General features: G+C 30.2%; 1 protein-coding gene across 2 annotated transcripts; it reads left to right on the forward strand.

Moving 5' to 3' along the window:
- Positions 1-3,659: 3,659 nt before the first annotated feature.
- On the forward strand, positions 3,660-44,827 carry LOC112688658. Of its 2 annotated transcripts, none has more exons than XM_025561965.1 (7): positions 3,660-3,813; positions 16,782-17,067; positions 39,942-40,058; positions 40,165-40,329; positions 40,461-40,558; positions 42,019-42,187; positions 43,869-44,827. In XM_025561965.1, the coding sequence occupies exons 2-7, from the start codon at positions 16,941-16,943 to the stop codon at positions 44,183-44,185; spliced, it is 993 nt and encodes a 330-aa protein (XP_025417750.1). In that variant the 5' UTR covers positions 3,660-3,813; positions 16,782-16,940; the 3' UTR covers positions 44,186-44,827. The 2 variants fall into 2 exon arrangements, with proteins under 2 accessions (XP_025417750.1, XP_025417749.1); XM_025561964.1 differs by lacking the exon at positions 3,660-3,813 and adding an exon at positions 6,267-6,604.
- The last annotated feature ends 27,262 nt before the right edge of the window (positions 44,828-72,089 follow it).

The raw sequence follows: 72,089 nt of genomic DNA on the forward strand, positions 1-72,089 counted from the left end.
TTTCATAAAATCATTACTATTTCTTAATAAATCATATTTAGAATCAAATATTATTTTTAAATAATATAATAATATAATAAAAATTATAATTTATTAAATGGTTAAACTCGTAAATTAATATACAAATAAAAAAACAAATACTTTATATATAAAAATAAATAAATAAATAAATCCTTAGCCTAGATTAGTATTATGTATGTAAAGTACGACCGATTTCGAATTAAAAATTAACTATCAGGTATATACAATGTCAATAAAATTGACTAAAAATAAATTAAATTTTTTGTTAATTATCTACATACCTGACGATAAATTTTTAATTCGACACCGGTCGTACTTTACAAATACAATAGTACTCTGTGCTAAGATTTTATTACTTATTTATTATTTTTAGTAATAGCAATATATTTAAAATATAATTTGTTAAAAGATGAATCATATTCTGATTGGTTTTTTTTTTTTTTTAAATTTGAACCATTGATTTTGTTTCAAAACATTTCTAACAGCGTAAAAGATCTCGATAATTTTCAGTATAATTCATGTTTCAAAACCGTGACATTTATACTAAAACTTTTATTATGCATAAAATTTCTAGGGAGTCATAGAATATTGTTCGGGATCCGATAGAAGTTGATTTTCTTAATCTTAGACGGGAATTCACCATTGTTTTGTTTGTTTTTGATCTGTTTGTGGTATGAGTATTTTTTCAGATTTACTAGCTCAAATTACCTTCTTACTTCTCTAGAGCTAAATAACTATTTTTAATCCTTCGTTTTAAAAGTAAATATGATACGGATTTTAACAACTTTAATACGTTTTACGTTTACTAATAATATCTTCATCACACGAACATGTGTTCGATACATTTTTAAGTCATAAGCTGTTTTGTTAAATTTTTTTAAACATTGCTTCATATTGTAATTTTATGTTATTAAGTCATTTTAAACTATATAATTTGATATGTACATTGTACATATTATACCCATATTATTTTAATTTATATTTACTATTAAAAATTAATATTTTATGAAATACAAGACATTTTTCAACATTAAATGTTATATAAAATAAATTTTATTATTGTTTATATAACACAGGTAGTCGTATAGTACTCGTTTATTATGAAGGTATACGTCAACACGAATGCTTATATACATTATGAATCTCTTTAAATAAAATAACAAATATCTACAACTTTAAAACATTTTGAGAGAAAATTATTTTTTAACATATATTACTACAAAGAGTAATAAGTTGTGAACCACTTTTAAATAAACGTTTCACAGCGGTGCGAATTATGGTAATTTATTTGTATAATATTACTCAAGCGTCACCTGTTAAAAATTAGAACATTTGAAGCTCTGGTTTTAGAGTGAATTAATTTTTACTCAAGCAAAATTATAATAATATGTGAGAGTTTCTTTACAGTGTTCAGATAACTGTAAATTAGAGTATCTTTAAGGTAATTATTTATCATAGCCATCTACTTCGATGGTGAAAAACAGCAATTCATAGTCAAAAACTTTTTGCATGTAAATTAATTTAACTTTAATTAATTAACTTTAGATGTTTGACTAAAAAAAATTTATATATTTACGAAATTCCAAATCAGTAAAAGTTTCCGTTTTATATCATCATATATAAAACATCAATTTCAGTTTAACCCAATTTTATTTGTGTAAAAGTCAGATTTTTTTAACCGTAGTCGGATAAAGTGATTTTATTATGTTAATAAACTAATAAGACTCCACGTTAAATGTCAAAAAACCTTGTGAACAGTTAATACAACAATATTTTTCTACAGTAGATGTATTATTCAAAATCAAAATTTATTAAAAAAAAAAAAAAAACAGAAAAATGTTTAAATATATTTATGATCAGTAAAAATTTAAATGGATATTTACTATTTAAGTGTTATAGTACTCAAGGAAAGGCAAATAATTCGGCTTTATAGTTGCAATAACGTTATACTAACAATAATCTAATAATACACTGGGATACACCAGAGACTGTGACAATGTGTCTATACTAGACCACGACCATTTGATGTTATGAAAACATGTACTTTAACAACACAACACACAGGGAATAAATTCCATTTATATGCAATTATATTGGCAACAATAGATACATCCTTAACTTAATATTATTCTAACTTATATGGGAAAGCAAATTATTATTTTTTTAAATTTTTTTATTTATTTTTTATAATTATAATTATAAATTTCTAAATGTACTTTTCCAATGTTAAAAATAAAAGTATAATGGTAGTAGATTGTTTACACGTACATATATACATATATTTACGAAATTAAATTCATAGTATCTAAATGATTATATTATTTACCGTATAAGTAAGTCATTTTAATAAACAGTTATTAGAAGTAGGGTTTTGTTATTATTCATTTCATTAAAATAGTTCAAAAAATGTAAGAAAATAAAAACGTGATGATTATACAAGTTATAACATAAAACGGATAACCAAACAAATTGCAAAATCAATATCCATATCAAATCAATGAAATACATTTTTTCTGAAACAATGCCTAATTATGGATAATTATGCAAGAGCTAATTTGAATTTTCTTAGTAACATCGGTACTACTTGTAAGTGTACATGTGCACGTATACATTGTATAGTCAAATTACCGTATAAGCCATCATTACTTACTAAGCCGTAGGAATCTGCGGTCAATCTGTGGTTGCTTTGTGGTTACCTGCTTAAACGTCAAAACTTAATATTTGTCTTTAAGTTAAACAATAATTTATTTTAATTTGTATACATTTTCATTCAGTTTTTTTTTTTTTTTTTTGTACTCATAACCGTATGCTATGTATGTTTATATAGATTTATAATCCGAGTACAGAATGATAGATATATTTTACGTGTTAATCGTTATGTGGAATTACGTGGCACGGACGGTTCGATAAAATAAGTCACTTGGACGACAACAGGACAGAAAATATAATATATCATTCTCGTGCGTTATTGTCAATATTTGTAATAACGCACCGTAGGCTCAATAAAAGACAGGTAATTGTGTGCGCACGTATTATGCAAATGTCGTAGCCACCGTCCAGCGGTATGAAAATATATGATATAATCATACGCTCACAATCGTCACGATTATATGTGACTAATAACGTTTTTACCAGCTACGACCCATTATTTTTTAGTTGTTTTGACAATTGGACGAGTGCATTTACGGGGTATTGTCTGTACATAAATATTACGCACCTAGTAACAGGAACCTGAATGATTTCACATATTTTCGTTATTATTCCGTAATATTTGTTCAACGTAAACGTCCGTGTACGAATGGGAGCGTTGTGTTTTTTTTTTTTTTACTTATAGATATAAGTAAAAAAAAAAAAAAAAAACGTACACGGATCCGAGGCTAAACGAATGCACGCACACCTGCAGTTGCATATTCGGCTGTTAAACGGTATAATTTCTACGCGACTCGGCTGTGCGCTACACGAATATCTCGTGGGCCAACGACGGGATTCTGATGTCAATTGGTAAAAGAAGAAGAAGAAGTAATAGAAAAATAAGTAGGAGAAGAAGAAAAATAACTGGTTTTAGGTTTTTGACGACGAGCTTATCGGCGGTATATTTCGAGTTGGCGCGGAAATATGTCGGCTGACTAACGGGGGTCGATACATTACCAGTCAGTTAGTGGACCACGTTGAACTTGTGTCGAGAACTCCGGAACGAAATAATTATACCGCTTTTTCCACGGACCTGTAGAAACGATCGGTCGACCGGGGAACGTCGAAACCGCGCCGTTGTACATTCTCGCTGGTTCTCAGGTATGATATTATTGTTATTCGCGTATTTCGTCAACCGTCGGATAAAAATCGAATTGATGTATTCGAAATGCGATCCGGACAACAGCACTGTCGTAGGCTGTGTTACTGCAATAAGTTTCGAAAACGTCCGACGCACAACTCCGGGGCACGTGGAGACGGCATCGTTCGTTGCGCACGTCAAACGCTATTATTTCGTCATCCGTTTTAGCGTAACGTTCGCAGCGGTCGTCCCGCGTGGGAGTTCGTTGCATTTTGCGCCGTCCGGTGTCCGCGTGTTTGCGCGTGAGCGTCGCAATACGTACGCGTATTATTGATGTTGTTGTTGTTGTTGCTGTTGCTGTTGCATTATAATGTCGGATGTGTAGAACACGTTACGCCGTCATGCGGCACAAGGTGCGCGCGTATATTATTGTTACTAGGGCCCGGATGTTGATGCCCTAAAACACCAATGGAAAATATCTAAAAAAAAATTAAAAAATGTAGGAAAAAAAATATTATTTTTATGACGTATGAAACACACAAATGCTCTAATTTTTTTCTCTTGTTCACAAACTTAATTCTAAAAAACACTCATGATACAACCGGTTAAGTAATTATTGACCGATTTTTAAATTCATAATAATTACTATTCACCATATGTATATTTTATTTGTTTATTTAACGTACAGCTTGTACGATATAGCAGATTTACAACATTATCATACAATAAAGTATGTGTAATACAAAAATATATTAATAATAGCAACAACAAAAATGATAGCGATGACAACATTAACAGTAGGTTATAATTAGGGAACGGATTTATATGTTAATGCATATTTTTATTAAAAAAAAGGTATTTAAGATTCGAAAAGAAATGTTTATAATTTAAATCATTCCTATTAAAATTATACTACTTTTATCTTACATATTTTTATATGTTTCACTAATTTATAAATATTTTAAACATAATTTATAATTTCATTATTCATACGATTTCTTCTTACAAAAATACAAGAAGTTATTTCAAAATTAGATCCAGAAACTTCTATTACTATTGGAAAAGCTCAAAATATTATGCGAAATGAAACATTGAAAAAAAATGTAATTTTCGTCTCAGTGTATTTTAGTTTTATTACACATACAATTACAAAATTAGAAACAAAAAATATGTCTTTAATGATAGTATGCAAATTGACGAATCAGCAATTGAAAAATTAAAACTCGTAAACGGACCAATAGGAGATATTGTAAAAAAGAAAAATCATGCTGTTACAGAAAAAAATCCAGGCTATACTGATTTTAAAACAAACAATGACAATGAATGGCACCCTTCGAAACATTTGGAAATATCGTCTTCTGATATTTTGCGCTTAATTTGCTCAAATTACATCGGTTGATACGAAACGATCATTTAATGGCTTTAAAAATATTTTGAAGCCTAATAGGCGACATTTAACACTCGATAATTTAAAAGAAATTATAATTATTCAATGCAACAAATAATTTTGATAGTTTAATAATTAATATTTTATAAATTATACTTCCATGTATATTTACATATTTTTGTATTTTGATTACATATAAATCCGTTCCATAGTTATAATAAACAATTAAACACGGTGATTTGTCTTTTACAATTTATGAAGTATTTATGGAGTTATATGGAGTCCAACCGTTCTGTAGCTCCGTCTTCTAAATGATGGTCCAATCCGCTTTCGAAAGAATACAAATGACATTCCTCTACGATTATAACGTCATCGTTTGGTTGCCACTTCCATATTGGTAATCACTTGATGGTTACATTAAAAAGGGGTCAATAATTGAACGGATCGGGAGGCTAATATTTTCCAGTTATTTTTACAGTTCGTTCCGGAGCGCCCCCTCTCACCATGATCGGTTCGAGTTTTAAAATTGACTGGATGTAAAAAAAAAAAAAAACAGTTAAAAGCGCTTGAAACCGATAAACCCATAAACAAAGCAAAATCAAAATCAGTTGCGTAGTATGCGACTGAAAGGTGATGATGTGCCACGAAAATCTACTACCACGGTAATGCGATCGACGACGATCACTGTAGTTATTACGATCGTCGCCGTCTAGGGCAGTCGGCCGTGGGCGACGGTGATCCGACGGACCGGGGCCGTCACGTTCGACCGGCCGCCGGGAAGAGCGGCGCGGAAACGCGCGACGACACTCGCCCGCGGTACGTGCGCGCGAGCGGTACCTACGCACGGCGATAGCGGTACGTACCGTACACGTACGCGCGCCGCGGCGTAATGTTATGCACGCAACCGCCCGGACGACCGCCGCCGCCGCGCAGCGCGCGCGCGTGTGCATGTGTGCGTTTGTTGGTTACGTGTATGCCGCCGTCGCCGCCGCCCCTCCAACGGACAGGTTTTGTTCGCCGTTGCCGTGTGTAGCGAGCGTGCATAGGTTGTTGTTGTTTTTCATTCCGCTTCTTCCTCTCTTCCCACCGCCGGCCGGCCGCGGAGAGAGAGCTTGCTGGCTGGCCTACTCCGTGACCGCACACCGTTCGCCAGCACAGTTGTACCAGCGACGTGTGACGCGGACCAGTCCATCGCCAGTACGTGTCGTTGCCGGCCCGGTGGTGCGCTCTTTCTCTCGCTCTCTCTCTCTCTCTCTCTCTCACACTCTCGTCGTCGTGTGTTCCGCGCAAACGAAACGACAACGTGTCCGCCGTTCGGGGCCGCGTGTGCACCACTCCGCACGGCTCAAGAGCCCGAAACAGTGACGGCGGCCCAGTGGTGTCCAGGCATCGGGACCGGAGGCCGCGGGGACACGGCCCAACAGGTAAACGGCGGTCGACCACCGGTTCTTTTCGTGGTCGTCTCATCCCGCGCACCCTTTTCGAATCGCTTCGGGGCCGCGGCGAGCGCGCGACAACCGCGTTAACCTTACGGTACAGGTGTGTACCGTTGCCTGCGCGTCCTACGCAACGGCGACGGCCCGGTAAAATCGATCGCGTCGAAACGCACCGACCACGCGCGGGCCCTGTGGCTTTTGGTGTTACGTTTCTGTTGTTTTTATTTTTTATTTTTAGCCGATCAAAGCGCGCGGTTTTTCGCAGCGCGATCTTATTGACAACGGCGCGCTAACCGCGTTCGACCACGCTTGACCGAAGAACTCGAAGTGGAGAACCGTTGTCGGGTCGGCCGACAGCAAGCAAAAGTCGCCGCGCGCGCGTTAAGACCCGATCGATGCGCGCGGATCGCGTGCTACGATGCGATATCGTTTCTGTTGCCGTGCCCGGGTACCACGCGCTTTCGGGTTCGCCGCGCGAATCGTTCGTTTTCCTTTACCGTCCCCGTCCCTCCGCGAAGTACCCTCCACCCTGTCGCACCGGCACCCTTTCGTCCTCCTCCCCCGAACGCGCCGGTTCGTACTACACACAACCTCTCAACTATCCGCCTGCCGTCGGTGCTCGTGTACATAATTTATGAGCGTCGAGTACGTGTTAAAATCCGCTCGTTTTCAAACCATCAAACGGTGCACAATTGAATCATTATTATTGTTAAGTCGAATTTCGGTTTTGTTACGCCCTGTCACGTCCTGTACCGCGCAATCTATTCATTTTAAATACTCGTACACTCCGTTATATAAATAAAAATAAAAAATAAATTTTTTTTAAATACTGTGTAATGAGGTTATCCTGTGTAAAAATTACGTAGTTTATAATATCACGTTCAACGAGGTATCTAATTTACAAATTGTTTTCCGTCGATTGCGTAAGCTATTGTTATTATTATTGTTGAATATTTTTTTTATTTCTCTTCGGATATTTATAATATGTAACCGCTTTTTTTTCTTTTTTGCAAATTTATTCTAATCAAATCAATTAGATAACGAAACAACGCCTTGCGTCTATGACTTATAGAAAAGTTCATGAAATCATCATTTACTCGTTCATTCAAATTGTTAGTTTACTATATGTTTTCATTGAGTAATAGAAAATTTAAAATAAAAATACTAACACTGTCCAATCGAAAACATTTGTCAGTATTCATTATGGTATTTCGGGATATTGTTAAATACTGTTGTTATTTTATACTGAAAGGAAAACATAAATTTTATTCCGTACCGATACGACTGCTTTTCGAGAAACACTTATTAGAAATTAAACTTGCTCTGATGATTCGATCGATTGAAAATAGTGTTGGTAATTACTGAAGATTAGTATAGTTAGAGTTTTTATTTTTTTGCCAACAGTCACCCTAATGATATTAGCCCAAACGTAAGTAGTTTATTTTCACCGTGTATATATAATTGTTCCAATTAAGTATGGCGTTTTTGGTTTAATTGACAATGTTTGCACTGCATAAAATTGACTTCACGAATTCATAACAAAAGTGAAAAATTCACATGGTTGCATAGGTTCTATTTCAATAAACATCACTGATGCCAAGGCCCTTGGCCATAACTGGAAAAAAATTTCTGGGGGGGTCTAACATTATTATAATACAACCTATAAATAATAAACTATATTCACTGCTAAAATGTTTCTACTTTTGAAAATTTCCGGACCCCTGGATCCCCCCAGTTACGGCCTTGTTTGATGCAAATGGTTTTATTTTCTTGCTGTAACCGTGCACGAATGGCTTCGATAAACCAATCGATAACGTTAACCTAGGACAACTGAGATAACAAGTACGCCATTGCTTTTTTTAATTAAGTAACCGAATGAATTCTACGTTCGTACATACAAATTACGCCTTGTATATCTTCTAACCTACGCAATGGGCAATGGTATATTAATAACAGTATGTTGGTGAAACGTAAATATTTGGACGGATGTATAACGTGTTACGTGATGAAAATGAATTCATTGACAAAAGGTTACGATATTGTATAAAAGTATCTACTCTGAAATTGCTACTAATAGAATAAAAGAAACTAGGTTGAGGTAGTCAAGGAAATCAAAACAGACGTAATAAACCGTGATAGGAATGCGACGAGAGAAAAAAAATTTCGTGTTGCACAAGCAATATATATGAACGAACGGACAGAGAAATAGTAACATATTAGTAGGTATCATACTTCCTTTTGTAGACCCGGTGTGTTGAAAATATTTCTCTAGGTTTTTGGTAAACGAAGAGATAAACACGTATGCCTAATTAGTTTCACGCGAGACACTTATCGAACTGCAGGTGACTAATATAATACTAGTTATAATTAATGAATTTTTTTTCTCTCCCTTCAGATAATTATTATTTATTTTGTACATACCTACGGTTTTTTCGAGTCAATCGACAATAATAATTTTTGCACGTATGCATGATTGGACGAACGTCTGAACCAATTGAACTCGATCTGTTTCCACGAATAAATCAATAGAACGTGATGACCATTGTTCAATGTGGACGGTCGTTTAACATCAATATCGTATTGTCTCAGTATATTGCGTTTACAGTTGACGACATGTCGACTGTACTGACCAACAGACCAAATAAATACTTTCAGTTATACCTATTCACTTGTGACCGTTACGTTTGTTGGGTTGCATTTGGGGTTAGGTAACTAGATAATTTGACGCGAATCGTTTATACACGCACAATCCGGATGATATGCGACCGAGTTTACGTAATCGAGTTGGTTCCGTATATATTTTTTTTTTTTTACTATTCAACAGTAACCAATAATTGTCAATTGAGCATAACGATGGACAATTTTATTTTCTCAATCATCAACATAAAAATGTTTCATTCCAGCGTATGTGTTTTTCCGTACGAACGTCAATTATCGCGTTTATCAGTTAAACGATGTGCTGCACAAGTTACTGGTATTTTTCTAGACCGCAATTATAACAATTTAATGCATTTAAACCGACAAAATTTATAACGCTATTTACAATGTTCATTAAAATTATAAGAAATGAAAAACGTTGAAAACTAAAAACCATTTACTACAGTTTATTTGAACTCTGTTTTTTCATATATTCAAGTGCAATAAAAAACATTTATCGTCAGACTTTAAACACCATAACAGATACATTATTATTATTAGAACATATTAAACATTGTTAGGTACAGTGACGTATTTTTAGGGAGTTCTCGACCCCCCTCCTCATAAGAAAAAAAAGTTCAGAAGTCAAAATTACTTGCTACAGAGGTAAAGAGAAAGAGAAAAATAATTTATACCATATGGTTGTAAATAACTCTTCATTTATATTTATAATAGTAGTAGAATAATATAATTATTAATACATACCTTATATGTAATTTTACAATATTATTAAATAACTTATTTTTTATAAAAAATGTTAAATACGCCACTGGTTAGGTACTTCATAAAAATTCTTCAGTTATTTTAAATAATTTAAATACAAATAGTTTAATAATATATACGTTCTAAATATTTAAAGAATAATAAAACACAAAACTGTTCTAAAAACAGTTTCAGAAATGTACATATAGTTTATACCAGTATGCTCATAGAAATTCAAATACGATGTTATTTTTTAATACTTTTGAACGGGTTTAACTATTTAAGAGTATTTCTACTCGTATTTTTAATAATAATTATAATATAATCGTATTATTATTCATATAAAATTGATATACTTTGTTTTCAGAAATAAAAAAAATTGTTTCCGAAATTGAACAGTTAATCCTATTAGACTGAGCGAACATTATTTTCTTGATTGAGTTTTACTTTTTTCTTTTCACCTTTGATTAAAATTAAGTTTTAACATTTTCTCATCATAAATAAATGAAACATAATTAATTTATATTATATTTAAAATTATTGAATACATATAATAATTATTATTATTATTATTACATTATTCATTGTAAACAATTACTTATGTATAGTAAACAACCTTGAACCATTCAAACCGTATTTTGTTTAAAAAACAATTTTAATATTTGATGCATAACTTCCAATATTATCGTTGACAATATATTATGTAATTTCAGTAGAAACTACATATTTTAAGTATGTCTAATCGAGACAGGCTCAAAAATAGTTTACTAAGAAAAATAATTATAATATAAAAATAGGTTCCTGTAAAAAGTGTCAGTTTTAATAATTGTTTTATGGTTTTAAAAGTGAATATAATAAGTCGTTCGTGATATAAGATTTATTTTCCCACAAACAAATTCTATTTTTATGGAAGTAAAACAAAAAAATATTTTTATTAGTAGATATATCTATTTTTTGTTTTTATAATATTTATATTTATGAAACAAATAATATTAATAGAAACAAAATTCATCAGGTAATCGCCATAGGATGAACAAATGTCATGAAATAAATTAAATTTATGAAATAGCATATAATTTAAAACAATTTGTGAAATTTTAATTTATAAATTCTCTTTTTATAAGGATTTAATGGTTGACTACTGAAAAATCACATAAAAACCTCTATATTCTAAGTAAACATCACGAATAGAAAATTTTCAGTGCGTTTTAGTAGTTAAAAACGTATTTAAAAATAAAACTTTTTATCTAAGAGCAATAAATATAATATATTTAAAGATATCCAATACTTGAAAATTTTGTTTTTAAGACTTATTTTAAATATCACAGTGAATATAACCTGTAAAATAAAAATTGATTAATTCTTAAATAATTAAATAAATAAATTCAATTTTTAAGGAAATTTAAATCGTCCGCAGGTAAAAAGTTTCACATTAAAATATTTCAATTATTCAACTCTTAAACAATTCATGATATTAATAGAAAAAGCAAATGAATAGTAAAAAAGCAATTATTTGGTTTCCTAAATTGTATGTAAAAAATTCCATCTAGAAGAGCATCCAAACATTTAAATAATACATATGATTTTAGTACAGTTTAATAATTATATATTTTCCTAAATTTAACTTATTAATTTAATAAAATTGCTATTTTACGAATTTTGATTATTCTACATTTGTTTATTATCCATAAAACAATGTATAATATTATTTAAATAAGAATAATAATTATTTATAAAATAAAATAAATTAGTATATAATTACAATTTGAGATGATTTCATATAACTAGTATATAGTAATATGATATTCAATTACATACTTTCTAATGTCATAATTTGTATTCAAATTTTACTTACAAATATTATTCGACCAATTTAATTTTAAATATATTTCATCATTACAGTTTAAAATGAATAAATATATAATTATAGAAAGTTTTTTAAATTTTAAAAATGTAAGTATGCCTTATTTTTAACCAATTTATTATCATTAATACTATTAGTGTTTCACATATTGATGAAATGTAATAATCATCGAAAAACATCTATTTTGCTATCAAGTTTTATTTCAATTTCTAAATTACATATAACGTGCAGATAGATATGGTTAATAAAACAAAATACATAAAGTAGCTGATGTTAAATAAGTAATGAATGAATTATCGACACTAATGATACTCAATATAATAGAAAGACATCTACTCTAAACGAATTTCGTCAAAAACAAGAAATATTTTACAGTTACATATCCTTTATTCAGAACAATATATTCCTTGCAGCACGTCAATATACCATACAATAACCAATGCAAATATACGAGTATTGTAATATACTCGTACGTAATTCATTATACGAAATTACAAAAATATTGTCCTTTTAATGATTGGTGTAATTTTAGATAGTCGACAATAATTTACTAGATATTCGGTCAAGAACGATTCAGAACTATCAGTAGCTATAATTAACTGTTAATAGCCTTTGACGCTACATAACGAAACACCACTTGTATTAATAAAGGTGTCTAGGCAATTAAGAATGTCAGTGTAAGTGGGCTGGGGTTAATAAATTGCGTTCGTCGGGTTAAACGACTAAAACGTACCTTAGCTCTTAATTGCTTGCGCCCATTATAATATATTGTAATGCGCAGAGAGAGAAACGGTAGCAATAAGTGTCTTCGAAAAACTAAATGCAATTTAACATACCTACGCGTATTTTTTAAACAATTTGCCATATTAAATGAATTTTGAACTGGAAAATGTGATAATAATGTTGACGTCATAAATAAGTTTCACGTAATTTTGTGACTTTTGTTGGTACGTGTATAATATAAAGTTTCAGTTTTGTCACATTTTTACAGTAGTGTTTTATTATTGCCGTTATGATACTTATCGCAACAACAGGAACAAAAAAATATTTCTCATTTCAAGTCAAACAAATTAAAATTTCCTAAGGCGCAGTTGTACTTCATTGTTAAAATAAATCGAAATCAGAAATAAAATAACTAATAAAACTTAAAATGTTTCGCAATTGTTCAATATTTCCCCTTTAAAAATAAAATCATTAAAATAATTACTTACCATTAATTTGTTCCGAGAAACGTAACATTCTTAATTGCATGTTATTATTTGAACAATAGATTAATATCACTGGCATAGTTGACAATATTTTCTACACTAAAATCATGTTTCAGTAAATATTATTAACTTATAATAATAAACCTAGTTATTATTCCGTATTATATGGTGTGTGTATTTTAATTTATTAAACTATAGTTGTATTTATGGTCTTTTGTGATGTTTTAAGTAATTAAAGATTTAAAATCCATAAAACTCCGTAATCCCAAGCTTTCGTTTTAAAAAATTAATAATTAGTAGGTTTACAAACATTTACTAGTTTTTCCACTTGTATTTAATTATAATACAATAAACAATTAAATTATCAACTTATTAGTTTAAATATTTCTTCAAACAATATATTTTATACAGATAAAATTTAAAATTTAAGTGTATATTTCAGGAACTTAGTATTTGTAACACATGCAAATTTCAACGATCAGATACCTGCGCATTTTACTGATAGTTTATTTTTATAAATTTATACCATGGTTATATTAAAATAATAATATACATTTATCAAGACGATTAGATTTGTTAGTGCTTTTAAATTATTTAATTGACTACCAAAAATGCATATAGTTAAATTAAAAATTATTTCCTTTTATAGCTAGATGTTGTTGGGCCATTTAATATATACATTATGTCATTTAACTAAAGAAAAATATACACGAAACTTGTGTTTAAATTTCGTCTTCGTCCCAGTCTTTTAGTCGTTTGTGATTCTGTTTTGATGAATGGCGCACGAGCACGAGCATACTTTCACCAACAATGGCCACAGACCAAATGCATCGTCGCTCACGCCTATTTTCTTTATTATTATATACATTTTTTTTTTAAACAAGATCATTATACAGGGTGTCCTTACTTCATATTCTCTCAATTGTTTTAATGGTACACACAGTGTAGTATTTTATGGCATTGCGGTAAAACGATACGGGTTTAAAAATCTCATTAGACAAAATGTTATTAGGATTGGTAAAAACCTAATCTTAGAAAATCATCATTAACACAACATTAAAAATAACGAAATAATATTCGTAATAAAAATTATTTCGGGGCGCCAACGACAAACAATAATGATGAGATGCTGTTATAATTATTAGATTACGAGAGACTATGAAAGACCTATGGCGAAAAATCTGAAGTTAAGTGTTGATTGTTTTTTAATTCTCGAGTTTCGTAAATGTACGTTTTTAAAAGCTATAAATACATTCGTGCATTACGATTTTCACTTCTCGCAGCTGTGCTAAACGGTCGCGACAGTATGACGAATTCATTACCAACAGACAATACTGCTGACTACCAAGAGTAAAATTTAACCGTTTCTGTTATAACTAAAAAATTATAAATTTTAGTTGTATATATCATCTGTGTGCGTATAACCATTTCGTTCTGTAATTTGTTTTATTACTATTCATTTTTATATCGGGTTCGTCTCGTACAGCTAATAATAAATAAAATTAAATAAACCGTTCGACCATCATATTATTTCATTAGCGACTTGCGTCTTTTGTGTTTTTTTTTTTTCTTGATTTAATTTTAAATTTCTTTGTATGCGCACGCACAGAACGACGTATTACGCTGTACCTACGGACCGAGACTTTGGTTTTGTAGCTGAACGGTGTTCACGTGTTACAAATGTGCACGTAATGCGCGTACACGAAAACATTTGTTAAATGGTATCTTTCCGCTTCGGTCTATCTTCGGCGCGGACGATATGCTTAGAGTATATAACATTTGATATCGGAGAATAAGCGGTTTACGGTGTGTTGAGTAAATTTGGAGTTCATAAAAAAAAGAACAACAGCTGTGCGACACATCCTGTACCTGTACGCGAAGACACGACCGACGAATACGTATTATTATTATTATCGTACAAAACATTTTTTAATAGTACTACGGTCGTTCGCCATCGCATCATCGACGTGTACACCTTGCGGTGGTATTTCGTTTCGCCAACAGCGGCTACGACGCGTTGTTCAGCGAAAGATATTGCAGACATATTATAATATTACTATTACTATTATTATTATTATTATTATTATTATACGACGTGTATTGGTTTGCTGTGACGACGAGGTCTGCTTCGACGTACGGACGGACGGTGGTCGGGGGAGGAGGTCGGTGAATGTGAATAAAATAATGTATAAAAATGCGCGTACACGCGGGTACGTGCACAGTGTTAATGCTCGTAATAATAAAAAAAAAAAAAAAGAGTGAAAACCAGTTCGGACGGTATCGCGTGACGTAATATCGCGTATACTTTTGCCTCGCGTACACCGTACGTACGCACCGCATGCACGGGCAGACCTTACCGGATACCGCGGACCGGGTACGACCGACCGTTTACGGTCGTCCGAATATTATGCGGTCATGTTCGCACCTGCCGTTGCGTTCACGGGTGCACCGCGGAATCCGAAAGCGCGAGTAAAGGCGCGTTCTCATGGGTCAAGTTTAGCTGACCGATTATAGTTGATCAACAAAAATTGAATAAAATCTGTAGTGAGAACCTTTGTTTCAATAAAATTGAACAACTAATTAGTTGATCAAAAAAACTTTGACCCAGTCAAACTTTATCGTTCAAGTAATGAGTTGTTTTTCAATTTCTTTCAAGTTGAAACCCGTCTTGACACGTGAGAACAACCTACACTACAGTTGATTCAAGTTGAACTTCAGTTTGTTTTCAATCAGTGGGCAGTCACACGTGCATTTTATGATTTTTTTTTAATTTTTAACGTATTAAATATTTTTAATTTTAAAAATGAGCCTCAAGTGGTCTGAAAGCGTGATGCTAAAACGTTTAGAACTTTATCATAAGCATGACAGTTGGTGTCAACTACGTGTCGACCGTGGCTTTTCAACCGAGTTCAAAATAAAATTGAAACATGTTCTGTTGAAATGCGTGAACAAAAACTGAATCAACTTATATTCAATTCTTGTTGATCAACTATAATCGGTCAACTAAACATGACTCATGAGAACGAGCCTTTATGCGATAAATCTCGTCGCACCGGAGTCGCGGAAACCGACTGAAACGAAAATTCGGCCGCGCGTCACGGAGGAACGTCGTAGAACCGACGTAGAACGCGGGCGAGAAAGAAATTGCGCAACGATTTCCGAAAAGGTGCTGGCTTCGAAAAACGTATTCGTCGAACGCGTTCGAACATTCGGCGCGCGGCACGAACCACCGACAGTTTTAGGCCGTTTTACCGCGTACTGCTTGCCGTGCATACGCATTGCGATGTACTACTACGCTCGGCGAGACCGTACGGCGATTAGGAATTCGTTTGAAAACGTAATCTATTACGTTGTGTTTACAATTAGCGAATTCCATAGCGTCGGTGAGATGATGATGGTGGTGGCGCTGGAAAGGGGATGGGGAGGGGGGAGGTGTTGTCTATTAGTGATAATACGCGCCGTGACGACGGATATAGTGTTCGTGCGCGACCTTCAATTGGACTGTGCGTACGCACCTACGTGTTTCCGATAAACGAAAGCCGCTAAAAGCAACGCGATCGCCGTGCGCGCTCCGAAGACGAAAAATAACAATAAATACATTGCGCAACGCACATCACGCGGACGGTGTTCGTTAGTTCGTAACGTTCATAAAGTCGAACAACCGCGGTTGACCGTGCGAATCGTCTTTTTGCAGACATGGTCGGTACGGACGGCGAACGGACGGACGGAGAGCTGCAGACGCGGCGCACCGGCGGATCGGACGTCTGCTGAATGACACTGGTGTCGACCGCGGATTTGCACGTGACGCTGGCGACGGAGAGGCGTCGGGAAACACCATGTGGTTTGGCGTAAAATGGCCGATCCAAACAAGAGTAAAGCGTTGTACTCGTCCGGGGTGGCGTTCCTAGGGTTCGCGTGTTTCGCGCTAGCCGCCACGGCCATCGGGTTGCCGTTATGGGGTTACTTCGAAAGCCCTCAAGGTAAGTCCGTGTCGACACAACCGACGACTGTACAGTAATAGCAATAATAATATTAATGAGCAGTGTGTAGTTGTTGTGCCGTTAAGTAGAGCGCACAAAAAGTATAAATAATAAATGTAACAAAACAAATATTTAACGCGTAATAACTGTGCCGGAAAACAGGACCCACGCGACACAAGACGCCGTTTTTTTACATCACGAGTAAAAATAAAAATAATTACGCGTAGTACGTCAACGACATATTCGTGTGTACACACGTTTCCAACGTGGTCGCGGTGTTTGTTAAGTATTTAGAGGTATTCGCTTATCAGAGTTCGGCTGGCCAGGTTCATTAGAATTATTACGATTTATTACGTCCATTTCGTGGTGCAGAACTTTCAAAATCCCTTTCAGCAACGTCACGACTCGATATTTATCACGCGGCCGACTGTTTTATAAAATCATAGTTCTGCATGAAACTCATAAACCTAAAAATATTAGTTTGTCGGTTAGCGAAAATATTGTTCGTATTATATTAATCGTATTTCATTATTGGAAACTTACATGAGCGTAATGATCAAAGTTATTTTCTTGGGTTTTCATTACGTTTACTTAAATATATTTGTACCTACAATTCGTTTTTACAGCATCTATTAATCTCATCAGACAATCTCGTAAATCGATAAACCCTTATTGAATAGGTTCAACCACGAATAATCACCTTGAATATGATCAGTACTAGGTACAACCACACATTTTCAAAAACAAATTAATTTTCTAAGAAAAATCATAATACTTTTCTTAAACAATGCATATTTTCTAGACGCAAATTACAAAATATGCATTAGCCTCCAAAAGAAAAATTTGTTTTTTGTTATAATGTGTATTTTTATTTATAGGTAATGTGTTGAGAGGACAATTTAATTTAATTCGTCAATATTATTACCATTACGCTATATACATAGTTTCATTATTCGGTTGACAAACATTAAAATGGTAAAAATTATGACAATGGCGTTAGAAAATATTAAGATATTCTATGAAAAATTCGTGGTTCTTAAGTTTCAGTTCTACGCCAGCATTGTGTCTTTATTTATAGGTACACCTAAATATGTGACGTAAGGGGATCGAAAAAAATTGCAAGTAAATTCGGTTAGCCCCATGCATGTAATCGTATATTTAAAAATACAAATGATTCAACCAAAACCTTCGTTATTTTCGTTCAACAACAGAGGAACGGTTTACTCCCTCCCATCACTTCGGTCATGAGTGTTATAGACAAGAGAAAACTCCTTTAATTGCTCGGATTTTCAATTATTACATCACTGGTTTTTGCATGCATATCAGTTCAAGGATACTTGAACAACTGATTTAACGAAAATATTCACCGTAGTACTTCTATACACATATATAAATCTATATAATACATCACATACTTTTCTTTTATCAAACTAGGACATTTATTTGTTGCTCTGTAGACGGACAATAATAATAAGTATTGACTAAAGAATATAAACGAATATTTTTCAATAATAGTCGATAGTGTCGTGAAGTTTTTTTTTTCATTGGATATGATTCTTATATTTTTAATGATTATGTTAATCATTTCATGTTTTCTTAAAAAAAAAAAAAAAAACATTTGAAAACATTTTTCCCTGATCAATTTTCAAATCTTAATGATTGTATATTTGAACTATTTTGTACCGGAATAAAATTCAACTACAGGGTTAAACTTTAAAATAAATATCTGAATAAAACATTTCGTTAGCTATGATTCATTTTGTTGACTCATTTTGTAACCGTCGTTTGTTTAATTGACACGTAATTCCAATAAACTGATTCCACAGTTGCAATAACCAGTACATTCTAACATCATATTTTAATGTGTGATTGTTCAATAACATATAGTTATACTGATATGTCGCTTAAGCATTATTATATCTGATCAAAATACTTATGATGCATTACATTATATTTATTGACACATTTCATAACTGCATACTTAAATACTATAATATTATATTCATACTATTATATATACTATATAGTATACATACTATACACACTATGGTATTTGTTATATAAAGTATTTCAAAAAGAACGTGGGATTTAAATCTGGTATAAATTAAATTTATTTCTTTTAAAAAAACATAAAAAATATATATATTGACCAAATGAACATAAAAAATGTTTGGTTTCAACTTGTCACACTTCAAGAGAAACAAACACCGCTGCGTGAGAAGTTCCCGGACAGACTAATCTTGTTGCGTGGCCAAACCTACCCACCTCAATATTGCGACTTAATGCCGTATGATTTTTTTCTCATAGGGATACATTAAATCATGAGTTTACCAGAACAAAGTTCAAAATATCTTTGAACTTAAGCAAGAAATTCGACGTGTTCTCAATGAAATTGATGGGATAATGTGTGATCGAGTGATGGTAAATTTTATGGAAGGAATAATCGCTTGTAGAGCTAGTAGGGAGAGTCATATGTCCAATATTATTTTTCACTGTTAAACCTTAACTTCTTCTGAAGAGAATGATATATTTGTTGTTTTTTTTTTAAAAGAATAAATTTAATTTATACCAGATTTAAATCTTGCATTCTTTTTGAGACACCCTATATTTTAATTTTTTCGTTTGTGTTAAATTAATGTTTGTTAAATACTACCCAATCATGGTGTATAATCAAGTTTAGAACACTTATGATTGCAAGGTTAGTTTGTTATTTTATATTGTACTTATGTTTATTAGGTAAGTGGTTGTTTCAAAATTAAATTAAATATGTTTTATTTATATTTTTTAAATATTATTTTTATATTAATCTAGGATACGATATTTATACAATAAATTAATATTATTATAATATTTTAATCATAAAACAAGATAATAAAATAGTACAAGATATTCTTCTATGTGTATACTATTAAATTGTAATTATAAATTATAATATATAATTAATATAATATGTTAAAAAATTGGTTAAAATGTATTACACTTGTTTAAGAAAATCTACCGTTTGATTCGTTACATATTTAGTTTATGGTAATTTTGGAGTCTTGTTTGAAGAACAAATACAATAAAAATCTAATTTTATTTTATTGTTATATAGTATTAAACTATAGATTAATTATTAAAAATAATATATATTTTTAACTTAAAGAAAATATAATATTTATTAGTGCACATACATTTAATATTAAATTGCCTTCAGATTTAAGTTATTTTTTAAAAATGATAAATATCATTCAACATAATTTATATTATCTTATCCTTAGCATTAATTTTAAATAATTTCATCTATCTAACATGCCATATAATGAAGAATGTTAATTTTTTTTTATCTAAAACACTTATTTTCAAATGAATGTTAAAACTTAGATATGTCTAACAATTAGGACAATTAACTAATATGATATAATATTTCAATACTTTTAAAAACATAATACAATTATATCTTGAATTAAATTATTTTATTTATTACTTCTATCGTTGTTTTATTTTTTAATTATCGTATATTATTTTAAATATTTTCTTTAAATTAAAATAAATATTAAAATAAATTGTTGTGCAAGGTCATTCAAATTTGAATTTAAAATATTATTTAATTTCTAGTATGAGTTGTTTATTACTACTTGTTTTGTCGTAACAGTTCTTTTTTATTTAGTATAACCACAACATTTTAAATCCCATAAAAATAACTAAATAATTTTTAGTTACGTATATTACAAAAACATATATTTTTTCATATGATTTACATTAAACTGTCGATGTTAATATTATTACAAGGCTATATTTGGGACAAGTTCTTATAGTGTCTTATCGTTTGTTTTCAAATCGCCACTTTCATTCAACAGTTAAATATTTGATGGTATCTACCATAATATTTTATTTCATAATACAATTTCATGGTCAAGCGTATTAAAAAAAATTTTAAAAAGTGCACCATTCATAAGTATAATATTTTTAATCAATGAATACCATTTTTAAATACTTTATATTTGTTATGATATAATATTTTATATAAGTAATATTTTTTATATAATAATATGGTTTATTAATTATTATACTGATATTTCTATTATATACATATATTTCTCAATATTTATTAAAAACTCAATCTACTTTCAAACATTAACTAATTAATGTTCCGATCATATTCAATCGTGTATTATAATAATTAAAATAAATAATATACCTATTACCGTAGATGCTGTTTATTCTTCTCCACGACACATTATCTCGATTGCTACATTTGTAGAGTACTTCAATATAATTAAAAATAATTTTATCATAGGCAGCAACTTTAATTCTAAACACAATGCTTGGGGTTGTCGTTCAAATAACCCTCGTGGCATTGTCTTATATAATTTCTCAATTTTTGATTTTGTATATTTCCTGTAAAAATAAAAATAAATTGTATTTAATCGATTGCTATTTCTAAGCGTATTCTATTAGTCATTCTGCTTATAGAAAAGATTAAAGAAATAATTATTTCAAAAATAGTATATGAAATATTTATCTACAACGCTGAATATTTCTAAATTATTAGTTTGATTTAATTGATTTTTATGTTTTACCATTAAATAAATAAACTAATTTAATAAGTTATTTTGTGAATAATTTGAGTGATTAAAACTCCTTCTATTATATAAGTTACTGAAAATAATCAATTGAAATAGTATCAAGTTTACTGACTAAATTGTATACCTATATACTTAGATATTTTATTAAATCACCTTATAAGAATAAAGAATAATTTAGGTCAAGGAAATGGGTGACAACCGACTTAGTAGACAGTTATAAATTATGTTAGTTACTTAAAAGTTGTATGATTATTGATTACGTGATGACATTTTTCTATATATTCAAGTTTTTCAAAAATAATTGAACACAACCAACCTACATAGTTTTTAACTACCAAATAATTTATTATTCACAAAAAATTTAAAATAACATATTCATTCGATTAAATTCCGTCTATATTAAAATCAAAATATCTTTGTCCCTACATTTTATAAAAATTTCGCTTAATTATAAACTATTTATTTGTTTAAAAAATTATTAAGCATATTACCCGTTAATTTATCTGTTAAATTAGGTTACTACAGATGATTTCGATCCATTACTTAAAAACTATAATACAAGAGTTAAATACAATTAAACTGTCTAAATAATTAATATTTAAATAATATAACTAGATAAATAAAAAAATAAACCAAATTTTTACTTTTAGACAATTTATTTTTTTTAGCTCCTATATGCTATTACTAATTTTGGTTATGAACATATGCATATATGTTATCACCAATTTTGTTTTCATTATAATTTTGACCTTAGTATGATTAGTTATCATAATATTGGATGCTACTCATATTATATCAAGTTATTTATATCATGTCTAGTTATTTTATTTACCAGTTCATTATTATAATTTATCAATTATTCATAGTATTTGTTTTATTCATTTTAATTACTATAAAATTCGTAATCCATATCGATATTTATCCATGCGTATAGCTTAAAATGGAAGAAATCTTAAAATACTTTAAGGTTGATACTCAATCAATTAAAAAATTAGAATTATTTTAACTACTTGAAATGTTGTACTTATCTATGTGTTCTTAGTTATTGCTAGAAAATATTAATCAACTAATATAACTAATATTAATCAAAAGTAAATATGTATGATAAAAATTTGAAGAAACATAATGTTTATTTTTTCTTTTGGAAAATAGTTAGTGAAGGAAGTCCATCTAATTTTAGGGAAATAAACTTAATCACACTGAAAATCAAATTTTGTATTATCAGTTAAAATATTTCCTATTAACCATAATGATAAAAATAAATTTAATTAGTATGTTGTACTTTGATAATAATTTTTACTTCGAATTAAAACATTCAATTTATCCATGAACCTTGCTTTGATAGTAAAAATAAGAAAACAATTTACCGTTATTATTTTTTTTTTTTTTTTAATTAGAGGGCTCAAGCCCCTGAAAGTATTATATTTATATTTGTTCTCATATCATGACAATTTTTTCTTTAAATATGTATTTATTATATATACCTAAAAAATTTAATATTTTTATAATATATTCGAACACAATTCTATTTGAACAACCTTTCCTTCTAATTATTTTTGAAGTTCGAATGTGTTTAACCTAATAAAATTTAATTTAACATGAATACTATTTAATAGTTTATACCGATAAATGGGAGAACTTATTAATTTTAAAAATCAATTTTTTGATTATATTTTGTATTGTTAATTAATTTACATTAACTGCCCTATATTCACATTAAAATTGCTTTGCATGTTTTGATATTAAACTTTTCATTAACGTCCAATTGCATTTTATTATTTAATACATTTTTTTTCAAAACTATAAACACTTTACCAAATTTGTTTTTTATGAATACAATAAATGTTAATTTTACTACTACTAAAATTCATCATAAAGGAAATTTAATTTTATGAAAAATTGTAAGCACACTGTGTTGACGGTAATAATCGTGATAATTCAAAAACAAACTGAATGTGTGGGGTGGTGAGTTCATAATATTTATAGCTAATGATCAAAGGTTAGAAAGAAATCGATAAAACAATAAATATTTACATGTTTATCTCCAAAATATTATGTCACATCTTTAAAATCAAACGAATTTTTTTTTTAAAATAACTTGACTAATATCAGACAACTTACGCCAAGTAGTTTTCATTGTATCACATACAAGTGTACAAAAATATTTTCTTTATTTTTATTGGCATATTTTTTTAACTATTATTTCAAAATACAAACAAAAAATGAATTTTTTCATGATTTTATCGTCAGTCAGCAATAAAAAAAAGTCATTTAATTTTATTGAAGAACATTTTTTTTATATAGGTACAGTAAAATAGGCTACGCGTGATATCGATTCTCGTAAATTTGACATTTTACACATTAACTTTGGAAAAAAGTTTAAAATAAAGCATTTTATCATTAGGTATTTATTCATTTTATCCTTTTGCTCTCTAAAAACTTTCGATGTATTGTTTTATATTGCTATTGTAAGATAAACTAATGTCATGTGCTTTATTGGCATTTCTCTCACTTTTTATTTTGTTATTTTCAACATTCGAAATATTAGTTTGTTTTAATTTAAAAAAAATATTATTATTACATTCTAGATTTTCTAAAAGTACAAACTGTACATGAACATAAATATACGTTATATATGTATCGTAATATTGATCATGGCTATGGTTTTATTTGTTATTAAATTGTTGATGTAAAACCGATTACAAATAAGGCATTGAAAGGATGAGCATAAGTATATATATAGTTATTAAAATATGTGTTAGTACGTATGTATGTGTGTGTTTGCGTGTGTATGCGCGCTCGTGCGCGTGTGTATGTGGGACAGGTAAATAAAATGTGGTCATGGAATAGGGGGGGGCATGGATTTGACTCTTATAGTGTATTCGCATTGTCTGGGCACCATCAGGTTGTTGAACTCGTGAACCTGGTAGGATAGTCAAATATTAAAACATTTGATAACCTGGCACTGTTCCTGTTTGACATTTTTTGCTTTCTGTAGTATATTTTATACCATTCCTATATCTGTTTTGTTAAAATAATAATTACTATTCCAAGCAACTAGGTTCATATATAGTCTTATTTATTTTTTCTTAATTGTATTCAGGTCACATGTTTTTCAATACGTTTGACTACATTTTTTCTATAAAATATTTTTATCAACAAATATTAGTTAATTATATTAAATTATGTGTTTTTTTTTTTTTTTTTTTTTTAATGGAAACAATTTTATAATTAATGCGATTTAATTGAAAACTGGTTGGAAATTAATATTATGAAATACACTTGACACTTATTTAAGACTTTAAAATTCTACTTAAGAATTATATTATCATTGCTTTTGAAACCTTACAATATGGTTGAAGTTTTATTCTATTTTTAAAATAAATCATTTTTTATGATAACAGTTTTATAATCATATTAGTAATATCTTCATTTTTAAACAAACTTTCACTTTAATTACAAATAATTTGCATAATTCTTGTAATATCTAAAGTACTCGTTATTCTTTTAGATTTATTAAACAAATTTTTGTTTTTAGTAAATTTAAAATATTTATGGCTATACTTCTATAACTTTATTTTAATTTTGAGCTGATAATTAAGTCTTCAACAAATATAATTATTAAAATTGCAATTAAAATTTTTACTGCATTTATTATTACTAGAGTCCGGATTTATATGCATTTAAAAAGTGTCAAATATGATGCAAATATGTAAAACAAAAGTGACTAAATATGCAATTATATGCATTATGTTACACTTTATAAAATGTGTTTTTTTTTAAAAAAAAAAAAACCACACTTTTATACCAAATAAAATTCTAAATGTTTTATCAAAAACAAAAAAAAAAATTGATAATATCCACGGCTTTATATTTAAAATCATTTAAACCAATCAATGCTAATTATCTAAACTTAAAGACGAGAATAACAATAAAAAAAAATAAAAAAAATAAAAATAAATATTTTAGATAATTTGAAGCTACCTACTCTCAAAAACTAATAGCAAACTTAAAAAAATACAAATCTTTTAAAATAATATTTTTAAAACTTAATTCCTTTCATGTCTATTCGTGCTTTATTCGAGGTGATTACAAAATTTACTGTAAATTAAAATAGTTAATTTATTAAAAACCCATTAAATATACATGTTATGTGCATTTATGAACAAATATGCAATAACCCTCGAAATATGCAAAATATGCATTATAAAATTAGGTGTTTAAATGTGGTGTGATATGAATCATGAACATTTTAAATTTCCGTAGATGTGCATACATTTAATACAAACATGCAAATGCAGATAAATCCGTGCTCTAATTATTACACACTAGTTAATAAATCGAACAGTAGAATTACCAAAAATGTATTTATAAAATACAATTTTAACTCAATTTTCTTACTGGAGGTATAAGTGTATTGCATAAAGCTGTATTGTAATAGTCTATTAACTCAAGAGGATAACAAACTAATTAAACGAATACATATTGACTGCAGTAATAAATTTCTTAGTTTTAAAAATAAAAAATTTTCATAATTTTTGGTTGCAAATGAAAAAAATCATCTTGTGTTGTTTTACCAGTAAAAAACATATTAAGAAAATTAATCATTATTATTGCGGATTCGTGAGAAAAATGAATCACTCTCAGGCCCTTGGGGAACTAAATTATTCACTAAAACATAATGAACAATGTCAACTTAAAAGTAATTAGGATATATAAAAAAATGTATTCATACTTGAAATAACTTTGATGTTCCAATCATGGGCGTAACTTGGAAATTTATTTTGGGGGGGGTGGCAAATATATAATTACATATCTAACGAAAAGGGTGTCCGCGGCTAGGGTTGGACTAGCTCTATAGCTCGGCCGGGCAAAATAATTTCAGACGGCCTCAATAGAACAATAAATACAATAATAAATGGAATAAGTAGGTATCTAATCAAATTATTGTTTAACTGTAAATGTATCTTCGTAACTCAAAAAACAATATACACACAAGTACATTTGAATATTTTCAGATTTAATGTTAATCTAGTTTACGCATAATACGAGTATATCTTATCTATAATATTAATATAATGACCTACCCATTAAGATAAATTTTACACCATAAAAAATGATTTGATTTAAATATATTTATACATTTAATTTTAATTGAGTTAGAACAGTGGGGTTGGCAACTTGCTAATGTCTCTTTTATGCGGCCCGCAGTAAATTTCAAAACTAGCAAATGTCATTGAATATCATGTAAATTTTTTATATTGTCTGACCTTAGAACCATTTTTAATTTGTGAATGTGGTTCAAAGGTCCATAAAGGTTGCCGACCACTGAGTTAGAACATATTTATTTTAATAAAATAATTGCTTACCGGGAATAATTGACAGAAAAGTTGGAAATATGAACAGACTTGTTATTGACTGAATGTCAAAACTATTAAAATGTTTTTAAATAAAAGTCTAATAAATCTTATATAAATTATTATTTTCGAAAAACAATTTCGTTATCGCATATCTTGCACGACTGTGTCTACTCATACCAACAGTTTCTTTTGATTAAATGTTATTTGAACAAACGCGAACGGTACGTCGTATGATTAACATATTGTACACATTGCTCAACTTGGCAAAATTAAAGAATGGGGACTCTATTTACTTTAAAAAAAAGAACGTCCCCAAAACTGGCTGAGCGTTATGATTATAGCGTAATAATAGTAGGAGGACGCTAAAATTTCTGAAAATTAGTTGGGGTACTCCGCCCCCCTGCGTCCCCCCACAAGTCGAGCACTGATTTTATACATCTTTTGTATTCAAATTTCCTACAATTTTTCTATTTATAAATATTGTGATGAAATCACTGTTATCAATCGGCCTATCGCGACATTAAATATGTTCAATTTTCAAACTCCGAGTTATCTAATCCTGTGTCACTGCATCTATTAGTAATTTTATGTTACAAGGCATTTTATGTTACATTTTATTTTAAGAATAAAAGATAGACGCATTAAATTAAAAACAAAAAATCTAAGTAATTTTATTTAACCAAAATAACAGCGGCCCACCGGGGCATGCCCCGGTGCACTGGTGGCCTAGCCCAACCTTGTCCGCAGCTAAATGCAGCTTTATTATCTACATATTATTATACAAAATTATTAATTTTCTAACATTATGTTAGATTAGCGAAAATTGAAAATTAAGATTTAAAAAAAAAAATTTATAGTAATAGATATAACCAGCTGTTTTGTACTTATTTTAAAACAAGGTATGTTAAATATCAGAAGTGGCACTGTCCCTTCTTATTTAATCCATTTCCCTCTCTTGCACCCCCCCCCCCCCCATTTTACGCCTATGATTCCAAGTATTAACTATTTGTATGATTAGACTAATAAATCAAGCTGTTATTATATATATATAGCTAAACTTTCTATTTATAAAATATTTGTAGAAGTTCCCATTTTGTTATCAATCATTCCATATTTTTATTTTTGTTTTGTTATTTATATTTTTTTCTCATTCTTCACAATTACATATTTTTTGACTATTTATTTTTGTGACAGATTATAAAAATAGAAATTTAATTTAAAAAAATAAAATAAAAAACTTATTATACTTTAGTTATATAAGAAAACATATATTTATTACTAACCATATATTTCTTCAACTACATATTATATAAATTTATACAATTGATGAATATTTTCCAGTTTTGATTTTTTAATATGGCTCGGAAACTAAAATTTAAAATAAAAATAAGAAATTTAAGTTTATGAATCGTGTTAATCCATTAATTCCAAAATATTATGGATGTTAATAAATAAAATGTAATTTAAAATTAAGCTCTATATTAACTAATACTTAATTAAAATGAACCTCATTTAATTTAAAAACTAAATTTGAAATATATATTCGAAGTTTATATTATTGAAATTAAAAAACTATTTATATAACATTTTTAAATATTAATTATCGAAAAAAATAATTTGATGTGATGAATATCGAGTTGATGCATCAAAATGAATTGTTAAAACTATTTAAAGTAACTAAAATAAAATATGTTTTTCCGAACAAAATAATAATAATAAAACACTATACAAAAATATTTGAATAAAACACGAGTTAAAACCCTTATTATTTATGTATACTTTTTATTGATTTGTTTTTATTTTTCTAGACGTATTTATGAAAATATATAGTATAAACAATATAGGTCATTATAAAAATATTTTTTTGTTCGGAAAACATTTAAATTATTGTATTTTTTGTAAATTTAATTTACAGTAACATGCCCGTCCATTTTAATTTATTACATAACATCTACCAATTGTCAATCATTTTTAGTATGATTTTGTTTTGAAATTATACATTGAAAGAAATATAATTAGTTTTGAATTTTAAATAAAAACGTTTGAAAAAGCTTGTACAACTTTGAGTATTTATTCTTAAAAATAAACTTTTGAACTCGTACAAATTTATTTAAATCAATCAAAAATATTTATGTAAGAAAAAAACATATATTCTTTAAAAACATAAAACTATTTATTTATTCATTCAAAATATTAATTTTAATTGGAGTGACAACTTTCATAAGCAAATTGATTATTCCTTACGTAAAAACCGTTTATAATTGTTTTTTTCATTCAAAATTAGTTTAATACCAATTCGATGTTTGGTATATTCGCTCACGGCTACTAATTACAAGCACATCATTCTGTTTAATATATTAATTACAGTAGTAAATATTACAAATATTTATATTTATAATTAAAAATAAATCATTATTAAGAGATTTTACGCTATTTTTTATTTATTTTATTTATTTATTGTACATTTATTTTTTAATTTACATTTCTCACTATATATTTATTTTTAAAAGTTATACCGTATTGTTGGATCCGCAATTTTTTTGGATTTTGTCCACACAACAGTGTCCTATATCGTATAACTCGTTATCTTTTAATAAAATCTTTGCTCTCGGTAAACATTATTACTTCTTCCTTTTATTGGAATAAATTGGACGACCACACCAACACACATCGTTCATCAATCAAACATGTATCACAGTCTTGTCACGATCAGAACAATGACGGCCATAGTACACCTGCAGTGTTTTATTAATATCAAGTCATAAGATTTAGAACAATACACAGAGATCGATGGTGTGACTTAATCTGATAGCGCAGATTTCACGTTTTATTATTTTATAATAATGAACATAGGCGGACCCAGAGTTTTATATTTGAGTGTGCCCTATCATTTTTTGGTTATTTTTTTAAAAATATAAAAGGGAGGCTATAAACATGTACGTGTAAACTGTGTTATAATTTAAATTCTAAAAATAAAGGCTTCGTTAATGATGTAAAATAACGATTGGTAAAAAATACACATAATTATTATTTCAGACTTATTCTGAACACTTGCAGTATTACTTACAAAAAACTAAAATTTCATTAATATGTATGTACATATATTCTTAATTGTAACTATTCGATTTTTTTTATTCACATTAGGGTGTGCCAAGGCACACCCAGCACACCCCGTAGAGCCGCCTATGATAACGAATAAGCTCTGCAATGTAGGTTCATCGTTTACACGTCTAAGCTCCACCTGCACACTTGGAACAGTAAAAAAATTTAAAAAATAAACATTTTCCTAATACTGTTATTAGAATAATAAGAACAATTATTGCAATAATATTCATTGTCAAACTCAATGCAGCTGATGGCAAAAATGTTCCCGTAAAGCAACACCGAGACCCAGACAATATAATTAACCTAACGATAATCATAAACATCATTCTACTGTAAATGTAAAATTATTATATTTTTTATATTACCATTAATTATTGAAAACATACTAGTCTTTATAATCATCGGTATTATGCATATATGCGTACCTGTCAGGCTTGTATACTCAATTATATATCATACACACGGGCATGGATTCTGGTTCTGTTTCCCCACTAAATGGTCGTTTATTTGTTGTCAATAACGATTTACGTCTGAAACATAATTTATAAATACGTTCGTTACAATGTGCACGGTGTACGCTCGTACATGCAACAGTGTAGACGCAACGCGTCGACACACACGTGGATATTTTTGCTTGTATTCTAAATTAATTTAATCTATGCAACGAACCCAGCCATATCAAATTTATACATACCGGTGACGTACTTGAATGAAATATATTTTTTTTTTTTATCAAATTTGAAACCTTAGTATGTTGTCATGAAATTTTTTTATCTTCATGTGGTGCAAGTTATATAAACATAATATATTGAATTACACCGGAACCATAACAATAATTTCAACGTTGTTCGATACGGGTTTTTCGTTAAATTGAATACTGTTGTTTTCTTCTTAGCATACTTAGCTTTTCTATGATTCCTATAATAGCGGTCCTCATATAATTTATACTTAAGTTATGATTTTCACGTGACGTTTACAATTCTCAGTAGAATTATAGACGTTGCAACCGTGTGGCATTTGATACATTTCGTAATATTACTGATATACACGATAAGTGTACCACCCGAGTGGTTCTAGTATTACCTGTGCACTCGACGTAAAAAGGAGTTTACGTTAAATGCCCACCGCAGTGATAATTAACTTGATCAAATTTTATATAATATAATATGTACATCGAAGACCGCACGGTATCACTTGATTGATTATTATTAATAACACGATAGATGTTCGCGTTTAATCGCGTCGACCTTGGCTGTTTCGTGAGAAAACCCCCTTTGTACACTGCCAATTCATTGTACTAGAACTGCAACACAATTGCAGAATATACATGACGAATTTATATTCGCTTCTATAGAATTTTGATGTGCGTTTTGACAAAGATAATAATACGGTTTTGACTCTATCTATATTCTTTCAAATTAATACTACGGTTTGATTAGTTCACGATCACGGCTAGAACGTCGAAGAATGAACATTCTTCGCCGAACAACCGCCCCAGGAGGGAGATGATGATAAGTCGAATAGGATTCACATGACAGTTAATAATAACCAATTCATTTTTAAGTCTACATTTATCGTTTGGCTGTGAAACGCCATACGGCTACGCCTCCTTACTAATAGTTCATAACAGCTATTATGGATGTTGCAATCGACTTTTTTTCACGACGAATTCTCAATATAAGGCTATTCTAATTTATATCATATAGAATAAATTTCTTTTGTATACAATTTCGTAGTTTTTTCTCTCTCAAAACTTCAATATTAATATTATAATACTCGATGCGATTTTCCAGTTCAACTATTTATACTGAATGCTGATGCTGTATTCGTGCTTATTGTTCTTGAATCTTATTTGTTATTGATAGTAGTGCCGTTGTCAGATAAGGGCAACGAGTCTATTGTAGGAAAATTTAAAGGGGACCCCTTTAAAATGCAAATTGATTAGAAATGCTTGATATTAGTATATTATTTCTAAACTATTTTTTTTTTATGACATATTAACAAATTTAAATAAATAAAATTAACTTCAATTTATATTTGAACGCTATTATTCAGGCTATATTTCTAGTTACTTTAATTTCTAAATAGTTATAACTATAATATACTCGTATTATGGTTATTGCCGGAATGTGAAGAATGACAAAATACTATCCAAAATGTTATGTTTTGCATAGAAATTCGTTATTCTCAAGAGGCAAGTATCGACGCGACAACTTCCAAATTCTTATAACGCTGCTTATAATATATTTAGGAATAAATTTAATTTGTTTTAACTAAGTTAACTGATTAAACATTGTTGAAAAGTTAATAAATGTGTAATTCATTATATCGATGCATTTATATGACCGTGATTGGTTAAAGTTTGAAAAACTATATTTACCAATATTCTACAAACCTGGTGTGTATTTTTTTTATCATATAGTTTTGATGATTGAAGGGCCACCGAATTAATTTGCCTCAGGCTCCTAAAAATCCTTTTGATTGAAAGTACGGTAAAATGTACATTCGAATCGATATTGAACTCGTTCAACCAGACTGTACAATTTTTAGAGTTACTAATCATTGTTCTATTCACATAATACGATCACGTGAGCTAATACACAGACGAAATAATTCGTTTAATATGGTTGCAATATCACCACATATAATCGTGATCAAACAATCAAAACGACCAAGACTACTATAACAGCATATGAAAACGGGAATGACAGGTATAACTACAATAGTAGCTGAGAAAATCATGTGCATCATAATAGAAACTGTTTCGAAAGAGACGGCGAAAAATTAACATTCGTTCGTGTTAACATTTCAAGAACAATCGAAAATGAAAAAAATACCGTTACGGTCCCGTAGATAAACCCAAAGACAAATATTACCTATATATCCTACACGCAAATAACAGTATAATTACATTTTTCATTTTATTTTTTTATTATTTTTCAAAATAAGATACGCCAGGCTTCACAAACAGCATTGATGTTATCGTTATGAAATGTGTGGTTTACAGTAAATCGATAATTTCGAACGTTCGTGTTTAAGTTTGACCGTGTTATATTGCACCGTGTGCACGTTTATTGGAAACTTTATTGGAAAGTTTTATATTTTATTTGCAAACGTGGTTGTATTCTAACGAAACGTGGGATACGTTATGGCGATGAGATTATAATAAATCCAAAGCAGTGAAGTTTAGGAAAAAAATTGAAATCAAACGCATTGTAAATTATACGTTTGCAAATAATACAAAAAAAAAAAAAAACAACTTAACCATTCCTAGCCCTATGATAATGACACGCCGTTTTCATTTATTCGCGTCACGACATGTCGGACGCACCGATTCGACGGAGATCGTGTGCAAGTATGCGTGCACACACCATTTGTCTATTTCCGATATTCCACGTATAAGCGAACGATCGGGGGTGGCAATCGGGTGTGTAATATGACTGTGTGTCCCAGTCGTAATGAGCTCTGCAGCAATAGCGATTCGATTTGTGCTCAATTATCTGTTACGTTATGCACTTGAAAACAAATCGCGAAAATCAGCCGCGTTCATCGTTTAAGTGCCGACCAGACCTCATATCACATTGTTCTTATTATTATTATTCGTCTGTTATTCATCAAACATTCTACATGTGCCGATCGCGTCGACAACCACCACTCGATTTCTGCATTCGACTCGACTTCTTCGCCTTCTACTAACATTATATTTGATAGTATTTTGCATATCAGAATTGTATGCTAACAAAGCAGTCAAACATCTATTTAAAACAACACATAACGCATTACAGCATTTACATTACCGGTAGTTTTTTTTAATAAAACTATTAAATTTTCATTACAAAAACGTTTCTGTCGAACGAAATAACTTTTTACTGTTATTTAAAAATCGCATAACGATATTTGTATTCCAAAGCTATCAAAAGTACGGTGAAGTAAAGTTTTAGAAAGTTTTGTGACAAAAAAATAATTAAAATCAATTTATTCATGTAAGCGTATGTACACATTATCATAATCCATCTACAGTGAAATATAATATTATTAATATGATTTGTCACTGTACGAGTATACAATATATTTTAATAGTTTTATTTTTATTTATTTTTTTTTGCATGGTTTATTAGCTTACAATAGTTTAAATAACTCAAACTTGCGTTTCAGTTGTGAACATTTTTTTTTTATATATATATACACTTTAAATTGTTGTGAAAGTGTGGTATCGTTAATCCATAGTCCTATGTGTTCGCTGTGAGCTCGGCTTTCTTGATGAAATCTGTTCTTTTTTTATCTTGCCCCTGGCCAAAAGCTTTTTTGGGTGAAATATTATTTATATTTGATTTTGTCGAGACGTTCTGATAAGTGAGACATTACGCAAAGACACGTTTCACACCTGGGTTCGGACTGCTTACGCATCACACGAGAATGTGTGAGTCAAGTTTGTCCATTGCGTACTCTGGTGCCGTGGTCTCCTCGTGTCACGTAAGCTTCATTAGTGGGTCTGACCATTTTTTTTAATCCATGGTTGTATTAGCTTATTATTATTGTTTCTGTTAGTTTCGGTTTTTTCCATCGATTTCACACAGAGAATGGCATTTGATTTTTAGAGCAAAAAACGAATTATTGCAATTGCATTTCGTTTTGACGAATTATTTTCCGAACGAGATCGCGAAACTGAGTTCCAACCGCTTGCAATAACGTATACGCGTGACCCGTCGATGAATATCGACCACAGCAATGCGATTTTCAACGCCGTAACACGTGGTCATCATCCGAGCGGTTCGACCGTTGTATAAAAAGTTCGGTCACGCGATCCGCTGACATCGTGTACCGACGGTTACTCTCGAAGACGCCACTGCTGTTACGCGTTCACATGACGTGTGCATTACTAATTCATATGTTTCATAACCGTTATCGTGTTTTTGGGGGCGGAGGAGCATCCCGGGTCTCGATTCCCCAGAAAAAAAAAAAAAAATTTAAAAAATCATAAATAGCTTATAATATATACAGTGAAAGAGAATATTAAGTTATATCATGTGGTCGACAATAACTCTTCATTTGTATTTATAATAATAATAAAATAATATAGTTATTGATTCATGCCTTATAAGTATTTTTTATAATATTAAAAAATCATTAATCATTAATTAAATGTTTTAGAAAAATATAAACAACTTCCCAAAAAAAAAAATTATTTTCTTGTGAAATAAATACATATGAAATAAATGATCGAAAAATTATTAAATTCCGCTCCCCTCTGAAAAAATGTGTAGGCACACCCTTTAGTATACAAATATAGTATAAGATATAATATACATTAGTATTAAATAAAAGTAGCGACTACTTGTTCGGCTCGTCGCTATGCAAATCGTGCGAAATCGGGATCAAATATAGGGTTTATTTTCATAGTTGAATTTATTATATAATTAGATAGGTTAAACGTTATTATTATTATATCGAGTTGTAGGTTAAAATTTGTAATCATTTTTGAAAATATATATATATATATATATATGATTTTGTGTTTTTGTAATATTTTATTAAACAAAATTGTTTCAATTATTAGCTGATTTATACAGTGATGTGTTTTCTATATTTTAGGTTTAATAACATTTTTTTGACCAAAAATCTTGAATTGATTTTTAACTTCAATAACTTTTCCAAGAGCAAAGAGAACACAAATCGTACCATGGATAGTTGAAACATAAAATTTTCCAGTGCTTTTTTTTTTTTTTTGATGTGTTTCGTATTGAAACGACCAAACCTGCAAACGAACTACGCGCAATGTACGTTTCTCCACGGTTTCGAAAATCGTGTGTACCCGAACCTACTCTAATGTTACGACAGTTGTATGGAAAAACGTGTCCAGCGATCTACCGTGATGGTTTCCGATGTTTTTGATTTCCCGCGCGTTTATTGCGCTGGAAAATAATAGCCCGTGCGAACACGGTCGTACGTCCACAGTCCGCGACACCAACGATAATGATAGCAGTAATTCTTAAGCGGTTGCAATTGCCTCCGACTGTTTATCGGAAACAGTTTAAAATAATAATTACATATATTCGAATGGTGATGCGAAATGTAATCCAAACCATTATTTTCGTACCGACCGCCGCGTCTTGGAATGTAAAACGGCATTTAAATGTAAATATTCTCGTAAAGTGAAATATTTTCACTGCAACAGGTATAATGGCGATGTCGTGCAAGGTTACGAAATTAAAAATAAAAAAAGATTAATTAAAAAAATGTCAAACATTGTTGAATACTAACATGTGTATTGTGTACATCTACTCGTAACGTACATTGTGTGTACCCGTCAAATATTTATTTATGTGCTCGCACCGGAATTCTGTACAAATACTAAACTACACATAACGGTATTGTAATTTAATAGTTACATTTCGCGTACGGATATGGTTTTAAATGTATTGTTGACATAATCGATTCAATAGAGTTTTTACCATTTAATGATAATTCGTATGGTTAGAACATTATATAGTGCGTAATTGTATAGTTAACGAAAACTCATCTAAAAAATATAATATTATTTTACCAAAAAGAGATATATCACTATTTTATAACCTTGCATTTAACATAACTTAATGGGTTTCAACAGGAGTGTTTAATAATTTGTTATTATTGTTATTAAAGTATGTGGAGTATGTAGAGAGGATAAAATATTGTTTGTTATACAATTTGTGTAACATACCTAGTTGAAATATTTATGATTCATCATATCAAACACATAAGTAATATGAATAGTGAGGAATTCCACTACAAAATTAACTCATCTAGTTGTATAAAAATAGAAGCCTACACAAAAAGTTAAAACTTTATATTTTTCTCTTACAAAAAAAAAAAAAAAATCTTAAACCTGCTTACGATTGATCATAAAATTATCATTAGTTTAATATTGGATTTGCATGGCATACGTATCGGTTTTTCAGATTTCCAACCCAATTGAATGTATTTTTACCACTTAATAATAATTTACTATTTGTATGAACATACAAGGGATTACAGTTCCTACAGATATTATGCATAGCGTACTAATACTCATTTATCAAAGAATTATTCTGTACATAATGATACATGTTTACAGATACACCAATAATATTATTATAGTTATTAATCTATATATATATATATATATGAGTACTTAATAAAATACAAATAAAACCCTTTTACTGTTAAATGTACAAACCAATTTTTCTGTATATTTAAATACATTTTTGTAAATATTTTAAATTTATAGTTTTACTGATATTTATACTTGTGATCAGATTTTAGAATTTTTGAGAATTTTTAATTAATTGAACGATATTTTTTTTTTTCCTAAAATGTATACATAACTTAAACAAATAAAATAAAAAAATTTTAAATATTATTTTTGGTTCAGTAAATATAGAGTATTATTAAATACATTTAAAGATCTAAAAATGAAACATACATAGTCTATATAATTCTCACTTGTTAATTTTAAAAAAAATTAACACCAATATTTATTAAAACCTTACATTTGATTTTATAAATAAACATGTGTAATAAGTTTTTAATAAAACTGCAGTACCGCTGGCGGTTCCTTTTATAAAATTAAAATTAATTGTGAACAATATACTTTAATAATCTATTGATCACATGGTGTTGATAAAAAAATGTTGAACACTAAAAAGAAATATTACGTATATCACATACGGTTTAATCAAAATCACTTTTCACATTGTTCTGAGAACGTATTCGAACACTTATTGAAAAGCGGCAAAACATCTTACATGACAGCTGAAAATACAATTCTTTTATTTTTGGAATAATTTAATTTAAAACTTCTTTTAAAATCGTAAATTTTTACACTAAAATACGTGACTTGTATAAATAGAAAAATTCTATTGAAAATCTATGCCCTATTCTTAAATTGAACAATATTCATATTTCCAACGTTATTTAAATGCATTCGTATAAACGAATTCTGTTTGAATATTTTCAACAATAGATTTCCCATACGAAATATTCTCCAGTCTCTGACAAAAAAAAAAAAAATAAAGGAATATACGAATATATGTTTAACTGATTACTGTTATAGATTCAATTATTCAATTTTTAATTTTTTTTTAGTACCTGTTATTGTCTTGAAACATTTTCCAATGGTTATTTTTCATTGTTTTTGTAATTCTAAACTATATTTCATTAACTGTTTGCGTTCACTACAAGATTATTATATTTTCCTATGAAGTAAAACGTATCACAGCTATAATAAGGTTTTATTGCGGTCATCGCACATCCTCATTTCCTCGTTTAATTAACAAACTCCGCGTCAATTAACAAATCGAATCTTGCTACATTATGATCAAAAGAAAAATAATATTTTTAGGTATTTTTTCTAACTGATTAACTATTAATTATAAGATGTATATAAATATACGAGTATCATATGAAGTAAAGTATTTCATCATCAAATTATTTTCATCTAACATATTTATTTATTTATTGAATAATATATTTATTGGTTATTAATATTTTTACGCTATTCAATTTTGTTCGTAAACGATTACTTAATTGGACATTATTAACTGTGTAATTCTTCATGAATTAATTATTTTAACATCGTTTCACATATGATGATTTGAAAATCTAATTCTTGGAAATAACGATAACGATGTATATTAACAAATAGGATATGACATATACAAATTTGTATTATTATAGTAATTGTAATTAGTTGTAATAATTTGTTATTTGACATATAATATAAAAGCTTCAACATTTTAATTGAAAACTTAATTTTATATAATATGTTATATTAAACGTTTTCACGCGTGTAAATTAATTTTAAATGTGTACAAAATGGAAAAAAAGTATTATACATTTTTCATTATTGTCGATTTGCTATTATTAAAAATACTCCCGACTTAGGAAAGAAAATTATAATGCATGACAGAACTTCAAAACACTTTTATTAGATTTTATTTTATTTATAAATGGGTGTATTATTATTATATTTCAAATGTATTATAAACTGTTATATTATATATTAAAAAATACTGACGCTGTACACATATGTACAATATAAATCATAGTTTGATGGAGTAATAAAATATATATAATTTCAAATCTCTTTAAAATATAGAGAGGTGTATTAATTTTACGAAACTTCAATTCTAAAATACTTATTTATTATAAACTTATATAAAATTGAAATAAAATTGTTGAATATACAATAATTTTCTCAAAACTGAAAATATAATAATATTATGGATTCATCTCCGTATTTATACATTGTACGTTTATTTTAATTAGTCATTAACCTGGTTATTCCTTGGTGTAATCTAAATGAATACTTAATGCTAGTGTTCCGCATGAAATATAATTTAGTTAGTAATTTAAATTATATACTGTCCAAGCCTTGGCAAGAGAGAAGGTGATCGTTGTATATGACCCTAATGCAATAACTGGTATAAAAATAAAAAATGTGTCTTATGATAAAAATTACACTAATCTATATTTATATTGTTTTTTAACATATCACATTAACTGGATTTGAGCTATTTGATAAAAATGTACTCGCATTGTTATAAAGTGGACTTAGAAATAATACATTTTTAAATAAAACACGTAGATACTAGGAAATGTCTACGTGACTTATATAATTTTACTATTTTGAAATAATTATATTTTCTTTTCGTGTACGATAATATTATATTATTTGATCACCTAGTGTTTTTATTAGTATTTTGTAAATAAAATATTCGTGGATAGTATAATTTACGTTTTACATTCACGAAATCATTATTAAAACGGTTATTTTTTTTTTTGCTCTAATTCCTGACTTCGTTGTTTATGCTATGATTTACAGGCGATATTGCAACTTCTGGAATGGATCGTGGTTATTTTGGGCCGTGGCAGATGTGCAAACAATCGTATTACGGCCGAACAAAGTGCGGAGACTCGATATCCAGGTTTCATCCTGTTGGTAAGCACCGACAACGTGTTGTTGTAGTGGTTTCCTATCATACGCGAGTTGTGGAATTCTCGCCGATGAAGTATTTTAATAACCGTTGTTTGGTGTTTGTCGACAGAAACGGTAAGGATAGCCGGATATTTTGCCATCACGGGCACGCTGAGCCTGGCGATATTTTGCATCCTGAGCATAGTGCAATTGGCCATGGTGGTATCCAAGGAAAAAGTTGTAATTGCCTACAGCAAAACCGTGGTCACCAAGCTGGTGTTCGCATTCGCAGCAAGTAAATATACCAAGCGGACATTATTATTTTTGTTAACTTATCTTGTACTCAAAGACATAGACGTGTGTGGTAATCTCGCACCATAATGTATTCGTCGACGCGAACTAATCCGTTGTCTTTCTTGTGTGCAGCTCTGTTGGCGATCATCGCAGCTGGTTTATTCGCTCTGCAGACAGACGACAAAGATAACAGCTACCAGGTGACCAGGGGAGAATCGTTCTATATGCAGGTACACAAATCAACTAATTGCAAACATTTCAATACGCTCTGCTATACACGTGTTCGTGCAGTTGAAGCAACTGTACGATAAATATCTAGGAGAAAAATAAAAACTCAATACTCGTATATGTATTATATTACCATAACCTGATTCGTAAAAACAATCCCATTATTATTTATATTCAACCTTTTATTAAGTTTATATATATATGTTAATAGATACTATGTACGTTAGCATTATTATTGGTACAATAATAGAAAATATACGATTACGTATTAAAATAAATATACCCCAGGCTAATCAATCCAACATAATAAAAATTAATTTTATGAAATTTACATTTTTGCTGTAATGTGCGAACAAAGATAAATTAAAAAAAAAATAAATAAATGAAATTTACTAATTGAAAACTATTCGTATATTATATATTTTTTCAACGTAGTATATATATTTACAATATACTCGTAAGTTGTAGATTTTTATTCGTTAATCGAATAGCTTACTTACGTGTTTAGTCACCGTAAGAAAACATCTATTTATCATATGAATAAAAATAATATTATATGAAATATTATATGAATAAAATAAGCATTTTCTTTTTTAAAAATGTTCTCAAAATGTTTATTACATTTAATCAGTTACGTTTTATTTGTATAACTAATTAACTGTTCGAATACTTGATTTGATAAAATATAATGCTATCACAATAAAAAAATTATTTTTTTTTTTTGAGTTTAAATTATATGTATCAATACTTATATTTTCATAAAATAACGGTTTTTCACACAATTTAAATGTTTTTAAAAATAGAACATTAATTTCTTCAATGTCTCTCAAATATTAATTACTATTCCAATACCTTTAATGTATATTGTTGATATCATTCAATGTTTTTTTTCTGTTTGAATATGATATCTTGGCAAACACATGACGAAAATAAATATAAGCATATAATTTTATTACAATTTTATTTATTAATGCCATCCAGCTATTTAATTCCTAGTTTTCACTGTTCGGTTAGAGCTAATTAAAACGGTATTAGTGGGAAACCATAAAATATAATATAAATACATATAATGTCTTATAAATTTACTATGCATTGTTCTTCAAGGAATTTTACCACGAAGAACGGTTTTATTTAATGTCCTAAATAGAACGAGATCTTTTTACAAGCTTCAAATTCAACATTAACATTTGTGTGTACACAGTATATTATTGCTGTTGTTCAAATTGCCTTTCTAATCTTACTCGTTCTTTTATTACTTCATATTTATATACATTATACACATCAATAATGGTATGAATACCGGTATAAAAGTGTGTAAGTAATAAACACAATACCTTAATTGTTATTTTTTTTTTTTTTTTTTTTTATGAGAACAGATGAACCCCAAACATTATCTTTTGTTGAAAACATGATATATTTTACAGTTTGTATATAATTAACTGACAACATTTTTACTTCACAGATTGGTTTAATTGTACTGAACTTTTTACTATTCGTGGCTGCAATATATGATTTGATATTTTCTCGTCGCCTGGGCGGTGACCCGACCATCAGTCATCGAGATCCGTCTGGTGTCGAAGCCACCACATTCAATAACCCTGCTTTCAAAGAGAAAAGGTCAATGAATCCGAGTGAGTAAATTATAATGTATTATCATGAAATGTATCTTTTCGAAACATATGTTTTCCTAATGGTGTTTTTTTTTTTCTAACAATTTTAACAATAAATATTAAATTATACGTATGGAGATTACGCATCGACACTCGTAAAATGTTTTCATCTACTTTCAAAGCGAAGACAACAAATGTGTTTTGAGGTAGTTGACTAATGCATTTTTATCAATTATTATATCACGATTACTTCATGCGTGTGGTATATCACCACACTGCTTAACATTTTCTATTTTTTTTTTCCTATTGATATTACTTACCTTTTTCGAAACTGAACAACGAAAACTTTAATTTTTTAACATAAAATACAATTAAAATTCACAATATATTGTTTTACTGTACACCAAAACAGATGTGAGAGCACACGCATTTTTAATTGATGTAAAATTATTTAATAAATTAAGGAAAGAAAAACATAACCCACTTATTTAGAATATCACGTCATTTTTATTGATAAAAATATCAAATTATTTTGATACATTTTACATATGCATACATTAAAATTTAATAATTTTAACTACATTGTTTCTCAAACGTCAAAAATAAATAAATTCATATTCCGTTATTGTGAGAAAAATTGAACGAATATCATTGAATACCTTTATCTTACCAAATCACCCGTCAACGACCATCGAAGCCCGAGTTGTAATACTACATTTTTTAACAAAATTATAAAACTTGAATTAAGATTTTGAAAGTCGGCTTCTGAGATTTCTGACGTATGTGTAGTAGTTCCTTTGGGATCAACTGCTACATGCTGAGTATGCGTGTATATTATGAGATTTAAGCACATGGACGTGTCTAGAATTTGTATACAGATGTGACCAACAATAATACAACGGAAGATACGTGATGACCGGGAGATAAGAAATTACAACAATGAAAAAGTCACTTTTTAGCGCTTTAGAATGCACTTGGAAACACTAAAATAAGTACTACAATAAGAAAATATTTGGAGTACGATTTTCACTCGGCTCTGAAAGAATTTCAACTAACATAAATATGCAGACCAATCAAGTTCAAATAAAAGGTCGTGTCCATACTATGAATCCGATGATGAGTAGCAATGCAATGACTATGATGTTAAAAATAAATAAATTATTAAAAACAAATGGAATGTCCGATGTGATCGGAATTGACAATCAAATAGGATCGTCTTTATCATCAGTACCGGCCCGATAAATTTTATGGCTCGGTGCAAAATTTTGTAGGGTCCTTCATATATTTATTTTATTTACTCTATGTTTTTATATAATTTTATTAACCTTACGATCTTTGGTACAGTCTTGATTTTTGTAGATTACAACAATAAATACCCCTTTCCAGCGTTAATATTATTATGAGATTATTTGTGGATAAATTTATATTCATGATACATAGCATGCTGAATCCGGTGCAACAGCAATACTTCCCCTCCCCACAGGACCGGCACTGTTTATCTCATTCGATAAATTTCCAATTCAAACTTTACATCTAAGAGTTCTGCGAGGGGTTTTTTCGCGGGTATTGCCCCCCACGTCCATTAACAATCGTCTGTGACCGAACACAATGCCTTTCATCGTCTATGCCACACGACGGTCGAAAATCCTTCGTGCATCTTTCGATTCCGATCGAGATAATTGATATTTTCGCTGGGTTTCAGGAGGAGGTGGTGGTAGCGGCGGCAAGATATCGGTGACGGACGCCAGCGGCAAACCGTACCTGAGCGGCGCGACCAACGGCAGCACGATGTCGATGACCACCACGTTGAGCTCGAACGGGTCGTCCATCACACCGGTGATCCGCAGCCCTCTGCGGTCGAGCCTGAAAAAACCTCGACCGACCAACGGGACCGGCGGCGGTGGCGGCGGCAACGGGCTGGGCATTCAGAATCCCGGGTTCAGCGGCACGTCGCCCACCCTGTCGCGCAACGGCAGCGTGAAAAAGGTCCGCATACAGACGCAGAGCACGGCCGTGTGAACGCAACCGCGGCCGAGTGTTGCGACTTGAGCGATTACGACCGCGTAACCGGTAAACGGTTACCCGTCCAACCGCCGTAATCGATCGAATCCGCCGCGACCGGTCGCCGAGAAATCCGTGTACGCGGTTCTCGTCGAACGTTTTCCACCTCGGGGTTCTCATCACGCGATCTGTCACCGCTACAGTAATGATAATAATTATCAATACATAATATCGTATCAATATAATATACAATATAATTGTTAACGATAATTACGACGATAATAATTACAAGGCGTATTGTCGCTACGATAACAATACGCACACGCACGCGCGCATTTGAATAGGAAAAAATAAAACATAAAATTACGGCACTCGCGAACGCGCCGATACGCTCGCACGCACATTTTCTTATTTGCACGCACCGGTTTTTATTATTGTTATTATTATTATTATTATTATTATTATTATTATTATTATTTTTATTATTATTATTATTATTATTTTGTTTCGTTAGTCGTATTATCGATAGTTTGTTATTTAATCAAAAAAATTGTTTTTGGTTAATTTTTTTTTTTTTTACACCTAAAATATTACATGTGTATAATAAGTATATATATACGAACGTGCGTGTGTACGTGTATGCGTGTAGTTTTGTAAAAATGTTGGTCCGAAGAATTAGTGCGGTGTAAAAAAAATATATTATAACATCTAAGACTATTTTTAACATACATTTTATTTCTCTTCACTTGAATTCTTCCAGAATAACCGTTTCGTTACTTTTCGCCTTTATTTCAGTCTTTATTCATTCTTTATTTCAGGGTTTTTTGTTGTTTCATTTCGTTTTTATTTACTTAAGAAATTATGACTTGACAAGACAGATGTATCGTTTTATGGACACGCACCACTGCAGCACTCTTCTCTGCGTTTTCGTAACGTCCGTACTCGCAAACGTGCAAGACACGTTTAACGTTACGGACATATTGTTTAGTTAAGTTTCCTTCGAGAAAACATCATATGTGAATTACAAAAAGAAAATCTTTTCACGTTTTCATCGAAGCACTTTTATAATCTTTTAAATTGATAACACTTATTTGTATTCGTGTACCATTTGCCACGCATAATACTTCGTTTCAATAAGTTCTCAAATATTGTACTTGGCGTATGAATCAATTGAAACATTTAAACAGTATAAATTGCACACATGTATATATTTTATGTATAATAATAATAAAAATAATTATATAAATGTAATGTTATGTTATAAACGTCCTATCGAATAGGATAAAACTTCAATGAGTTCAACTTATAATGTTACTGTAGTGTATTTTGCGATTTAATGACATACATATAATTATATTATTATAATATGTCATCGTCTAAATAAAAGTAAATAGATCTCGCATAGTGATGTATTTTATATTTTTTTTTATCCTTGTACACAATCAAAAAAAAAAATATATATATATATATATAAAAATGTTAATATGAAACCACAACAAATTAATAATTATAAAAATATTACCTTGACACGAAACTTTGTTTAAAATAAAATAAAATATAAATAAACTATTTTTTATTGAATAACAAAACATTTTCAGCAATTTTCAAATTACTTCTTTTTACACTTTGTAACATATGTATACTTACTGATACTTAAATTTCGTACTAAATGTATTCAACATTTACATTTACACATTAACTTTAAGTAGTTTACCATTAAATTATAATTGTATATGTGTCATATTCACTATATTCCAATATTCTTTTATGATAACAAAATAAGATAAGCGACTTATGTTTATTATTTTTGTCATCATTTTGACGGGGTAATATTTTCTTTAAACTATTTTTTTGGTTCGCAGTCAGCTCACCAATTTCAATAACACAATAATTAATTAAAAATTCTCGTGAGATTTCTATATATATAATTTAATAATATTTAAATAAACATTCATTTTATTATAAATTTCAGTATTTCAATAGTTATCAATTTTTACAAAAAATGTGTTTATTCATTATTGCTTTGTTATATTATCAGTTCTTTATTAGAATTGTTTAGCTTTAACAGTATAATCGTGATTTATGAAAGATTAACTTAATATGTCGCATGAACAAATTTAAAGAATTAGCGAAATACTTAGGTACTGAGAAACCTAAAAAATAATTTTTGTAAAATACCTATATTTATAATAAGTTACATGTATATTGAATTTATCATTAAGATAACTATTCAATTTTGTAATCACTTTTATAATTAAATCACAAATTTTGTAAGTTATATAAGCTAATAGATAATTGAAGTCAGGTGCATTCGAGTTCTCATATTGAGGTCATATATAGTAGTAACCATTAAAAGTTATTGGAAAATTTGTTACTTTTATAACGATTAAATTATAATGAGATTTATGAAAAAACAATTAACGTTAAAATGTATTTATTTTTTTCTAATTATAATTTATATTCAAGAAATATGTATACCGTCCATGTATGAGCAATTACAAAAGTAGGAATTTGTGATCTGTTTACAGAGTGATTTGAGCGTGCAATAAATTGTTGATTGAATGTTATATAAAATTATTTTACAATATTGTTATCAATATAAATATCGGCTTATTGAATAAGTTTTAAGTTTTTTTTTTTGTTACGATTACGATTTCTTTTCTAATTAAAAATTTTATTTTATTGTATTATTAATAACTATACGAAATACTAATTGTTTTTTATTCATTATTTATTATAGTTCAAATGTATTATAAACTGTTATATTATATATTATAAAATACTGTCGCTGTACACAATTACTATTATGTAATATTATGTACAGTATAAACCATAGTTTGATGAAGTAATAAAATATTTATAATTTCATTTCTGTATACATTATATTTGTTTAAACTTATCACTTACACCTGCTTAGCACTTCTGTGAGATAAAATTACTGAACCTAACACTTACGATTTGTTAAAATACTTTTGGGATACCACCTTAAGAATAATGATAACATTTGGTTATTTCCTTATTTGTTATTAAAACCTATGAAAAAAATTGTAATTGTTAATTTCAATCTGAAATAAACTACGTAGAACACATTATTTTTCAGTTTTTTTCGTTCAAACAAAAAAAACACATTTAATGCTTTATGCTGAATTTTATGAGATTAGAAATTGGACACAAAAAGAAGTTAGAAAGACTGTTATAGAACTATCTTCAAAGTTACTAGTTTCCTTAAGCGTATACAAATATGTGTAACTTTTGTTTTTAAGATTTGAAATTTGAATATGCGATTAATTTTAGTTAGAAGAAAGTATTTCTAAAATATCCGTAATTCTTTAATAAACTATGTCAACTTGATAAATCAATATTCAAGATATTATGATTTATACCTATATGTAATAATTTTAAAAATAACATACTTACATTTATTTTTAGAATCTATGTTCTACTTTTGATTCATTAAATGTCTAATGCACCTTTTGTTCATATATCGTTAATAACAATAGTACCATACTAATTTATTATATTTATTTTCAACCAAGTACATAATCTTTGAATTTACAATAACGTGCATGTTAACACAAACATTTAATCCGTTTCTGCTTTCAAATAATACATTAATCATTATATCATGAACTGTTAACTTTTAAATTACTATTTGAACTTATGTATCCACTATAATATGTATATTATACATACATGTATTCATAACTAAATTATTGAACATATTCTATTTAGTTATATTATAATATATTAATGTAAAGTAGTTACACAAAAATATTTCAAATAACTTAAAATCAATACAATGTAAACTGTAAATTACTATAAACAAGAAAAAAAGAGAAAAATATTATAAAACCTGTAGTAAACATAAATGTGGACTCTTATATTGAAAAAAAATCTAATTAGTATATTATGCGTCTGGTCGTAAGAATTGTTGCATTTTAAGCTTTCTTGTAATTTAACGAAACTGGAATAATATTACGAGATAAGTTGTACAATGGTCTGAAAATGTCAATAAATATGTATTGCATGTATTTAGATTAGAAAGAAAAAGCAATTAATAATTATATAATTATTAACTATATCACGACTTAACTTAATTTAACCTTAATCATAATATTAAGTAGAGCCCCACTCTCATATTTTTCAAAATTCTAATGCCAAGTGTATACGTTCAGTGTTGATGTTATGCATGTAAACAACTTTTTCGCAGTCATCAGAAATTTGCTTTAAAAAATATAATGCAACTGTTTTTGCTAGTTAATATCTTTTAATATGAAAATATCTAATTCTCACACTTAAGTGGTTAAAATTAAATATTAAAAATGCTAGTTTATGTATAGTGACATTTCTATGCGCTTAATTATCGCTAATTATTGCTTTTGAAATATGATAATAGTTTAAAATATGGTATTTACGATAGCAGGTAAATATTTATCGATTATTGTATAATGTAACATATTTTTATATCAAAGAATAATTAATCCGTGAAATTTATATAGCTGTACTTGGTAGAAAATAAAATTTCCATAAATTATCTCTAATATTATCTGAATGGCGATAAATAACATATTAAAATATTTCATGAAGGTAAAACTCAACATAGTAGCAAGTTATTTCAAAACAATTAAATTAATTTTTAAATGATACAATTATATAATAAGTATGTAAATGATAAATTACATTTAAAATAAAAGATCTACATTACAAAAATAAAAAATAAATGTCACAAAATTGTTGTAAGAAACATTATTAACATACACAACTTTTAAACTAAGTATAAACAATTTTCATTAAAATTCTAGATATTGAAAAAAATATAACTTACAGATAAGATAAGATGTGTATCTATAACAATCAAATCCAAGGTTATGAAATAGACCGAACAACTAGAGTATTCATTAGAAAACAATTGCAACTAAAATTTTTTAAAATTGTATAAACGTTACAAATGTGAATAGACTAATATTAAGTTAAATTTTCACCTTTTCACTAGTTTTATTATCTATAGAACGATTATTGATGTCAGATATAATTTTTATTGTCTTACGTGTCTAAAAAAATAAAATGTAAAGTATTAAATTAAAAAATAATTATACGTAGGGCTAGGATTTTAATGCTCCAAATAGTTTTAATTTTTTTTTTTTTTTTTATTGTTACAGCATCAACATTATGGTTATTAGCTTATAAGATTATATAGTTATGTACATAAGGGGGTTTTCACAATGGTGTTTAAGGGGAAAAGTTTTAATTGTAATCGTATAAATATGTAGTCAACATTTAAACTAAAAACCTTTTTTATATACGAATGAAAATGAAACACATTTTTAAAAATTTTAAAAGTAACGGTGTCACGGTACTTCATACAATTATGCTAACAACAGTGTGAAATGTATTCTTAATTCTTTTGAGGTACGAGTGGCATGTGCTGTTATAAAAATAATGCAATATTTGAGATAACATACGAAAAACTGAGATATCTAAGTGCAGTAATACACCCGTTGTTTTGTCGTCGCGTGCGCCTCGAAGAGATCGTACACATCAGTAGCCCAATGATTCCCAACTCAACACTAGGGGACCACTACTATACTACTACACTATAATAATAAATAATATTATTATCCCTCTCCTCCCCCCGGAACACTTATTTTTTTTCTACTTTTATAATTCATAATTAGTATGTACATAATAAAATCAGATAATTATTCATCATAATACTTGTATGTTATTTATATGTTTACAATATACACTGTATATGAATAAAATATAAATTGCTATCGACTGCAAAGTATATCTGGCTGTCAGCCACTAACATATGGTGAACATTGGAAAATTACGTACACTAGCCGTAAATAATATGAATTACAATTTCGTTGATTTTTTCAACGTTTTAAAATTAAAATATTAAAAATATTGAAAAAAAATTCTTTGACATCACGGACCAATTGAGATGAGATCACGAACCACCTGTTTGAAACCACTGAGTTAGCTCAATGAAAAACAATACAAACAGGTACTGTCCTAGCTGCAATTCAAACATTTGCATGCATAACGTAATTATGCTTTATCTTCAGTTGTTCAATAACAATGACCAACGGGTGGTAACTTCAGTTGTATCTTACGAGCTTTTATGATTATTATTGCGTTTAATAGATTATAACACTAACGGATATCCGTTTACAACAATGGTTTTCGATTTCAACGCGGGCAGCTCTACGTTGTTCGATTGAAATCGTCGATACAATCTAATAACGATACACTCGTTAAAGTGCATTTCAGTTACGCACAAAGAGACACTTTGTGTATACAATGTACACTGTACATCATTGCGTAACATGAAGTCAAAAATTAACAACGATAAGCTTTATGAAGTCGTAGAACTCGATCACGTTTATCGATAAGATAGCGTACGTAAGGTATGTCAAGATATCTTGAACACATGCAATATACGATAATTTTCCTTTTATCGTCGGGTATTCAGTGTCTTATTTTTTTCGTATTTCTTCATCTCATTTCGGTTATTGCTTATAGTTTTGATTTTAGATCTTAGACATCCAATTCATACTACTCGATAAAGTAAAACTAAAACGATTTTATATTTGCACTCTTGCATTTTTCAAACTTACAAAACGATGCAAGTTTTATTAAAGCAGCTGCTTTTTGACTAAAGTGGGATGGGTGTTGAATGATAAAAAAAATTTAATAAATAATTTACACGTCTGACATAAAATATAAAGTTACATATTATTTTGTTTGAACTCGCTGATTTTAATATTTATTCTGAATCTAAAATTTAGACTTGTGGTGAGTACTCGATATACATAACTGCTTCATTGGAGAATAAACTTCGCTTCGCCACTGGTATAATACATACTACTTTGTACTTCATTTTGCTTAAATACAATGAAAAATAATACAAGAAGTAACAGCGATTGACAACTTTCTATTTCAACCATTAGCTTTTATAGTTGAATGGTATGAAATAGAGGGTTCTGGAACTTTTTGTTCCGAGCCCTTTCAATCATCTGAACAACAAGCTGAATAATATTATATTTTTTTTACTTTTATTCAACTTCATAATGATATAATTTTTCAACAAGTTTAGTGTTCATTAATGGCCGGCTCAATAGATTACAAAAGATTAAATACACCGTACCTGCGCCACCGCCGCCACCAAATGAGCTATACGATTCTTCATCGTTCTTGTCGATTTCACCACACTTGAATTTCTAAACATAAGATTCGATCCTACAGATAACGTTGTGGCCCACATCATAACAGCAAAATGTTTTATTGACGTCTCATTGGATATATTTATATAATAATAATAAAATACTTATATTATGTAAATTCTGTACACATTAGTAGGCACAATTATAACGGCGTAAATAGTCGCAATGACAATTATAAACCAACGACGACGATTTTTATTCTTGACGTTTGCCGGACAGCGCATTTCGTACTTCGCGATGCGGCACTTACACTCTTGTATATGGTTATGACTCTGGATAACAAGCACACTAAAGCAACAGCTAGAGGAAATATAGTATAAATGTTCGCTAATATTAAACTACCACATCTTTCAAACAAACATGCAACATGTGGGGTAAAATAAAAATTATGAATGCACTATTAATAATATAGAAATCACTAATTTAAATCTACCGAGCAATATGCATTTGAAACGGTACATACTGAAACGGATTTTTTTTTCTTTTTATATTTTTTTTAATATTATAACTAGCACGTATAATGGTTTCGTTAAAATGAAAGAAATATATGACTTTGACTCGATAGTGATAGACATCTGTCAGGTTTAAACCACATACTTATATGAGGTCAATTGGTTTATTTTTTCCCATAAATCGTTAATGTGTTGTACGGGTTCTACTTGAAATATATTTTTCGGTTTAAATACACTTAATACGTCTATAATAAGACTGTAATAATGAATTTAAAAAATATTTATCAAATACAACTATATAAATACTTCTATTTCGATTGCAGTTTAACACAACAAACGAAATGTATAACTATTTTTTCGTCACTAGTTTCCTACAACTAATTTTCATTTATGTACGGAAAATGCATTTTAATTATAATAATTGTGAGTTGTATATTTAAACGGTTAACCATATTATTCTTGCTTGATTATGGATTTAATATAAAAATAGCGAAGAAATAAAAGAATACGAGTGAAGTAAATATTTTTCAGAATTCTAAAATCATGTCTCATTTGAATATTCTTGGTAGAATAATCTATTTGTGTTGAAGATGTAGGCGTTATTTCATTTTTGTAATTTAATGAAACTGGAACAATATCACAAGAAAAGTTGTACCCGTAACGATAACCTGAAACATTAAAAAACACAGAATACTACATATGTGTAAATTAGAACAGACTTATAATTATGGTTTATTGGCAATCAGTATTGATCAGTCAATCAATGCAACGAGTATAATAATTTTACATAGACATAAAGTAAAATCCGGTGTGTATCGATTTTACATTGAAACTATTTCATCTTTTCCTATTTCTGCAGTTAAACTTTTTGTAGTAATAAATCTGTACCAGTTAAGTATCATACTTTTTGATACACTCGTACGAAATATAAATTAATAATTAGAACTATAACTTATCTTATAAAGTTAACCTAATTTTTTTAATAATTTATTTTCGACTTATCAAACTATACTTAAGGTGACTATAGTGTCTAAAAAAAAAATATACTCGAAATGAGTACGGAAAAGTATTTTTCATATAAATGCTATTATAAACTGAATATACTTTACGTTTATGCTTTTTTTAAACGCATAATTAAAATACTATGTATAATTATATTAAAATATAAAAAAGAGGATGTACCAAATTTGAACTTACAGAGGTTATGAGATGTGTATTTATAATAAACATGTCGTAGGCAGTGAAATCAACTGAACGACTAGACAATTCGTTTAAAAACAATTGTAACTAAAATATAGAAAAAATATTTTTAAATTTAATAAATGTTCAGAGTACACAGAATTCGCGTCACCTCTTCTTTGGCAGTGTTGTCTATAGAACGATTATTTATTTCGGTTAGAATCTTTTTCGATTTTTGTGCCTGGAAAAAAATCATGAAATAAATTATAACCTAATATAAAATCGTACCCGAAATAAATTATTAACCACGATATTTGTACTGATATACATTATTGAGCGTGGTAATAGAAGTGCATTTTGGTCAACGATTTGTAAATATTATATTCAGAGCCGGATTTAGGGAGGCCCAGGGGGCCCAGACCTCGGGCCTTCACAAAATGAGGGCCTCCACTAAATATGGTTTTTTTTGCATCCAAGTATAAAACACAATATAACATTTGTAAAATAGATTTAAATCACAACTTCAATAAAATTGTTCAATCATTGATATTATCATAAATTTATAAAGGAATGTTAGTAACTAATAATATATTTAAATATAGTAATTGCATAAAATAAGTAGCGAGCTAACAAATATAAATTTAAATAAATTTACTACCTTTATTGTTTCATCACAACAAATCATTGTTTTTTTTTTAACCAAAATTTTGAATATTTGGAATTTTGGTTATTAAATATGTGTAATCGAAAAAAAATCTACTTCTAAGGGTGGACCCAGAGCCCCCACATTCCTAAATCCGGCCCTGACTATATCTAAAATAAAGTGGTACGGTACTGAATACTACGGCGTTGTTCCGCATAATTATTATACCGCGTATACGGAGTGCGAGACGTTTGACAGTGTCGTGCAATAACAATTGCTACGTTCGGATCGCGAACAAATAATAATAATATTAACGCGTTAAGTCCAACGGACCACCGACATGACATATTGTAATTTCAAGCCATACCTCCTTCGTCGTGACATGAGTCGTCGTCACCATCACGCAAAACCTAAACGAGTACTGGACCATCCACAGGCAGTAATAGTTGAGTTCCCCGGTTTTCGTCTGCACCTGCGACAGGAACTCATACATGTCGAACAGAGTCATCAGAAACAACACCATCAGGGACAGTCCCAGCTGCGTGTTGTACAGTTCGTTCAGCGCCCTGACCGCGTTGCTCATGTACTTGTGTCGCAGCTTCAGCCGCTCGATGACGTTGACCAACGGGTGCTGGTCCACACGTCCACGGTCCTCGCACTCGTCCGCTTTCAGCACCACCGGGTACCAGTTGGTGACGATCGTTTCCGACTTGAGAGCAGATATCTCCTCGTTGATCTCCCGGAACCGTAGATATAGCCGGACGCAGCGCGCGAAAAACTGCACTTCGGCCACGCACACGGTCACGTTCTGTAGGTACATGAGCGTGAAGAACGTCGTCAGCCGGCTGCTGCGGAATGTGCCGTGTATCCAGACCACCCTGTACACGTTGATCGGCAGGATCACCGCGGCTTCGATGGCCGCTACGAACGCGACGACGTAACGTCCCAGTGTCTCCTTCTCCGCGCCCATCGGATAGCGCACACCGTACGCGCCCATCTTGCTGTCGTACCTCTTCAACGTGGCCGCGCCGATGTTGTATGCGGTCGAGATCATCGACGCCATGCACCCTGCGGCCACTGCCCGCGGGTATACGGTGAATATGAACGCGATCCTGGTGCTCTTGCAATCCTTGAACAAGCACACAACGTGCGGGGCCGTTATCAAACTGTAAACGCTGCACGCCATTAGGGCTACGGAGATTATCAGTTCGAGTTTCAAGCATCGCAGTCGAACGCAGTTCAACGTGATAGGCATCTCGAGACCGACACCGTTCCGCGGGCACGCGCCACGGGTGTAGATACAATCCTTCTCCACGCGAGCTTTTCGATTGACATTGAATGCGAAATAACGTTTACCCTGACCTCGGTAATGAACGAATGTTCATCATTATAACCACCAGGCGTTTACAGAGCCCCAATTATTTTCATCAATTCATTAACATTGTTTACCGTTCGGAAAGTACTCGAAAATAAGTTCGCTGACACGTACCGTTTGTTTTAACAAACTATATTCGATTACGTACATGTAAATAAAAAAAAAACGAAAAAAGTTAAGGCCAATGTAACGTAGCACATTGAAAATATATATGAATCAAAACAACTCAAACTGTGAAATGCACATTTGTTTTCGAATCTCAAGACTTACAACTTAGAGCTAATTATGAATTCGATTGAACATTTCAACCGTAGTATATTCAATAACACCGAGATATGCCCTATTTGTAAAAAAAAATACTATTTCACCTCTCATCGGAAATCCACGTTGATTCGAGTACCGGTTGGATAAACTACATTTTTACTTTATTTCCGCTTGTTACTATTATTATCGTCCAATACTATTTATTTTTTTACAATGTAATATATGAAACATAGAAAAACCTTAGTTTTTATTTGTATGGCAAAAGTTATTTTTTCTCTATAACATATATTGCGTTCTCCCGAAACAATCTGTTTTAAATAAATATAAATACGGTAGAGCCTTCCTAGTCCGGACCTCCGATAATCCGATGAAAGTGGTAATCCGGACGGCTTATAAATCTATTTGTTTATAAATACATTTGTAGTATGTTTAGAATTCCCGGAACTCAATTAATAAATAAAATATTACTATCGACTTAGAAAAATGTCGTTACTTTTTTTACTTACTGTCCTAGTAAAGACTGACAGTTTTAAATTTATCGTCAATTCGTTTACTTCTTTTTTGTTGAATGGTTATTATTATTGTATGTTTCAATGACCACTCGTTAACACATAACTTTAACTTAAGATCAGAAAGTTGAAATAATTAAGTTAATAGTAAATGGCCAAAACTATGGTCTGATTGCTAAGTAGTATGGAATAGGTAAATCGACTGTTTATGATGTAAAGAAAAATTAAGAGAAAATTATGAAGTTTGTCAACATAACTGAACGTGGTCCAAGCACACATGAAACTTTAAAACAGCCGAAAAATCTTGTTCTCGAAAATGCTTTATTTATGTGATTTATGCAGTAGCGAAGACAACACATTTGCGAAGAAGCTCGTTTATTTTACCGTGAAATCATACAGAAAATTTGTGAAATCACGCTTCCTTTCCAAGTAGAAAATTAAATCGATGAAGTAGCTGAACACAATGACATTAAACTTTCTACTCTCATAAACCAGATACAGGAAACATGTATAAATGAAATATCTGGTTCTCAAGCATAAGAATGGGCTTGCCGTGGCGTAGACGAAGATTTGGCGGATCATGAAAACTTAACTGATGATTACATTCTACAAATTGTAGCAAAATAAAATTATATTGATGGTGAGGATAAAAGTGAATCAAACAGCACAATTAAAATGTATCCTTCAGAAGCTGTGAATGCACTAAATACTGTATTGCAATTGGCAAAAGATTAGAACATGGTTAGTATTGAAATTTTGTTGGTACGTCGATTAAAAGTACGCATATTTGAAATGAAAATGAAAAGTATTATCCAAAAAAAAATTACTGACTACTACACTTAAGTTCTATTATTATAAACATTTCTGTTTGTAATGCATTATATTCATTATTATTATTATATTTGTAATTTAAAATGCAATAAATATAAAAGTTGTGGAAATAAAAATAAAAATCTTAGTCATTTGAGTAGGTAATCTTGAAAAACCTCCGGTATTCCTAATGATTCTATAATCCGGATGATACTCAGTTTGAATTCGTCCAGATAACTGGCTTCGTACGGCTCTACTGTATACATTTTCCCGCCATTACTCATTTTTTTCACGTGCCCCTAAGGGTACACATACTACGGATTAAAAAACACAAATTTTTACGATACAAGTTTATGAGTAACCGAAAAGTATTGATACATATAAAATCATATTTTCAAAAATATACATTACATTAATTATAAAATTATAATTATCCATAGAATAGTATATAGAAAATGTCATACAATTATTTTAAGTACCATTTATATATATTCTTAAATTATGAATTTTTATATTTAATATATATTTTTTTATATATAGAATTTAATCGAAGTTTCAATTACCTTAGTTTAAAAGTTATTTAAAACAAATCATCTTTATTTCAAGCATAATATCACTAGTTATGTTCAGCAAATTGTTTTATTTAACTTTAATATTGGAAAATAATATAAAAAAAAATCTTAACTTTATTTTAACTAATTATTTAACACAAATTATTGCCTCCAACTTATGCCAACATTTACATACATATACAACTTATACTAACCTCTACTTATGCTATTGAAATTAAATAATATAATTGTAATATAATATAGTATATTCAACATGATAGTCAGCATAACCTTGCAATTCTAAATATGTTATACTTATTTTTTTCTAAAACAAACAACTTCTAAGTCTTCTATGATAAATATAAATTTACATAAAAAATAATGTATATATATAATACATACGTTTAATATTCCATTAAAATAATATGTTGAAATAGTATTTAGTTGATTATGTGTATAGAAACAAAAAAATTGTGTAAAAAATAGCTAATATATTTTTAAACCTAAAACATTGTATATATTTTTTTTTTTATTTAATCTGGAACAAAATTACAAGATAAGTTGTACCTGTAACAAAAGCCTGAAAATATAAATTATACATGTATTAGTTTATTTATGAAAAGAATAAATTAAATAATCGTTATTATTTATAAATAAATATAGTCGCAAAACAAAACCAAAAGTAAATTGGTTTTGATAAAAAAGAAAAAAAAAACCTAAAATATGCATTTTAAATTATCTTGAAAATTATTTCGTATTGAATAGATTAAAGTTATACAGCATGTCCCATAAGTCCCGTATCACCCTTAATATCTCCACGGAAAATCAATATATTTAACGCGTTTTTTCTGTAATATTTAGTATGGAAATTCTGATTGAATGGCATAAAATTCAATTTTTTTTTGAAAAAATTCATATAATATTTTTAAATTTGATTGTTAATAGAAAAAAAAAGAAAGATTTTATTACATATAAACGAAAATAATGCATTACATTTTTTTTTTTATAAATGTTTGAAGTGTCCTTCATTATTTGTAATACAAAGCTGAAGTTTTTGGACCCAAGCGTTTTTATCATTTTCTAATGTCTCAGGTAAAATATTTTGAATATTTTATTCAATATTGTCACGGAAATCTGGCAATGAACACGACGATGGATACACAAGATTTTTCAAATAACCCCATAAAACAAATCCATTGGTGTTAAGTCGGACGACCTGGTGGCCAAAGTACTGAATTATTGAAATGTGAAACGATTAATTTTTTTTTTTTATAATTATTCAAAAGCATAACTTGCTTTAACTTGGTCAATTTTTATTCAATTTTAATATTTTTTTTTGAACTATTTTAAAAAATATGCTCAAGAAAATAGCTATCTTAAAAATTGAAAATTTTTAAATGCACAAAAATTTCTTTTTTGAATTTTTGAATTTTTTTAAAAAAAAAAATTAATCTTATGCCATTCAATCAGAATTTCCATACTAAGTATTGTAAAAAAAATCGCGTTTAAATATATTGATTTCCCGTAGAGATATTAAAGGTGATACGGGACTTATGGGACATACTGTATAGTACATACCATTTAAAACTATTAAAGGACATTTTTAAAACATTAAATTTTGAAAAGTCTACGTTTAATATATCATAAAACCTAAATAATTTGTTGATAATACAACTTATAATCGATTAAGTTAAAATTGTTTACTTGATTCTAACTATAAAAATAACATTTACAAATATTATATTTTTAAATTGCTACCTACTCATATAATAATTTGTTAAAAATTATCGTATAATTCTCTATATTTTATTGAATTAGTTTAGTAATAATTTTGGTTGAGTATAACCGCAATGTTTTTATTTTATTTGTTATGTACCTACAGAGATTTATATCAAAACAAAAATTTAAAAAATAAAACAATAAATAATAAAATACATTTTCGTGAACAATTTTAGATATTGAAATTACAAGTTTTAACTTACAGACACTATAAGACGTATATTTATGATAAACAAATCAAAGATTGTGAAATCGACTGAACGACTAGACATTTCATTCAAAAACAAATGTATCTATAAATAAATAAACAAAATTGTTATTTATTCTGAAAAACTACTGTCATTCAATACGTTACAAATATTTATAAATTGTACGTGTTCATTCAATAAAAAATTATTGTTACCTCTTCTTTAGTGTCGTCATCTACAGAACGATTATTTATATCAGTTATAATGCGTTTTGTTTTTTGTGCCTAAAAAAAAAAAAAAAATTAAAACATTTTAATAAAAATAACCGTGTACAGTATATTAATATTGTATTCATCAGGTGCAGCTTTTGCAAAGTGCTACCCATTGTTACATATAAATCAACGTTCTATATTTAGTGTACATTATTTACAAAGATAGACTTCATAGAAATGCGATATTAAAATAATGTCTATAACCTAGACATTATTTTATTGTATAAGTAGCTTATTATAATATGTACACAATAAAAATGAATGTTAACCTTAAGGCGATTGGAAGCGGACCTTTTTTAAGGGGTTGAGTATAGACAATACCTTATACGTATAAGGTAATGCTTTTTAAGTGTGTGCGTTAGTAAATGATTATTAGTGTGTGTGTGTGTATGACTTCTATCATCTATTTGAAATTTGATACGTTAAGTTAAATTAAATAATTTGCATAGAATTAAATCAAAATGAGATTTAAATGATTATTTTACCTACCTCTTTCGTAGTGATATGAATCGTAGTAACAATCATACAAAATCGAAATCCAAATTGAAACAGCCAAAAGCAGTAAAATGTATAATGTTTTTCTGTCCTATTCGAAGTAGAAAATATGTTGTAAAAAACAGACAAAGTCATTAAAAACAAAGCACCCAAAGACAGTCCCAGTAATAAGTCGTACATATTGTTTAGTTTTCTAACAGCGTTGCTTATGCATTTATGTCTCAACTTTAGTTGTTCGATCATTCTGACCAACGGGTATGCTTTGATCATTAAGGAGCAATTGCTTTTTGAACTAAGCCTAATGTAATTGTGATCGAATTTATCCGTTTTCAATATCAATGGATAGTTGTTCTTGAGGATGATTTCCGATTTCAACGCAGACATTTCCTCGTTGATTATCTGAAATCGTTGAAACAGCTCAAAACAGTGTGCACAAAAAAACAGTTCTGATACACACTGACTCATGTTCTGAGTGTACATTAATCCGAAATATACGGTTATGTTTCTTGAATAATTCATGTTAATCGATATAAGTCTATAGACATTGATCGGTACGATCGTTACAGCACATACAGCTATAATGGCAGCAATGGTTTTACGTCGAACATTGTTTTTATTTCGGCTTATCGGATATAGGATTTCGTAGTCCTTTATTTTTTTCTCGTACTTTTTTAATGAGTGCGCTTTTTTGTGCATCATTGTGATTCTAGACAGCAAGCAACTCATAGCAATCGATCGAGGATATATGGTCAAAATGTTCGTTTTGCTAAGATTTTCGCATTCATCAAACACGCACACTACGAATGGGGCGTTTACGAAACAAAAAATACTAGAAAACATTAATATTGTTGACATAATTATTTCGACATAATTCCGTAATTTTATTAAATTTAACTTGAACATTATGTATCAAAAAATAATAACCAATGTAAGTTAACGTAATAACTAGAAGTTAGCGTTTAAAAAATTTTTATAAAAAAAATAAAATGAACACATGCTTAATTGGTGGTTAGCTGTCCATACTAACCTTCAAAACTTTTGTTACCATAGTACACATGAATTGTTTATGATTGTTATAATATTTAATAGGTACGATGTTTTCTATCCGGAGTGCACTTTCTAATAAATCTATTATTAAATAGCACTTAGTTTTTATTTACATTACATTATCAGAAATATAAAAAATGTATATTAAGAAAATAAAAGTCGTAAAAAAAAAAACATATCACACAAATTTATGTTCTCTCGTGCATTTTCTGCAGCTAAAAGTATATAATATAGAAAAGTATTTTAATTTTCAAACGTAAAAGGACACCACAATAGCATGTGTTGTCTTTGTATAACAAACGTACAATATAGTAAATTTGCGTTCAGTTGTTCAAAGGCGGTGATATTAGCATTAATATTTGAGTAAACTGACATATTATCAAACTTAAAGAAAAAAAATAATCTGTGAGATGACCTAAGTTTTTTACAATATTTTAATTTTAAGCAATTTCTGATTTTGTAAAATATTACAACGTATAAAAGCTCGTAGCTCGTTTAAATATTGACGCAGCATACCAACTTGGCAGGAATGACATAATCCATCGCAGAGCCAGCGTGAGGGTAAGGTGACTCAGGCGATCGCCCAGGGCGCCATTTTTAGAGGGGCGCCGAGATTGATTTTTACAATTTTGCACATGTATCGGTAATATTATTTTGTTTTTTTTTTTTTATATAAAATACCTATAACTTTGTATTGAAATATTGATAATTGTAATGGTCATTTCGTTTAACCGTGTATTAAAATAATATAAGTATATTTTAAATATATTTACTATGGTTTAACATAGAGATTTTTTATCATATATATTGCTCTATAAATATAAAAATTCCCGAATATTTGTTATCGTTTTATTGGGATCGCGTCAAATCACTCGTGATTAAAAAAATAGACGATAGCAAAATATGTACAAGTTGAGCATATTGTATAATTTTTCCGTATTTCTGTCCACGAACAACATTTTTTTCTAAGTAATATAATATTACATGTTGTATGAAAAAAAGGTCAGTTGGCATTTTGGCCTGGGGCGTCATTTAGCCTTACGCCGGCCCTAATTCATCGTGATCTCGAGGTATCATTTATCCAGAAAGAAATCAAGGTGTTCTATAACAAATATGTAAATAGACTAAGGTTGCACATCAATGTAGTTACGAAACAACTTCATCGTAATTTGCAAAACGTCAGGCACCTTTAATGCTTAAAACCGTACGAATTTGTTTAGGTAACATAGGCAAAGGAGAAGGGCAATACTATCGGAAAAAAAACTCCAAACACGTTTTGATATGCAATGAGTATATTAAATGTGTGGCTCACGTATTATGTATAGTTTAAGATTATAAACTCTTTTCATTGTATTTATAAAAACAACTTATCGTTTAAATAATGATGTTTAAGGTATGTAAATTAAAAACATTTAGTTTTTCAATAATTACAATTTTATTATGAGTTATATCAATAATCATTTATTTAAACTATGGTTTCTAAATAATTAATTACGTAAAATTAGTAAAATGTGCACCTAATTCAATTTACTAGGTCAATAAAAATATTTAAAGTATTAAAGTTTATAATTCGTTTGCTACGTATTTATTTTAAACAATACAAATCCAATAAGTACATAATATAAATGATTCTGGTATATGATGAAACTGAAATTAATTTACTATATCTGTTAACAGAAAAAATAACAATAAGCAATATAAAATACTATTTTCTTTACTATGCTCTGTAATTCAGAAACTATAAATCCAAATTCAGTATATTTATTACATAAAATATTTTCGAAATAATAAATAATAATTTTTCTCTAATTAAACACATTTGACAATTTGTATTTTGTAATGTTTATAATTGTATTTCAAACACACTCACACTAATTTATAAACCTATATACTGTAAAATGTAAAATACATTTGAACATATCAATCCAAATTATATTATTCAACAATAAACATAAAATTGTATAACTATTGTGTTATTATATTAAAATAAATTACCGTTTTCTATACCTACGCTGTGAAATAATATTTCATCATTAACTGGTTAAGAAACGTCATGTCTAGATTATTTTGTATGCGATATATGTTACTCTTTTGATTAATCAAATTGCAACAATATTACGAGAAATGTAATGCCAGCTCCTATTGACTAAAAACAATAAAAATAACAAATATTAAGCAAAGCATTTCCACGTCAAAAATTATTATTTACAACTTAATAAACTTTCATTTTTAAGTATTGATTCTACAAGAAATAAAATGTAAAAAAACTCACAGAAGTGATCAAATGAGTGTTTAGAGTAAAAAAATCATAAGCAGTAAATTCGATCGTACAACTAGATATTTGATTAAGGAACAACAGTAGCTGAAAAAGCAAAATACAATAAATATTTAATTCATACTTGTTGAGATAATAGTTTTAGAGATATTCTCACCTCGTCTCTTGTAGCATTATCTAAATTACGATTGTTTATATCCGTGATTAATATCCTAGACTTGAACGCCTACAATAAACGTTTTACACTTTTATTGTAATTATTACATCTTTATACAAGTTCATCTGTTGTTGTGTTAAATAGTGTGTAAGGATGTTTTAATGATAATTCAACTTTAAATTTAATAACTGTTAATTATAAAATATTCTAAGTTCAAAACATTCATTTAATAAGTAAATTTGCGTGAAGATGCTTGTTAAAACCGGACTAAGACACATCTAAATATTGTTCGGTTCGGGACTACTTTATATGCCCCGTTTTCGTATGAAACTATAGTTCTCCCTTTTCCCAAGAGAAAATATATTAAACAATTTAATTTAATTTAATTTTAGTGAATTTTAAAAAACCAGTATTTTTTTATCAATAACAGAGGTTCATCATTCATGATCATTTTAATTAAACTTTTGCCAATAAATATTTTTTCATCTTCTATTTACTCATTGCCTCTGTTGAACATTGAAACTTTGATTGACGCTACGTTTGGGTATAGAAGAAAAACCTAAAGAACAGGATTGATTGCTTAATGTCATGCGGAAATAACGGTCACGTATTCAAGAACTATAAGGCTGCACCCAAATGCATGCTCTATAAAGAGTTGAAGAGACAAAGTGACCACTACTTGGGCAGCGGGGGTAGCGAAGCGTACAGGAGAAGCAAGATGGGCAAGAAAAAGCTGAACTATTAGTTAAGTCATAATGTGGACCAAAGGTAAAAACTGAGGTTGAAGCCCTAGTACCGTGTATCGGTTTTGTGTACGATTTTATTATGTAATATTATTTATGTGCTTTCCAATTAACGATGACAGCGGCCCCCAAATATTGTGAAAAACAGTTCCGGGGTTGTTGTCGATTTTAACGTGAAAAAGTGACAAAAAAGTTTAATGCATAATTTGCACATGTACCTAACATAAAATATTACTGTACATTGTTTGATTTGAACCAATTAATTTTAATATTTATTTATCTAAAATTAATACAATTAAATTATAACTTGTGACTTATGACTTGTGACTTAGGTACAATGCGTACACGAGACACATAACTATTTCTTTAGAAAATAAACTTCGTGTCGCCACTGACTGGATAGTGTTGCCGAATATTAACCAGAATGACACTAATAGTGTAATTTTAAAGTTTAATCAACGAATCTTCTATAAATTGTACAGGAATGTAGTAAGACCAACTATGCTATACGGTTCCGAGTTTTGGGCGGTTGGCAGGAGAATGGAACAAAATATGAGTGTTACGGAAGTGATAATGCTTAGATGAATGAGTGGAGTGACAATTGAAAATAGAATAAGGAACGAATACTCGTACATGAGAGGTAGTAATGGTGTAGCCAGTGGCGCCGAATGAAATTGAAACTTCCAGTTCAAAGAATTAGATTTACTCATCCATCCCTTCCAATTTACCACCCATTGAAATACCAAAATATTTTTTATTTTAAACATTTTTAATAATTAAAGATATTATATAATATTTAATTATTAAATATACTACTTTAAATAGAAAATACTTATCAATTAATTTAAAGTTTTTAACGATTATTTTTATTTTTTTTATCATTCCAATTTTTTGGAATACGTTTTCAGCGCTACTGAGTATACCGTCAATAGTGTACTCGATGAGAGACAATAGACTGAGATGATTGAGAAATATGATGAAATGAGAGGAAACACCAGCAGTAAGAATGATTATAAAAATAAACGTTGAAGGGAAAATAAGATGAATAAGACCAAAAAAGATATAGTTGGATATAATTAAGAATTATATGAGGGCGTTTGATGTATTCATAGAGGATGTAAAAAATCGAAAAAGTGAAGGGTTAGGACAAAGGTAGCCGACAAATAGTTAGGAGAAAAACGAAGGAATATAAGGTTAGGTTAGGTTAGGTCTTTGTAACAAAATTAAAAATAGTGATAACAAAAATAGGAACATATTAATATGGAATAAATAAATAATTATTCTGATATTAAAACGTTATAGTGATGCAAGTAATGTATACGAATTATATCACTACACTATCAAGGAGTATCAGTTGAAAGGAGTAAACTATAATTATTATTATTATTAGAAAATATACAATTCTTACAAAATAGCACAACATGTCCATGTGAATAGAGTTTATTTGTACGGGTAATTGAGAATTCACCTGATAGTAGCATTTACATCTTGGTAGAGAATGTCTAGATCAGTGATTCCCGATTAGTATGAAGCCACGGACCCCTAACTATAACTTAAATTGGTCTGAGGACCCCTTTTTTGTAAATACTTACTTTTCAATTTTATTTAATTATGAAAATGAAAAAAAAAATTATGATTTATTTTAATTTGACAAACCTTTTTGTAATATTTTAAATATATATGTATTAATTTCATTAAAATAAAATAAAAATAAATCATTACTGTACTACACAACCGTGGACCCCCTAAAATCAACACGCGGACCACCAATTGACAACCACTGGTCTAGATAATTTAATATATTATACTATAGATAGTAACAACTTGTAAAAACACTTAAAAACCACTTACATGCAATTATTTAACCTTAGAGTTTTGGTAATAAACTGATTCACCTTGTGATCGATTATTAGAAAACATAAATAATGGTAATAAAAATTACTATAAAAGCAGTATCTTATCTCGGAGCATACGAGTTGGGTCTCGAGTGCTAGGGACTAATCGCAGGTAGTGTACTAGATGAGTCCCGAATTATCATAGGTAGTACACTAGTTGGGTCCCGGATTTTTATAGGTACTACATTATACCAGTATTTCTCAACCGGTGTTCCGCGGCACATAAGTGTGCTGCGAATTGGCTGTAGGTGTGTCACGAGTTGCGACCGTGGTACACGCGTGTAATATTATTAGGTGTTGAAAATGGAAATTTCCCAGTACTTAATTTTCGTTATCAATAATGATTATCGTTTGGCGGTGAGTGCGTCGCTGTCGCATGCGGCGAAAACGTATTGTGTGTCCCGCACCTTAGTCGTTAAACGTCAATGTTTTCTAGCAATCGTGGTTTAGTATCGTTGTACATTAATTTAAAACAATTAAAATACAGTATTTTCAAGAAAATGGATAAATTTATTATTAATAATATACGTATGGAGGATAGTGTCGAAAATTCAAATAAAATAAATAATTTAGCAAAAAAAAACCTAAAATTATACGTAAGTATGCTGATAAATATTTAAGTTTTGGTTTTTTTTTGGACGGGAAATGAAGAAGAACCTCTTCCATTATGTGTTGTGTGAGGTGAAAAACATTCTAATAGCTCAATGGTCCCGAGTAAATTAAATCGTTACCTAATTACAAACCATAATCATCTTGAATCAAAAGATCAGAATTATTTTAAAGAACTGATAACTAGTCAATCAAAACAATAAAAAAATTTTTTGGAAAAAAAGTTACTGTGCCTGATAAAGCACAAATTGCTTCTTATAAAGTTGCGGAATTAATTGCTCAAAAAACAAAACCACATTCGATAGCAAAATCATTAATTTTACCTTTATGTAGTGAAATTATTAAAATAATGTTCGGCGATGAAGCGTCAAATGAAATTTCAAAAATTCCATTATCTAATGATACGATTCGAAGAAGAATTAATGATATATCAGTAAATAAAGAAGAAAATGTAAATAAAAATCTTATAAATACAAATTTTGCTCTACAAATTGACGAGTCCACAGATATTAGTGGTAAAGCACAATTAATAGGATTTATTCGGTTTATTCATGACAATATAATATCTAATATATTTTTGTTCTGTAAAGAATTAATATAACATACAAAAGGCCAAGATGTTTTTGAAATTGTAAATTCATACTTCAAACAATCAAATATATCCTGGAAAATGTGCGTAGGAATTTATACAGATGGACCACCATCTATGATTGGATCCACTAAAGGTTTTATTACACTGGCAAAACAAATTAATATAAATATAATTCACACTCATTGCTTCTTACATTGCGAGGCACTTATTGCTAAGACATTACCACAAGAATTAAAAGCTATACTAGATCAAACTATAACCATGGTAAATTATATTAAATCGAAGCCATTGTAATCTCGTCTATTTAAAGAACTTTGTAATGCCATGGTCGCAAAACATGAATGCTTCTTATTACACACTGAGGTAAGATGGCTATCCAGAGAAAAAGTGTTAATGGGAGTATTTGAACTAAGAGTTATTGGAATTTTATAGCACAAAAGGAAACATAACATTTTGCGAACTCCTTAAAAATGAAAAATGGTATACTATGTTAGCATATTTAGCAGATATATTCAGTTATATTAACAATGATTATACTAACATGCAAGGACACGAAGAAAATATTTTAACTTCTACAGATAAGTTTTTAGCTTTTCAAAAAATAATTGTCATGTGGAAAAGGAAAGTTACTGAAAATAATTTTGAAATGTTTCAATTGATACAAAATAATGCCACAACAACATTGGCACCTATCATTTCAGAACATTTAATTGTATTGAAAGATAAAATCAACAAATATTTCCCAGAAATAGAAATAGTGAACTACGATTGGATACGAAATCCTTTTTCATCGTTGTGTACTTATAATTTTAACTTAACGTTACAAGAAAAAGAAGAACTTATATCTATTTCTGCTGATCGTAGTCTTAAAATTAAATTTTCTAAAGAATCGATTGAAGAATTTTGGATATCAATGAAAGAACAATTTTAAAAAATATCAGAAACAGCTCTAATAATTTTGTTGCAATTCTTAACTTCATACTTTTGCGAGTTGAGATTTTCTACGCTAACAAATATTTAAACTAAAAAAGAGAAAAACTCATAGGAATAGAAGAAGAAATGAGAGTAGCACTATCGTCTGTTCGTCCTCGTATCAGTCGAATTACAAAAAACAATGATGGTATAAATTTCAAGATATTTTTTCAAGTTCTTTAATGAAAATTGAAATTTAATTGGAGCATTCGAGTATTACGTCAGCATAACAGGAAGAAAAGTGGTTCGAGAAATCTGACAATGTACCTTATGGGTTGGAAGGGAGCTAAATCTCAAATCCGATGTCAGTATCATATCTATCAAAATTTGAATTGACGCGCGAAAAAAGCAAAATTCGATGATGAATGACCGACAGCATCGAAGACGTGGCACCTTATTGTTATCTTATTTTGAAAAAATTAATTTTATAAATCTCAATAGAAGAATTCAGTGGCGAAGGTATTCGAAAAACTTTGACGTAAGATAGAGGAGGAAGACGAGGAGTAGAAAATGTTAAAAAATATCACGATGATTGAACGCTGCCCAACCCTAAACATCCGGTTTATAACATCATTGATGGACCGTCGGATATGTTTTTTTTATTTATTTATTTTTTTTTTTTTAACGCCCATGGACATCATGAACTACGAAACGAAATGAATTGCCATTCGAATCGTTCAACTCTGAACGCAATTAGATTTTGCGAATCGGTCATCGATAGCGCGCGCAAGTACTACAGGACTGAACAAAAGGATCGATCCGTGTGTATAACGATCGGTGGCTATAACCTCTTTGGTCGTGCCGTGGGCCGTCATGACGATCATGTAGAACCGCATGAAGTACTGCAACAGCCACAAGTAGATGAACACGGGCACCCGGCTGTCGGCGCCGGCGTAGTCGTACACCTCGTAGTAGATGTCGAACAGCGCCATGACGCCCAGGTTGAACAGCGACGAGCCCATGGGCACACCGAACAGGTCGTTGAGCTGGTGCGCGGCGTCGCACGTCAACCGGTGCCGGATGCGCAGCACTTCGACGGCGTTGGCCGCTGACGGAGCCCCGGCGGCCCTGGGCCGGTAGAAGTCGTCGCGGTACGCCGTCGTGGCGGCCGCTCGGTGGTCGGCCAGCCGGCGCAGGTCGCGGTTGACGTCGGCGTACATGGCGGCCAGCTCGCGGCACAGCGCCACGAAACGCGTCTCGGTCGCGCACACGGTCGCGTTCTCCGCGTACAGGAACACCATGAACGTTACGACGAACGCGTCGCCGCGTTCGTCGCGGTACAAGAACGCCAGCCGCACCGCGTTGACGGGCACGATGACCAGCAGGCACGCGACCACGTAGACGGCGTCCAGCAGCGCGCGGCCGCGCAGCTCCGCGGCCGCGGCCGGCGCGTACACCCGGTACGCGCGCACGTTCTTCGCGAACGCCGACATGGCCGCGCGGTAGTTGCGCAGCAGCACGGCCGTCGACACGAAGCACGCGGCGGCCGTCGTCCTCGAGAACATGCCGTGGCCCAACGTAACCGTGACGCCCGTGCAGCTGCGCTCCAGCCGGCAGAACGCCAGCGGCGACATGACAAAGTTGTACACGCACGTGGTCATCAGCGCCGCCGCGTAGATCGCCGCGCAATCGTTGATCATTGCGCCCGTCCGCCTGCGTACTAGGCGTTAAGGAACCGTACCGCGGATCGACCGTTCGGCGTCCTCGACCGGCGCGAAACCGAACGCCGTAACCGAACGCCGTCGCACACCGCGGACACTGCGCGGTTTTCGCGCGCACCGGTAAACGCTACGGTTCGGTTCCTCGGCCTTTCCGTTGGTCGCAAAAGCGCACCGTGAGCGGCAGTCGCCCGCCGTCGCTTTTGTTGTGGCACCGCGTTAACGATGTTGTTTCTGCGCTTCGCGTACGAGTTCGATAAACAACAACAGACCGTTTACGTTGTTTGCGCTCGCGGCGCGCGGTCCGGGGTGTCGGCTTCGTTGTTGTTTTTTCGAAATTAAAATCGCGCGATCCACGTCACTTACCGTCACGGTGAATCAGCGGCGTAGCGGAAAGTACAACCGGCGGGTCACTGCGAATCGCGTCCATTTTCAACGTAAATACGGGTATTTTTCACGTTTTAATGTACGTTTACAAACATTATTTTCCTACTCGTTTTATCGTGCTCAGGGCACAGGGATGGACCGGGTATCGAGGGGCGGATAGGCATAATTTGACCAGCCCGGGGAAAATAGAATACAGCGGCCCGCATGATTACCTATATCCGAGTTCTAACTAAACAATTACCTCAACTTTGAGAGGACTAACCCGGCAATCACCACCTTTTTTTTCGACGTTCTTAAACAATATTTAAAATTATAATATATATTATACTATCCAATTTTACACATGTTTTGCTCTCTTCTAACAACTCTATGATTTTTATCTCTTCTGCTCCTCCTTTTCTTTTTAATTCGTTTTGAAGCATACCTGTGTTGCGTGCCGTCGTTAAACCGTAACGATGGTTAAGTTTTTTAGGATAATACTCCAAATGAAATACTCAAATATAATTTAACTGTTTATTTAAGAATTTTTCGAAGTACAAAAACAATAGTTAAAAAATGATCTGGCGTGAAGGCGCTTGCGACTGTATATGTAAACCACATCTGGCTATTGGTCTATTCGGGACTCCCCTATATACCCCGCTTCTCATAGCTGATCCGGACCTAGTGAATGCTAAATCACTCGTCCTATGCGATTCACCTTGGCATTTAGATTGATGCCTTTCTATAATATTTTAATTATTATGTACTAATTGTCTTCTGTACCATATAATTAGTAAGGACCCACATCTCCGTAATATATCATAATGATGTCTTTCTGTAATAGTTATTTTTAATGTCACACTTTGAAATGTAGCCACACGATTCATATATAATATTTGCTTGTGTTACCCTCTAATTAAATTAAAATTCCTTTCTATTCATGCGAATACGAATATTATATTTATAATAATCATTCCCCGATTTCTATTATTTATGATCTACGTGGTCCCATCCATGTCTTATGAATCGTAAGGACCTACATTTATGTATGTCCGCAACACCTGGTTATACAACATTTTAGCAATATTATACTATTTACATAGTTCGCGTATAATTATTGTGGAAAAACATGATATATCAGCAATCAACTTAGCCGTGGGGTTTTATTAGTGACTATATATGATAATTTCAATCTGAACAATCAGTTATCATTATAGCACGGAATTATATGCATTAAAAACCAATCAAATATGCGCTAAAAGATCTTTAACATGCACAAGTATAAGCACCAATATGTTTAAATATGCATTAAAGAAAAAAAAGTTTGCACTCGAAATTTTAAATAAAATTTAATTTTTAATTTTTGATCATTCGATTAAAATAATACATAAAAAAATTACATTTAAAATTATGTAACCCTACTGTAAATACTTTTTTTTCTTCTTAATTTTAAAGGAATTTACTATGCATATTTATAGATTTAAATATATATTATCAGTATTATATTTATCAACTTTTATTTGTATATATGTAAATGTATAATAGTATTAGTAGTAATATTTTTCATCGGCTCATTTTCATCAATATAAGCAGCGGCCTACCAGGAATATCCCGGTGTCCCGGCGGATCTATCCGCCCCTGGCTCCCGGGGAGAGAGGGTCGACTGGACCTATTGTTACATTTTAATTAATATTTTTAGTCAATTGTGCCCAATTCATCCGAATTCGGATGTTCTAATAGTAAATGATTGGTGTTCTACCATTGTATTTTAATATTACATTTTGTATACTGTTTACTAATATGACACTATCGAGGGCCCAGGAAGCAATCGCCCCTTTGCCTCCCCGGCCAATCCACCCCTG

This window comes from Sipha flava, unplaced genomic scaffold (genome assembly GCF_003268045.1).
Source record: "Sipha flava isolate LNK unplaced genomic scaffold, YSA_version1 3_pilon_pilon, whole genome shotgun sequence".
NCBI classification, from domain to species: Eukaryota; Metazoa; Arthropoda; class Insecta; order Hemiptera; family Aphididae; genus Sipha; species Sipha flava.

Bases quoted from the DNA above. Each gene is read 5' to 3' on its own strand.
- LOC112688658 (XM_025561965.1), top strand. From the start codon at position 16,941: ATGGCCGATCCAAACAAGAGTAAAGCGTTGTACTCGTCCGGGGTGGCG. The intron at 40,559-42,018 runs GTACACAAATCA...TTTACTTCACAG, and splicing joins GAGAATCGTTCTATATGCAG to ATTGGTTTAATTGTACTGAA. The intron at 42,188-43,868 runs GTGAGTAAATTA...GCTGGGTTTCAG, and splicing joins GAAAAGGTCAATGAATCCGA to GAGGAGGTGGTGGTAGCGGC.